Consider the following 72,089-nt stretch of genomic DNA (forward strand, 5'->3'; position numbering starts at 1 on the left):
ACCTATTCTTCTGGGTAAGTTTTTTCCAAAGTAGAAGAAACTTGCCATCCCTGCAGAAATAAATCTAATGAAACACAGAAATTAAGATTTGTACAGTGCGCAGGGAAAAACAAGAAAACTGAATCACCCTGAATAACTTGATCAACTTGATGCTGTGAAGATAAGAAATTCTGTTTTCCATACAATGCTATTTTATTTAGATTATATACTGAAACTTCACAGCAAAATAGTCTATCGTTTTAAATTAAACATTTTGCAATTTTATTCTACGTAGTAATATATAGATGCTGTAAAAATTATTGCACAAATCACTTAAAATATTAAAATTATTTCACAGTATATAAATGGCTGCTTGTACCCTGAAAAAGAGAAGAAATCTCTTAACAAAACTATCTAATTTCTAGAATAATAGTAAAATATACCTGCCTACCAAAACTTATTAAATGTTATAACATATGAGCATGTCTTTCCTGGGGAAGAGCAGATAGCTTATATAAAAGCAATGAAAAAAAAAAAAAAAAACTAAGCTGCAAACTTTAAATTTCTATAAGTTTCGGTAATAACAAATAATTTAATTTTAAGCAAGCTGGAACGGTTTTGTTATCAGCTTTTTCCGGGTTACAAATATGCATGAATATTTTCAAAAACTAATTTTTAGTTTCAAAAATAACGTAATTTTGGCTATCGTCGGCAATCCACAGCATTCGTTTTTTGAATATCGTGTTGACGATGTCGGTCGACAATGTACAACGTTTGTAAATGCTGAGAGATTTCGATCGACATTCCCCCACATTTGTTACAATAATCGAACAATATTGTTTCGCGATATTGAATAAACGTTATAAAAGGGGTCCATTTTTATATAGTACAATGTTTCGCTACGATATTGTACAATGTTCGAAGCCAAGTTTTTACGATATCGTTTTTGAGATATGTGCTACTTGGATAGGATTCAAACTGAATGGCTCCAACATGGTATTTATTTAGTGCAGATGATATTTTAAGTTATAAATTCAGACCCAAAAGCGTACTTCTTCTAGTAAAATATACCTGTTTCTTAGATGTCCTTGGTTAAAAAAATTTTCATATGCATTTTACAAACTACATATTGATACGGAATAATTAAAAAAAATATCTAAAAATATTTTCCTGTTTTGAATGTTATTTATCTTTTCAAAACTTTGATTTTTTTTTGTTAATGAGTTAAAAAAATAATAATCATTAAATTTTTAAAATTAAAGCATACTGCTAAAGAAAAAAAAAAAATGGGATACGAAAAACTTTACTTTTCACTACGGATTGTTGATTTCTAATATCTTTTATATAGCGTATTAGATCCAGAATTAACCAGAATATAGCTTAAAAAGTACTTATTCTTGTGTTAAAGTTTGTTAAATAAATACAGAAATTCATATTAAATTTGATACCAATATTTTTATATTTTTGGCTATGTACAACTTTAATCAATGAATCATTGCTATACTGTCCTTCGAAAATTGTATAATTATTCACAATCACAAAGTTGATATTTCTCTAACCTTCAGTAAATAGTAATTAGATTCCCTTTAAAATTAATTAATTTTATTTAAATCAATTAAACCATCACACACTAACTAAACCATCAGGTCAATGTCAAAAATACCAGATAATTTAAAAAAAAAGAAAAAAAGATGTATCGAATCACATTACTTTTCTAGAGCATAAGTCAGAAGAATTTTATTCAAAACAAATAAGGCTTGGAGAGACGAAATTTAATTTAACACTTCACATTTGAGGTATTTTTTATTTATTTGTATTTTACAATATTTTTATTTTTCTGTAATTAAAAATAATTTTTTTCCATTTTTATAAATAGATTATTTTATAAAATTCATAATTTTTTAACGAGTTGAATTATTTACATTTTGTCAGTTAGCTGACAATTTTAGTTTTATGAGTTAAGAAAGGAAAACGAGAAAAAAAAAAAAAAAAAAAAAAAAAAAAAAAAAAAAAAAACGCTCAAAACGAAACTAAAATTCTTAGCACAGGTTTCACTAAGAAATAGTTTGCATTCAGCTTTTATCGCTCATAAGTCCCTCTTTTGAAACTTACAAGATTTTATTTGGGCAGAAAAAGGTCGGTGAAAACTTCCCATGTTAAAGTTTTAATTTAGGCTTTTTGGCATCACTTCATGTATATTTATTTATAGTGAGCGTTTTTTTAGAGATCCTAAAGACTAGAAAAACTGATTTATATCTATTATTTTAATTAGTATCTATGTTTGATTAGTGTACTTGTATTTAGAAGTCGAAGTGGTAAATATAATTGTTTGTGGTTTTCTGTATATCACTTTCGTTATTTGTTTATAAAATTGAAAAATTAACCATTGTATATAGATTTATATATAATGACTCTGCTAAGTCAAAATTTATGATTCTTTAAACTTAATATCTAGTTACATTAAGCGCAAAATAATATAGTTCCTGGGATGAAATTTATGATATTAAAAGCTGATTCGTTTTATTTAGAAATAAATTAACAAAAATCGTACCAATTTATATTATAGATCATCCAATTGTTGCCCTACGGCGGAAAAGTTTCGTATCTACATCAAAACTATCGTTAGTTTTGGTGACAATAGAATAGCAGAAACTTGAAGGAAAAAGAGGGACCTAATAAGGGGGATAATATCTCTGGGCTAATAGTATCCCTGGGCTAACCACTACATATTTTATTAAATATTGTGTTTCAAAGCTAAGAATCGGTAAAACTTTCATTACTGCACAAAAAAAAATCTATATTCAATGCCTATGCAAAAGAATGTATATAAAAAACTATATTAAATTTTCATATTTATATTCTGAAAAATCTAAAAGATTTGTAGAGTGTCATTTCAAAAGTGTTCATAGATTTTTACACATTACATACCCATTAATGGGAGATATTTCTGTTTTGTGATCTGTTGCGACAACTACAATCGCCAAGCTGCCAAATAGGTTCTAAACTTGCAATTAAAAAAACATATAGATGTTTGCCGAGGTTGGGGCTACAAGTTATACCTTTCGAGTTGGTCCCTTTTCTGTAATTTTTTTTTAAAGTTTCTCATTGACTGCTGCCTGGAAGTTACCAAGACTTGGCGATTATTCTGCTACAGATCACGATATGGAAATCTCCCCCATTTATGAAATCGCGTAAATTGATATTTATTACCGCAGCTATATATTTATAAGAAATTTTAAAAACTATGAAAATAAAAACAATCTTATATTAAAATGCTTTGTGAATTTTTAAATTGGTGATTTGTTTTTTAAAAAAAGTCATTTGATTTAAATCACAGATTTTTTTTTAGGAAAACAATCATTCGATTTTTACCATGATTTTGTGAAATCCTGGTTAATGATTTCTGATTTAATTTATTCTTTTTTATTATGATTTTAGTAAAATGTTTCATAAAGGAGGTGATGGCAAACCACGAGGCTTTGGATTTGGTGGTTTTTCTCTTGGAGGAAAGAAACAAGATCAGCCAGTTCATTCCTTATCAGCAATGCCTCCTCCACCAATGGTAAATAAACATGGATATACAGGTCTACAAGCTATTACTCAAACTGCCCTTGATGCTACTTATGGTATTCCTCGTAAAAGGCCGAAGACTGAAGAAGAGTAAGCTCATTATCCTATTTATTTTTTCTATTTATAAATCTACACCTAAAATGAATCAAATCAAATTCAGAAAAACATGTCAAACTATTCACCTTTTGTAAATTGCTGTCTATTGTCAAATACCGAATTTATCTTAAAAAGGTGCAAAATCTTTATAACCTGACTATCACTCTCTCGCATGTTGACCATTACAATAAGGCATCACAGGAGTAATAATTAAAATACACAGTCTTAAAATTTCATAAATAAGGAAACATATATGTCTTAAAAATTTTCATTAAGATTGATTTCTTTTACGCCTCTCTCATTTTTAACTTTGTTAAATTTAAATGGATTAAAATTTTCTTTATTCATCTGAAATATTGAGGTGTACTTACAGAGGGGGGACATATACCAACTGTTCCCCTTTCACCTTGCTAATGACAACCATGCAATAAGTCATATTTGTGTAAGAATATTTTTAAATGTTATTCTGAGATCTCAAAAAGTTGCATTAAAATATTGGTACATTGTAAGCAAAGAGATATATCTGAATAACTCTTTTATCAATTTATCCATTTTAAATTTTTTTTTAACATAAAATTAATTTATAATAATATTTGTAAACCATAATTTATATTTGATATGCTATATACAGTAGGGAACCGATTATCCGGAACGATCGGGACCATCGCTATTCCGGATAACTGATTTTTCCGGTTTTCTGAATCACTACAAAAAGCCGTTTTTCTCATTGTTAAACCCAACTAAGAAAAAAAAAAATTGGGGAATAATCTTAAAAAGAAGAAAAAACGATGAAGTAATACACTAATGATTATTTCCAAAATGATTTTAAGTTAAACATCTTTCAAAAAAGAAAGAAAAATCCTAAAATCTTATGAGGAAAAAAAAAAATTTTTTTTAAAAAAATTGCGGGAAAATTTATCGAATTTCGTTCCGGTTTTTTGGTTTTCCGGTTTTCTGATTTCCGGATAACGGGTTCTGTACTGTACAATTAATTTTATTTGAGGTGACACCTCAAAACATCTTTATTTATTTGAAGGCAAATATCATCATAAATGTATCATATCAATAGAAAACAACGGGAAATGTTGTTAATTTGTAACATAGTTGTATTTTTATTCCATTAAAACTTTCATAAAAATAATTATTTCAATGAATTTAAAACAACATATTAAGTTAAGCCTGATGAGAAAAAGTAGAATGATTTAAGGTGTAATTAATACAATTATACAATTAATACAATTAATTACACTTTTAATTAATACAATTATATACCAGTGCTTACATTGTAATAAAATTGTTTTTTATTATTTTTTTTATTTATTGATTTTTTTCACGAGAGATAAGTAATTAGCACTGTCACTGGTGGTATATGTATATTCGATGATAAACTATTGTACTATTATTTAAATCCTTAATTTTTTAAAAAAAGGGATTTTTTTAAAAAAAAGTCCTTAAAAGTGCTTAATTTTTGCTAAGAAGGGAGAATCCTTTAAGATTTCACCCCTAAGGAATTATGGTAAAAGAGTGGGAACCCTGTATCGTAAATCAGTATAATGTTTCGATTGTATATTCGGCAGTTATTACTATTGATTTTCATGTGGTTTTTAAATATCCCAATATATTTAAAACACTACGAATCGTGCCTTTGAGTATTTACTTTTTAAGGCTACGGTTCTTTCGATTTTTTGGCTGTTATTGCAATTGATTTCTCCATAGTTTATAAATCCGATATCTTTTATGTATTATTATTTATTACAACAGCCTAATCTCAAAACGAAACATGCATTTGAGTAGCCCCTTTTTGAGGAGTCCGATTCACTTGATTTCAGTGTCAATCTTTTTGTGGTAATTACTACAACGGATTTCATCATTTTTAATTATTTTTTATTGTGATGATTATTTACAAAATGCGAAGAAAGAAATACTTGGTGCTTTCCCCCCTCCCCCAACAAAATGCGAGAATATTACCAATAATATTAATATTATTGTTTAATTAAAAAAATTATAAATAGTTTTTTTTTGTAAACACAGTGCTTTTGTTATTTTAAATTAGTAACATGTATATTTGCTATTATTAAAAGTACCTTGCAGAAAGATATTAGTACTAGAGAGTTTTGTCGCAGATAGCTCGAAGAAATTCTGCCAATAAAATAATTTTTTTGTGGTCCTTTCAGACTAACTAGGCATAAAGGGATGATATGCTGTTTTATTTTATCTTGTTTTATTTTTGTTTTTCATGTTTCGATCTGTGTTTTTATCTCTATAAAGTATATTTCTTGATATTGTGACTCCACATATTCACTGGATTATAATTTTTAATTTAATTTAAGTTTATTGAAGTTTTTTTTAATTTTAAATTGTCAATGTCTAACAATATGTTTTAATTTCTGGTCGCTAAATTTTTTTAATTCCTACCTCTGAAAGACCTAAATTACTTAAAGGTAAAGGAAAGTAGAACTAGATGCAAAGACTAAACAAGTGATTAAATAAAATAATGACTGAAGATTTAAAAAAAATTCAATGGTTAAATATTATGTATGATCGACTTATAAAAAATTTTACTGCATGACAATTCTTATCTATTTTTTGAATTTGTTTGATCTGCGTTGAGAGAATGCTAAAATCAGATTACCATAATGAACCTAATATCCATAATCTGTATCAAATTTCATTTTAGGAACAAGAAAGTATTCTCAAGTATTAGCATTTCATTTATTTAATCCCACTGGATATCTACTAATGTGAGAGACTTCGTAGATTGTTACACTATTAATAATAAATATTTAAAATGAAAATATAATTCTAATTTTTACATAATTAAAATTCTTTCATAATATGTTGATTAAGAAAGGTCAATATTTTTTTTATTTTTTTTCAATGTTTACAACTTAGATTTAATTATTTTTATTTAATATAAATTGATAAATCAATTTTTTTCTAATTTGTTGCTAGATACTTTGAACAAGAAGATGATGAAGAACCTTCTTCAAGTAGTAACAGTAATGCTCTTGCTTATATACCTGCTCCAGGAAGTCCAAGTTGGGATCTTCAAAATTCTAAAAACAATTCTGATAGTGAAGAAGATCCTTTAGATGCATTTATGGCTGGATTGGATGTATGTTGATGTTTACTAATATTTTTGTGAGAAATAATGATATTTTATTTCCTTTTCAATCTCTTCAAATTTTTTTTCATATAAAAAAAAAACTGTTAAATATATGTTTGGATAAAATGGAGATGCATATCCGATTTTGGATATTAATGCTCAAAAACAGTGTTTTCTGTGTTGAGAAAATACTGTGTTGAGGTCAACAGGGTTTAGTAATGTAATTGGAAAAATTCATGCTATAAATATATATATATATATATTTTTTTTTTTCATTTTTAAATTAATTTTTTTAAGTACTATGAATGATTTACTTAAATAAAGAAATTTTTTTTAAAAGTTATATGAATGCCATACAAAGGTATGATTTTCACTTGAGTGCATATAATAAAAATTAAAATAAATACGCAAAAATATATAATACAAATAAAGTTACTAGGCCAAGTTTTCTGATAGTTTACCATACAAGAAATGCATTATTTTCTTTACTTATCTCTCTAAATTTGGACTTTTTATTTGTTGCTCAAAGTCAACTAAAAAGAAATTTGCTTGTAACTATATATATATATATATATATATATATATATATATATATATATATATATATATATATATATATATATATATATATATATATATATTATATAAATTTATTTTAACTATTATATAAATTTTTTTTTTTTTTCAAAAGGGTTTGTCAAAAGTTTTATATATTTATGCTGTTATTTGTTAACAGATATTTTATTTTCAGGGCCCACATTAAGGACTTCAAATTATTAGCCAGCAAAAAAAGCAAGTAAAAAGTAATAATTAATTTTAACAAAATATACAGTATAATGTATACAAAATATACTGTATAAAGTAATTTTAACAACAAAAAAAAGGAAATTGAAAATTCTAAGTTACCATAAATTTTATTAAAAAAATATAATTTTAATTTAAAATGCATTAAATTGTAATTGAAATGTGTAAAACTTTAAAATGCATGAAAATGTTACAAAATTTATTGAAATAGTGAATATTGAAAATAGCCAGGAACAAAGCCAAAAATCAAAATTCAGTGTTTGCAACTAAAAAAAAATATTAGATTTAAAATTACGAAACTTTTAGAAATTTTGTTTTCACTACCAGATTTTGTAGTAATAAATTAATTTGTTGAAGAAGCTCGATAAATATTAAATTTTTTGTTTGAAGAAGTAAGTAAAAAAATTTATTCATTTTCAAGTATTTCATTTTATAAATATAATTATGATTCTCTGTTTTAATAAATATAATTATGATTCTTTAATTTGCAATATAAATATTCCCTATTGAATCCAAACTTATTGAGCACAAAAGTTTTATTTTATAATTTGTTCTTATGATGAACTAAATGTTCATGTGGTAAAATTCGAAGAAGAAAAAATTATTTTTATTTAAAAGCAAATAAATAATAAAACTCTTAAAATTATTTTTTCACTGCTTTACTATATTTTAATTAAATGAAGCAAAGGTTTTATATTTTAAAGCTTAAATGCCAAAAAATGTTTAATTTGTAAAAGGTTTAATGTGTAGCATCAAATAAATAGAAATTATTTAGAAAAACGCAGATATAGTTGCTAAAGCTGTTGCTTAACCCCTTCCTTCTCGCTCCCATGAAATTTACAGGCTGGAGTGTTCAGTAGTAACGCGCCAATGAGAGTAAAACTGATCCATTTCTTTTGCCTGGAATACATTTTATTTCTCATTTTGCTCATCAGATGGCAGTACCAGGATATTTTTATGGTAATTGTAGATAGTTAGTTTATTTTAAACTAGATGTCAACACTGATCGACCGTTTTCTTGAAAATTAGCTGATCGTTAAGGGGTTAAAATAAAATAAATGGATTAAAGCATTTTTCAAATCTAAAACAATAAGTTTTTGTACCTTTTCTTAAAATGATTAAGTCTACGAGGTATTCTTCCCCCGCTCTTTGTCTCAAACTAAATTATATAAGATGAACAGGGAACCTCAACCTATGCTTATTGGTACAAGGCTGTGTGTATATTATTTTTAAAAAAAGTCTTTTTTTTTTTTTTTTTTTAATGGGCGTAGCGTAAGTCAAAATACATCAATAAGGCATCAAAGATTCATCAAATTGTTTGTTTAAACAAAACTATTTAAGGAAGTAAAACCCTATCAAAAGAAAAGTGATACCACTACCAATCCGAATTGATAGTTTTCTCCCACCCTTCTATGACTTACTGGCTACTAAGAAATATCTTCTGCAAGAACATAAGAACATTTGCTGATGACACTCACACGGAGATGGACTGAGACACCATGGTGGGCGGTTAACTCACTTTTTAGGAGGAGCCTAAAAATGAGTTACAAGTAATTAAACTGAAAATTTGGCCATGTATGATTGTAACTATTAAATCCTGCTTCTGTTCTTCAAATGGAAAAAAAAGACCCATAAGATAGTTGATAGAACCTGGAACATTCTACTTTCATTTTTAGTTAATAGGTTTTAATTATGAGTGGAAAAAATTATTCATAATATTTTTAAATGTAACCTATTATTCATTATAAAGATTAATTATTCTGACAATTTTTTCTCAGAAAGCAGTTGTGAGTGACCACTTTTAAAATATGTTGCTTTGAATCTTAAAAAAAAAGAAGAAAAGAAGTTTGATTTTGAATTTCTGTAAAAAATATGTTTTTATTTTAGAATCAAGTTGCTATAGAAAAGGAGCATGCTGAAAAAATGAAGAAAAAAGAGGCCAAGTGAGTTTTTCTTCCTCATATTTTATTCTTATATGCTTGTGATGAATGGAACATGATCTGTTTTATTTTATGACGTAATTTATATTCTTCCAATTTTGCACAATATATAAACTGATGTTAAAAAAAAAAAAATTACATATATATCCCTACACCCTGCATTATCAGTAAACAATGGTAAATGGTTATGAAAGTGCATTATTTACAGGGTTCTCCAAGGTGGGTACAGCTCAGGAAAACCCAGAATGTTTTTCCAGATAAACCCTCTTGTGAAAAACTAATCTTTATATCTACCAAGAATTTTTTTTTCTTAATTTTTGATTTTTTGAATTTATTTATTTTTTAGTAATATTTTATCATTTTTTATCAATTTTTTTTCCTTTTTTGCAACTATCAAACCAAGTTGTTATTTGAAAATATCAATTCATTGTTTCTCTTATGATAGCTCAACAAAAAAGAATATTTTTTAATTTTTGATTCGTTCAGTTGAAACGGTAAAATTACTTAATGGATTTTATAATCTGTAGCAGAAAAATTTTCTTTAAAGTTTAAATATTTTAAAAAAAGATATAAAGAAAGACTTTCTGATTTTTAAAATTTTTAGTTTAGTGAAATTGTTATGACACTTAGATATTAGTTTATATTTTACATTTTAATGAGTATTAAAAATGCAAATCTTATTTTTGTTTGCTTGTATTTTATTTGGTAAAAATTTGTTAATTACTAAAGAAAGATCATATTATGAAAATATTGAAATAATGGTATATGTGTAGATGGGTGAACTTTAGATGGGTGATTTTCTCTTGATGTTAACTTTTGCTTAAGACAATTAGGAAAAATTCGTCTCATAATTAACTTAATGTTTATAATTTTTACATAAAAACTACAAGTTTTCAAGTATAAAAACTACAAGTATAAAAACTACAAGTATCAAAGATCAGCAATGAAAAACTTCAAAAATAAAAATTTAGTAATAGTTTTAAATTGTAAATGGAAAATGTAATTACTGTCCTCTCACTTATATGCTCTCAAAACACATAAAAAAAATGTAATTTTTTTCTATGAATAAATAATTATTAAGTTAATATAAGTAAACATTTTTAATAATATTCTGTAAGAAAATTGATTATATCTAAAATTTTGAAGAAACGTTAAGAATTTTCATAAGAATTCCATCGTAAGAATCACTTTTCTATCATTTATATTTTTATATTACCTTAAGTAAGACTATATTTTTTAAGCAAACACATAATAAGTTAAAATCAAAACTCTTGTTTTTAAAATGCGTTTTTGTGCATGTGGGCGATAATTACAAAGAGAAACAATTAATTATAATTTACTGGAAAAATTTTAAGACAAATTTTTTCTTTACTAGACCATTTGCTCTATAGTAATTTAGAAATATGATAGATATTGTTAGTTTAAAATACAATTTGTATATTTCATCTAAGTTATTTATGGTTTAAAAATAGGTAGAAATTTGTTTTGGTGGCATTTTTTAAATGTATACCTTGTGCCTGCAACCAATAAAACTTTTCATCCAAATAACCCAATAAAATTTCAGTTAACTCATATAGAAGTTTTATTCTTGATTTTTTTATGACCTACATTTAAGCGATTTATCTGAAATTAACAAATGCCACTGAGTTATTGAAACTAAAACTACAAATTTTTTAATTCGTAATTTTCTTTGTGTAACCACTTGCAAAGCGTGTTGAACCAAAAATACAATTTATTTTAAAAATATTAATTATAAATGCTTAAGTAGACTACACTATCTAAATTAAAATATGTATGAATTTATTTCTGTAACACTTTCATAATATAGTAAATTACTTAAGTTCAGATATGTGTGTGAGGAATACGAAATAGTATTGACAATTTAAGTATATATAAATTATTTAAAAGAAATATATATAATTTCAGTACAAAATATGTCTGATGCATATTTTGTCTACTCCCTGTGATTATTTTAAGCAAAGCATACCATTATATAATGAAAATAAATATTTTAATGAGAAATATTGCTTCAAGGTGCAAAAGTTAACGAATTAAGAAGATAACCCAGATATTGATTGTTCATTCATACATAATTGTTAGTGAAACTGACTGAGCATTTCTGCATCTCTATTAAAATTTTAAATTGCTTTACTTGGAATGCTTACAAAACAAGTGTTTAAATTTTATTATCTTTTATTAATTCATTCCAAAAGCAAAAAGTATCGTAAAGATAAAAATTTAGAATTTTTTGTTTATAGTAAGATGTTTATAGAATTCATATGTTGAAAAATACAAATAAACATACCATGTGTTACAAAAAGATGTATGCAATTCAATTCCTGAATGTATACAATACTTTTAGAAATTCTATTCTTAACCTCAAATTATGTGTTTATAATTTAAAACTAATCGTGTAACATATTATGGTTTACATTTTTGCAAAGAATCATTTCAGTAACTTCATCATTATGCAATTCATTATACATTTAGTAAACGTAAAAATGACTGAAACATATTCTCGTAACCATTTCTTTTATCAATCCCTTTGGTAATAATCAAACAATATTTTTAGTATGTACTATGTCTAATCTAGTTCTTGTCTTCATTATATGTAAGTATGCACATAGAATATATTTGAAAAAAAAATCCACTTATATCCAGGAGGGTCTTTTCATAAAACAACCCAGGTTCTATTGAACCTTGATTATTTTTTGAAGTATAATTAGTTTTCAAATGAATGATTTTTTTTTTGTATTTTCTTAAAAGGCTTATCTCAACTTAAAATATCTTCCTAAGTTTATTCATCATCATCATAGTTGGCCAGACAGCCCAATGTAGATTAATGCCTTCCTCTGAAGATTTCTCCATAACGACTTCCGATTTATCTTTGATCTCCAATTCTTTTCATTAATTGCAAGAAAATCAGACTCCACCGAGCTAACCCATCTCAACGGCGGCCTTCCCCATTTTCTTGTTCCCGTGGGTCTAGCAATATCTTTTTCATTGTATTGTCATCACTCATTAAAATTATATGGGCCATCCAATTCATTCTGTTTATTTTTATGTATTTAATAATATCAGGTTGTTTATAAATCTGGTATGGTTCTAAGTTAAATCTTCACCACCAAGTATACTCCTCAAAATATTTCTCACAAATATTCCGATATAATTTACCTCCATTTTTTACATTGTCTAAGCTTCAGAAGCATATATCAAGACCAGCCTGACAAGAGTTTTGTAAATTAAGAACTTTGTTTTTCTAGAAAGAAACCCAGATTTAATAAATCTTTTCAGCCCATAGACAGCCTTATTTGTCAGATAGAGTTAGTTTTTTATTTCAGGAGATATAAGTTTATTATTATTGTTTATTTATTAATCTAAACATATGAAAAGATATAAAGGAAAAAGTTAAGTTTTTGTAAAAAATTAAAGCCTTAAAAAATATATATTTTAAATTATATTTTAGCATTAATTTTTGTAACCTAATTCAAATTAAAAAAGAAAAAATGAGTGCCGTATGTCATAATATCTGATATTTTCTGGCAGAGGTATCCGAGAAGATATTGAAAATGAGGATGACGAAGAATCATACTACCGATACATTGAAGAAAATCCTCTCGCTGGCCTTGAAAAAGAAGATAGTGAAGGTGAACTTGAATATGATGAAGATGGAAATCCTATTGCTCCTGCTAAATCAAAAGTAAAACATTTTTATTTCATAACATTAAAATCTTGAGAAAAAAAAATCTATTTTGTCTAACAAGTATTGTTAATAAAATAAAACTTTTTTCAAGTAAAATATTTCAAGCTTTAAATACAAGTAATAAAATAACAAGTGATGACGCAAGTAATAAATTTAAGATGATTTAGATTAAAAATGTGATTTAGATTTAAACTTTGATAGTAATAAATTGGTGAAAATATAAATAAAGTTTTTTATTTCAATTGTTTTATTTATAACTTCATTGATTTATGATGATGTTTGTTAATTTGCATATGATAGGCATTAAAGGTAACATACATTAATAATATGTTAATTTTGTTAATATTATAAAGTCAAACCCTGTTATAGTGAACATGGTTTATAGTGAACTCTCGGATATAGTGAACGAAATGTTCGCTCCCGTGCCTTGCTATACACATACAATATTATTTTTTGTGGATATAGTGAAATAAAAGAAGAAAGGAAATTGGATATTATGAACTTTTTTCTGTCTTCGACAGATTTTTTTTCCTGAATTTTTTTTGTAATTTTGAAATTTCTACGTAAAATACATATACCGATTTTTAAAGCCATCTATTGAGTGAATTGTAGCCATAAACCTTTTTTCTTGTTTGCTTCTTCTATCTCAGTTTCCCATCCTTAAATTTTTTGTAAGCAAAACGAAGAGTAATAAAAATAAAGGTTTACACATTTTTTGTTACTGCATATTGTTTTTTAATAATTTTTGTATTTCTTTTTATGGGTCATTTATTTAAATAATGTGTAATAAAAGGGAGCAGTTCAGAAAAATAAGTTAAAATTGTTTGCAGTACGGATATAGTGAACCGAAATTTCGGTCCCTTGAAGGATCACTATAGCCGGGTTTGACTGTATATAATGAAGGTAACTTATTGAAAAATGTACATTAAGTTGATTTAAAATTGATGATTTGCACAGGTTATTAATGTGGCTTGCATTTGGTGTGGCGTTCCTGTTTTTTGCCTCACTTAGCTTGCTAGAATATCCCAAATTTTCAATTAATTTCCTGTCCACTTTTACTTATAAGTTACACCAGACAAGGAAAGTACAAAAAATAAATTTAAAAAAAAACTAGATTTAGCATTAAAGAAACTCAACTGTCTATTAAAATGTTAAATACTAATTAAGGACACCCGGTGGCTGAGTGGTAGCGCCTCGCGGTGCCGTTCTATAGGTCCTGGATTCAATCCTCGGTCCGGGCAAGGTCGACTCAGCCTTTCGATGATGGGTCGATAAATGAGTACCGAGCATGCTTGAGAACTAAACACTGGGGGTTCCGCATTCGGCTGACCACCTATCCGGAACATCTGCTCTTGCACCCCAGAGCCCAAGGTCAAGAAAACTGAGATGGGCACAGTAGGCCTTGGCCCTCTATGAGCTGTCATGCCACTGAGTTTGGTTTAAATTCTAATTAAGATTAATTTTCCTAGTCATGCTGGGAGTTTTCAGATTTTTTGAGAGGTTATGAAAATTTGTTATGAAAATTTTTTTCAAAGCAACTGGTATGACTGATTGATACTCTAATAAAAACTCCTATTGATTTTTTTGCACTTGTTGAAAGTTGTCAAATTTTGTAATATTATTACTTTTAAAGTATTTTTCAACTTAAGTTTTTCATTGGTATTTCTAGATATTGTTGCTAATTTGTTAGCCATACTGTTATTTCAAAATTTAAAAGTAATTTCTATCTTTTCGAAAATACGTAGGAGAAGGATGATGGGCGCCTCATGAAATTTTTTTTTTTTTTTTTGTATGAAATCTGAAATTCTTCTGTTCAGTCATATATTTTTTTGGAGGAAAAAATTGCTCCCCTCCTTCAGTTGTTTTTATGTCCTGATTCTTAATTTTGAAACTCTAGTCACATTAATGTTACATTTATTTATTTATCGATGCTTCATCTTTTTAATTCATGTATGATTTGTTTTATGCATGCTATTATATGTAAGCATGTTATAATCTTCTTAACTTACATGCTTAATTGGATATTGGAATTTTTTAAATGTATGAAAATACATTTAGAAAGTTCCAAGTTTTATATGTAACCAAGTTTTATATTTATATGTAATCCAAGTTCTGTTTGTTATGAATTAAATAAATGAACAAAATTGAAAGCTTAGTTTGAGGCCTTAATTTTCACAAGACTGTTATTTAAATATTGTACACAAATATTAAGAGGATAATAAAGGTTAAATAAACTATAATTGATTGCTGAAATACATTGTTAAGATAGAGAAAGAAATGCATATTCTAATTTTTGTCTTCAAAACTGAAAAATAAATCTGATGATTATTGAATAATTCTTAATTTCTTTCCTTCTTATGATTTGAAAAAACTGTTTCAATACATTGCTTCAAAAGGAATATATTATATCATGTTAAATATTGTAGTGTTGTTTTTCTTTTATTTTTTTCTTTAAAATTAATTTTAGAATTTATAAGAGTTGTTTTTATTTTTAGTACATTGATCCTTTGCCTAAGATTGACCACTCTGAAATACAGTATGAAAGTTATGAGAAAAACTTTTATGAAGAACATGAAGAAATTGCTAAGTTATTGCCGAATGAAGTCGAGGAATTACGGAATAAAATGGGAATCAAAGTTACTGGTCCCGCTCCTCCCAAGCTTGTTGCCAGTTTTGCTCATTTCGGGTTTGATGAAAGCTTAATAAAGGCCATTCGAAAATCAGAATATACTCAACCTACTCCTATACAAGCTCAGGTTAGAAAATGTATTTTCTGTGCCTAATTCATAAACAATGAAAATTGTATACATATTTAATATGAAGCCTATATTCAAATGTAAAACTAATTCAGAGTTCTGTGAGTTCAAAAACTTAAAAATATGATAATTTTACATTACATTTGAAAATACATAAGATCTGTGTTATTCAATAGATATGAATAATTTATGCTGTACTGTAAATTGAATTTTTGCAAGCATAATAAATTGTACAGCTGTTTTAAATTCTCCATTTTATTTTTTTGTTTTAAAATTGATTTCAAAAATGTGTTTGTCAGAACTTAAAAATTTTTATCCTAATTTTAGGGAATACCTGCTGCTCTAGCAGGTCGTGATGTAATTGGTATTGCCAAGACAGGATCTGGTAAAACTGCTGCATTTTTATGGCCTATGCTAGTGCACATAATGGATCAAGTATGTTGAAAATTTATTGTATTTATTTTACTCTGCTAGTAAAAATAGCTTAAGTCAAATATTTATTACTGTGACAAATTGATTAAATCTATTATTATGCTATTGTCAGTAGTTACATTTATACAGGTAATTACCAATAGTATGCAAGTTTTTTTTAAAAATTCTTTTTAATTTTTATTTATTTATTCTCTTTTGCAATATATATTTTTAATAAGATTTGTATTTTGCTTTGGTTTTAACATACAATTTGTGTGTTGAATAAAAATTCTTTGATCTAAAATGATTGACTATTTTATTATGAGGAAGGGAATGAATTGTTTATTATTAAAATTTTTTTAATCTTTGTATTGCTTTTTATGCAATAAAATGATTTTTACAAATACAATTTTTTTTTTTTACTTTTGCAATTTTAATGAAAAAAATATCATACAATAGCAATTAATAGTTAATTTGTGGTAGTTACACACTTTTTCGTCTTCTCTCTCTTTTTTATTTAGTTAAAGCTTATACCTGTCTTTAAATTTTTAAGAAATTATCCAGTTTATTTTTGTATTTTTTATAACTTGATATTTTATGTATTTGTGTTACAACACTAAAGCTTTTAATCCAACAATACTAATCTATATATACATAAAAAATTGTTTTAAATATCAGGGGGGGGGGATGCTTTTTTTTAAAGGTGGATTTTGACTACTTCTACTGCAGTAAGATATCTTTAAATTTAACTTTTCTGTTTAAAAAAGAATAAATTTGATTTAGTTATATTTATTATTAATTTTAAATCGTTATGAATTAAGTATATGTTTAGAAGATGTTCCATTTTAGAGCATTACTGCTGGTCAATGTAGTAGTTTTAATTGATATAGTTTTGTAAATAACATTTGAATTTATTAAAGAAAATCTCCAGTTCTGTTGTCGTTGGCAGTGTAGCAGAATTTATATAATGGGATAAAATTTATTATCGCTATTCTTCTTTTTCCATCAGCAAGACAGCCTAATACAGGCCAGAACCACCCCAACTCTCTTACTAGCTAGGTTTCTCCACTTCGTTGATTCCCTTGGCTTTGAGATGTTTTTCCACAAAATAAGTTCATCTGGTGTTTGGTCTTCCTTTTTTCCGGTTGACTGTAAATTTTTCTAAAGTCAGCTTCTTAACTGTGTTACCATCATCCCTTCCATAGATGTGCCTCCCCCATCTTATTCTATAGGATTTAATAACTGAAATTATGTTTGGTTGCTTAAATTTTCTGTATAATTCATAATTGTACTGAATTTGCCAAACACTATTTTCTTCAACAGTTCTGAAGATGGCTCTAAGTATTTTTCTTTTAAATATTAATAGTTTATTTTCCTCAGTTTTATTTAAAGGCCAGTATTTTCTGCCATAAAGAAATCCAGGGAGAGAATTATGATAAATTAATTTTAGTTATGATGGATTGATTGATATAGTTATGAGCTTTGATTTCAGTTGGTTTCTCAACCCAAAATAACACCTATTAGCCTTTGTTATCCTGTTATTAATTTCTATTTTGTTATTATTAACAATTGTTTCTAGGTATTTTAACAGGGTTCCCACGGGTCAGAGAGGACAGGGAAAACCTGGAATTGTCTGGGAATTTTATTTTAACTCCAAAAATCGGGGAATAGTCAGGGGAAGTGGCAATTTTTTTTTACAAAAACATGGAAAATTCCTATATTAAACCTGGAAAATAACCTGTCTTAAAATTGTCAGTAACAGTACTCAGTTATTTCGAGTTAAATAATTCTAACGTCTATTACAATTATTTATTGTAAAAATTTCACATTTTAGACAAACTGAAATGAATTTATGCAGAAAATCTAATACTTGGCATTACAAGTAAGAGAATCAAAGTTTGAATTGAGTTGGAATCCTGTTTTAAATGACTGACACCTTCAATAATCATTAGTCACGAGAGATAAAACCTCAAAATTTCGATTATTGACTGCCATACATTTGACCTTATCCTCATTAATAATTAAACCTAATGTTTTAGCAGAAGCCTCAAGCCTGGTAAAGGCCTCTAAGACAGCCTGTTTGGTACATCCTATTCAATCAATATCACCTAGATAAGCCGATAATGGTCAGACTTTTGGATAATCTTATATCTAGTATATATTGGCATCTTTATTTGCTTTTACCAATACAATGTTAAATAGCATACAAGAGAGGGTGTCTCCTTGTCTTAAACTTCTCTTTATGGAAAATACTTTGATAGTTCAGACTTAAATTTTATTTGATATTTGGCATCTTTTAGGGTCATTTTTATGAGGTTAACTAGTAATAGAGTCGTAAGCTGTTTTAAAATTGATAATTATCTCTATTACATATTATGAAAAATAATTAATTTTTTTATTTTTTTTTTTAGAAAGAACTAGAACCTGGAGATGGTCCTATAGGTTTAATTTTAGCTCCTACAAGAGAATTGTCACAGCAGGTATTATGAATTATTTTACTTTTTTTTTCTCTGGGTATTTTTGAGACTGATATTTTTCAGTTCGATTTGCATATAAGCTATTAGTTAATTATTATTTGACATAGTTAGTACAATAAAATTGCTTCCAAGATCAGTTCTGATATTGATTAACCCACTGGTAGTTTAGCAAAAGGGTGAAATAGGGAGAATGTTTCTCCCCTATACACTACATCTCTATAGAAGAACATGGAAAAGCAGGTTTTGTTATGCGGAGAAGACTGCAGGTAAAAATATGACTGTTTACGCGCTGAATCGTCAATGGGTTAACGTGATGAAAAACTGGTTTTCTGTGTTGCAAAACTGCCAGATTGTAACCCAAACTGGCAAACTGAATTTGGGGTTACCAGTTAAAGTAGTAATAGAATTTCTTATCTAAAAAAATTTGAAAAATCAAGTTTTTTTTTCTTTCATTTAGTTGATTGTGCTTAAATCAAAGGTTTGAATTGTAATCCTTTCATTTAAGCACAATAAATGTACTTTTGTGAAAGATTACGATGCAAGAAGAGGTTCTGCATACTAAATGTGAAAAATTATTTTAATTCTTTTATGATTTAGTTTATAGTTCTTAAATGAAGGGATTGCATTGTATGTTGGGTAAACTGTTTTGAGTGATGGTATATTAGTAAGAAATCATAAATGTTTACAATAACTCCATGCGTTGTCATCGGGTTGTTGCAAAACTTATGAGTTGCCAATGTTGGATATATAAGATCTAAAATAATGTACCATCCTCATAATTTATTTACCATTGCCACTATTTGTTTATTTATTTTTAATTTCTATATATTGCTTAAAATGTTTGGAAAATTAATGGAAAACGAATTTTAACTTTCAAAATTTTTGTTTTTATTCTGAAAATTGTAAATGCTAAGAAACACCCTTGTCTGTCTTATTCTGAAAGTACTGCCTTAGTAAATTATAGTTTAGTTTTTTTATTGCTTCAGCTTAGATACTATATAGTTTGTTTTCAATTAACACTACTTATGCCTGTATCATTTGCTTCATTGATTGACTTATTTTTCTATTATTTATAAGAAAAGTTTTAAAAAATAAATGTATTATTTAGATACAATTTAGTGCAAATCCGATTGCTGACACAGGGAGACTAAATATTACCAATTACGGTTAAAAAACTGTCGGCAAGGCTTTAGTCAAAACTGCACTCCATATGCATTTTATTATAATTATATTTTAATAAATATGGAATTATTAAAATTTAGGGTTTAAGGCTACTAGTGTTCAACTCTGTAGCCTAGTAATTTTGAACAAAATCCAGAAGACAAGAGATCTCCTAGATCAAGTATTGGGAGAAATTCGCCTTTGTTGAGGACTTTTTGATGGACCTAACCCGCATTTGCGTTACATGGAAAGGAAAACCACTAAAAACCTCCCACATTAAGCTGTTGGCAAAAGGACTCTTTCCCATGTACTGTCTACCATTGAGGATATTTTGTGTCAGCATTGTGGTCGGTGCAAGCCAGATGCTGAGCAGTTTTTTAATGGTTCGAAATTCTTAATTTTGGAAATAGCTTAGAAGGCTGCAACTCTTAAAAATGTTTTACACTCTGTTAAAAATGATACAATTGACCAATAGAAAAATTTCCTAATTCCTAAAAAATATCTTGCAAAAAAAAAAAAAAAAAGGATTCTGAACTTTTTTATTTTATTTAGATTTACACGGAAGCCAAAAGATTTGGTAAAGTGTATGGAATCAATGTTGTCTGCTGTTTTGGAGGAGGAAGTAAATGGGAACAAACAAAAGCTCTTCAGGAAGGAGCAGAAATTGTTGTTGCCACTCCGGTAATTATGTTTTTATGTAAATATAATATTTATTGAATAACTCTGTTCTTTATAGAACAATTCTTTTTTTCACCATCCTTCTGAGACAATTTTCTGTTTCCTTTCCATTTTTTTTTCTGCTAAGGAGATATAGTTACGTTTTACTCAGAATAATGATGAATACCGCATATATTCTTAGAGTTTTCCGTGGGAATAAAAAAGGGCAGCGTGCTTCCTCACAGGAAAGGGCAGTTTGAGTTTTGAAAGGGCACTCACCACCGTTAAAATTTATCAAAATGTGTGAGACAGTGAAGCCTCCAGGAAAGATTACCTCTATGTAACGACCGCCTGTATTTACGACCACTTTTGGGAGGCATGGAATTTTCCCCATAGATTATGTGTAGAAGAAAGCCTTCAGGGGAGACCATCAAAACCTCTCTCAGTGACTGAGCAAACATCTGCACCAAATGCAGAAAAGGTCAAATAATAAACACAAAAAAAAATATTAAAATAAAAAATTTAACAAAACAAAAAAGTAGATTAAATTGTATTCAAAATATTTGTGTGAGGCTCCTATTTAGAGACCTTTTTTTTGATGATACAACCTCATGTAGCAGTCAGAGTGCACTAAAGACAATGCTATCAATGATTTACTTTTAGAATTGGAAGTTAAATTTGAAAAAAAAAAATTATTTTAGAAAAAACAAGCATCTCAAACAAATGTCTTCTCATATTTTAAAGTTAACTAATTTTTATGATATAAAATTAAAGCTTTTATATTAACATAAAAAAGCAAGTCACGTTATTAACAATTATTCTGTTATCGAATACTTATTAAAATAAAGCATTGTTTAATTTTTAATCTACTAATTTTAATATTCAGTAAAAACCTTTGTTCTTTTTGCGGCAAACATGTAGATTATTTATCACTTTTGTTAATACAGTAAAACTAGTTTAATTTTCTTAATTATTTTTAATTATATGTATTTCTTAATAAGTGATGCTACCAACTATTCTTCGTATTGTATTTAAGTTTGCTTTTTCTTTTCTTTTCTTTTTAATTTATTAATTGAAATTGTTGCATCAAATATTTAAAAACTGAATGTTGCAGCATACTGCTCTTGTTAGCTGTTTGAAATACTGTTCTAACATAATTTCATAATTTAGCATGTGTAAGTAATGTACCTATCATAGGTGGAAATGTATTATTGTTTTTTGTTTCATTTTTTATAGTTAGTAGCTTAACAACTCAAAATCAACTGATAAATAATTTACCCTCATTATTTATGATTACTGTGAAAAACTTCTGTTACATATTTTTCTTAATCAGTTTATAATAATCATTGCCATAATTTTTGAATAATTCTTTCATAAAAGATTTAGTGTGATCCAAAACTATGTTTTATGCAGATAAAATTGTTTTCAGGGTAGAATGATTGATCATATAAAGGCTAAGTCTACAAATCTAAAGCGAGTCACATTTCTTGTACTTGATGAAGCAGACAGAATGTTTGACATGGGATTTGGTGTGTAATTGCTTATTTTTGTAATCAATTCTATCTAATTTATCAAAGCTGACAAAAAATTATTTTTATTCAATTGTGTGTTGAGGTTGTTGACAATTTGGGAGTCACATTCTTTTTCTATTAAATGTTTTACTGAAAATTTTACATACATTTCTAAAGAATGTATCTTTTTCTTTTGCAGAGCCTCAGGTTCGTTCTATTTGTGACCATGTACGTCCAGATCGTCAAAGTATGAATTCTTATGACATTTTACTTTCTTATATAAGTTTTTCATTTCTGTTTTGTTCTTTTCACTTTTGTATAAAATTAAATTTTGTACTTAGTTTTACTTAAGTAGTTAGAGTTAATTAATTGCCACATCAGTTAATTAATCGTCAAAGTTGCCACGTAACTCTTATATATATATATATATATATATATATATATATATATATATATATATATATATCATTTCTAAGGGTCAATAAGGTTACTTTGACTACCTGGAATTTGCAGAAATTTTATTTTTTAATTTAGTGCCAAAATAAGTAAACTATTATTGGTTATGCCTACGAATTTAACTTTTTGTGAACGCAAAATAAAATCACTTTCTTTGAGTTCTTTTTCTCTTTCAAATGTTTTTGTATTTGTTTGTAGTAACATAAAAATACAAAATTTCGTGTTTTTAAAGGATAATTATATTTCCAGGAGAATACAAAAAAAAAAAAAATGAAATATTAAACATACATTTGAAAAAAAAAAAAAAAAAAAAAAAAAGATGAGGAAAAAAAAGGCAGATTTATTCAAGAATCATTTTTCAGAATTTAGAAATTTGTGAAAACTCTTAAAAAATTTGATGAATGATTTTTATTTATCTATTTATTTTTTAAAAAAAACTGCTTTTATTGAAACAAAAATTCCTTTTGATAACAATTAAAACCAGTAGAAAGAAATTGTTTCAAAAGGAACTTCTTTATTGAATGACTTCTCATTAAGTGCTTTTTTATGAGGACAGTAGGATAAAAAGCTTATGCATTCTGTTTAGAAGCGGTTTATTCAGTTGTTTCTTTACATAATAAAGCTACATTTTACTTATTTAACATGACATTATAATTACAATTTCAAATTCCAACTACCCAGACAAGTTAATTAAATTTGGAAAAAATTTATATTTAAGAGAAAAACTTAAACTGCTTATTACTTTAAATAATGCAAGTATAACATGTATATTCAAATTGTATATTGTATTTGGATCACAATTGCTAAATCTTATTGCAAAATGTTATAGATAATCTTAAAATTTCATAACTACATATTCACTGATTCTATATCTTGAATGGAAATTATTTATCACCTGAATTATGTATTTTAAAAACATTAAACCACGAAGTTTGTATTTCATTATGAAAATTAAATCAGCACCAAATTTATATAAACATTTTGTATTTATTATGTAATTGTGAGTTATTTTATCATTTAGAATCACCTGAATTATGTATTTTAAAAACATTAAACCATAAAGATTACATTTTGTATGAAAATTAAATCAGGTCCATATAGACATTTTGTGTTTATTATGTAATTGTGAGTTATTAAAGATTATATTCATCCCTTTGTGTAGCATTGATGTTTAGTGCAACATTTAAGAAGAAAATTGAGAGGTTAGCTCGTGATGTTCTTACTGATCCAGTTAGGATTGTTCAAGGGGAGCTTGGAGAAGCAAATGAAGATGTCACACAAATTGTCCTTGTCATGCCAGCAGGTCCTGCAAAATGGGTTTGGCTCACTAGTAAATTGGTCGAACTTCTGTCGTGTAAGAATCTTTTTATCAGTGTTTGACGTATTGTAACTGTATGTTTTTGACCAATATTAATTTTTAAAAAATCAGGTTTTATGAATGAAGTTTGTAAAAAATCTAATTGAAAAATTGGACGAATAAAATATAATTCAGGTAGCAAGGTTCCTCATGCTATGTTACCATTATTTCTGACTCAGGTGAGAAGTAACGGTAACATAGCGCGAGGAACCTTCTCCCCCTCCACCAGTTGAGGAATGTCCCTCCGCCACAAAAGCCTCTTAAATCATTGACGTCTTCAAGTTTTTAGATATGATTTCCCTTCCCTTTTCTTCTTCCTCTGCTACAGGAAAGAGAGGAAAATAAATATGCAAATCATTCCTTAAAAGGGTCAACTTTATTATTATCTTTTTTTTTTTTTGGAAATGTACAACTTTAGGATTTGAAGATGACGCAGCATGATTTGCACATAGATAAATGGATGGAAAATGTGTATATTTTTGGATTCCTGTTTTTATTTGTTTTTGTCATTGATTTAAAGAAAGATCATTTTTATGTCTTTCTTCTGTCTTTAAAATTTGTTTTCGTATTATTTAGCTGTCTAATCACTTGGTTTTATTTCTAATAGGTATATTATAAATTAGTTGTAAAACATACACAGTGGAAAGTCGCGTATCCAGAATTGGTGGGACTTTTGGAAGTCCGGATATTAGATTTTTCCGTATAATAGACCCCCAAGGTAAACAAAGCTTAAAACGATCTGAATCTAAGAAGCAAAAAAATAAATAAACATTCTTTTTCAGGCAATAATGTTTTAGTATTAGAATGATATCTAATCAATGAATAACAAAATATTAGGAAAAAAATTATTGCTATATTTTATAGAAGAAAAAAATCAACAGTTATGAAAATATTAATTGCTCTCTCCGCCATTTTGAATCTTCAAGCAAGAAGGGGAAATTCCCGTCATTTATTAAGGTGGGGGAGAAAAATTCACTTCCTCCTTATTTGGCCTTCTTGAGGGCAGGGAAGTGACAAATTCTTATTTTCTCTCCCATCATTGGCTATCAATCAAGCATAAAGGCGTGGCATGCTGATTGGGTTCTCTTTATTTTTTCTTGTGTGACTGAAAGTGAGTCTCCCTCCACGTTAACGTTTGCTGTGTTTACCCTTTTTCATAGTATTTCTTCTTTCCCTAACACTAATAAAAAGGTTCCAGGAAATGCCTCTTTTACTAGCCAGCACAGGAAAGAAGGGAGGAGGGGACTCAGTTGTGCTGTTCTGAAAACACGAGGAGCGTCACTAACTGTCACTTGCTTGATGGTCTTGGTAGATCTTTTCTTCCCCTTTCTGTTCATTTATGAGTTCAAAGCATAAATCACTAGAAGCTCAAAAGAAAAAAAAATTGTCAAAAAACTATTTTTCTTTCTTTTTTTTTAAGAGAGGGGAAAATGAAGAAATGTTTGTTTATTTTGATTATTGAAAAGTGTCCGAGAAATCGACCTTTCTGGAAAAGGGACGTCCGGATGTAGGACGTTACACTGTAATGCATTTTTTTTAAAATTTACAATTTTGTATAAAACTAGATTATTCATTTTAATAACTTCTAGCTGTTTAATCTTTTGATTTACTTAAAATTGGTATATTTTAAATTGGTATTTATTGATGTAAGGTGTTTGCGATTATTTTATGTGATGTACATCCCGGGGCAATGTATCTGCCTGAAAATTTCATTGTTGTCTTTGAGCTGTAGTAGCTCGAGAACTGGTCTCCTAATGTGGTGACCTGGGTTCAAATCCTAGTGTTGGCTGGTTGATACTCCACATCCAGCTCAGACCACAGTGGTGACATAATATGTTCTTAGTGGTAGACTGTTCATGGGTTAGAGTCCCCTTGCCATCAGGCTAACCTCTGGTCGTTTGCCTAACATGTTGTTTGCCTTTTGCACAGTATTAGACAAGTTCTCAGGGTACAAAAAATAACTAAATTTGGGAGCCTTTTAACATGAAAGGAGAAATAGTAATATTAATGCTTTGCTCTCTGTTAAGGGTAATTTATTGTGTTTAAAATACGTAAAACAACGAAAAGAGTTTTCTTTGAATCAAGAAAAGATATTTTAAGGAATTATATTTTTAATATGACTCATTGTTGTTTTAGTTGAGTAAACTAAATATCGTCATTTTTAATGTCGTAATGAATTTAATCTTCTTTTTTAAATATGTATTGTAATAGTAATTGTTCTCTATGCTTTGCAATAAATGAATGCAGTAATTTATAAACGTTACAGTTTCATTAAACAGTAAGTTCAGCTTTTTTTTAATTAAAGAAAAAATTAAGTGGTAATGTTAGTTAAGACATTATTATTTGACAAATCCTAAGCTTACAGCACACATTTAAATTAACAATTATTATATAATTAAACTATTGTTTGAGATCAAATGCATGTAATGTAAATTTTTATCACACATTTAGTATTAGTTTTTAAAAATTACCTTAATTTGTCTATAAATATAGTGATACTGACTTATTCTATGTATTGCATTTCATAACTGTCAGCGAGGATGTGCTGTTAAGTTTTTATATTTTTTAAAGGAAGAAAAAATGATACTTTATTTCTTTAATAGAAAATATTTTTACTTACTTCCATTTATTGTTTCTTTTAAAGCTGGCAGTGTTCTGATTTTTGTCACCAAAAAAGCTAATGCTGAAGAACTGTCTAATAACCTGAAATTAAAGGAATATGATGGTATGTGTAATCTAAAATGAATTAATATATTCTTTCAAATTTTTGTGGGTAAATTTTAATTTTATTTTGTAACATCTCAATGTTTTTTATTATAAAGGATTTATGGATATAGTTTTTTTTTTGTTGTTTTCCTCAATGAAATTAGATGCTTTTATTGTTGTTTATGTATGTATTTTATTTTGCTCGTAATTTTAATTAATGATTTCTTTTTTTGTGTGATTTTTTCCAGTTGCTTTGCTTCATGGAGATATAGATCAAAACGAAAGGAGCAAAGTAATTCTTTCTTTCAAAAAGAAAGAAGTACCTATTTTGGTGGCTACTGACGTTGCTGGTAATGATTTATTAATATCATTATTATTAGTTAATATCAGGCATTGCTTTTTTTTTTTAAATCAATAAATAATTTTAATGTGATCAGTCTAGGTGGCCACAGAATAGAGAAATTAAGGAAAAGTTAATCTATTTCAGAGAATTTCATAAATCTAGGGAATTTGATTAAAATATTCAAAAGTTATGAAAGGAAAATTATCATAGTTAGAAGTATCATTAAGTCAAATATTTTTTCCAAACGATTTGCTCTTGTAAGAATATTTTTTAAAATTTTTAATTTTTAGCTTTAATTGCAAATATAAATGTTTTATAATGGTTTTGTATTAAAAGAAATGAGAGAAACTCAATGAAATCAGGCCAGGTTTTTTTTCCTGAATAATTTTGGCGATCTTGTTCAAATTTATTTTTAAAAAAAATTTTGCTGTTATGCCTTTTTATTAGTTTTTCTAACAATATATTACTGCTGAAACAAAATGAGAATGAATCAATACTGTCAATAACTGCTAAAAGTTATTGTCAGTATAATTAATTATAATTATCGTAAATTGTGTTTATCAATTTTTTCTATAATTTATATTTAAATAGGTTTATTTTGCAATAACTAATGATTTTTTTCAATGTTCATGCAGCTCGTGGTCTTGATATAACTCATGTAAAAACTGTTGTAAATTACGACATCGCAAGAGATATCGACACCCATACTCATCGCATTGGTAGAACTGGTAGAGCAGGTAAATATTTTTTCTCTACCTTTTTTTTTAAAGAAAAAAAAGGATTATTTTATCGTGGGATTAATTTAATCTTGTTTTTGTATTATGAATGTATTTTTAATAAGGATAGAAGTTGTAGGTAAAGCAAATGAAAAATAAGGCTGGATCCAGGTAGCACATGTTTAGACAATATTTGATTCAGAATCTTTTGAGCTAGTTTAATCAGTCATTTTTTAGAAACAAGTTTCTGCTTTTTTAATCTCTTGTTTCATTAACGAATATGCCGTTATAATAACGAATATGTCATATAGCAAATAACGCTATTAACAAATATGCCATATATAACAACCACTGCCATTATTTCATTATTATTTATTGTTTTAAACTTGCTAAAATTAAATTTGTTGAAATGATTTTTATTTTTTCCCCTTTTAACATTATTTGCTTATCATCACAAAGTATTTGTATTATTTCTTTTAATATACTATATTTTGTGGTATCTTTGCATCTTGTGTGAATTAAAATATTTATGTTATGTTTATTTCATGTGGATTTTTGAAATTTTTTTTTTATTGCGAACTATCACATTTTAAAAAAATAGCTGCCAACTGTTCCGATTAAATCGTATTTGTTTCGATTTTTCAGCGACGTTCTGATTTTTCAGAATTCTAGAGCCTTTTCACAACTTATACTGATTTTGTTTCAACTCAGGGTGGATCTAAGAACTAGAAGCAAGGCATGTGATTTTTTCACGAATATCGCATAATTCCTTTTATCTTTGTTGGAAAATATTTCTAAGTCCAAATCGTAAACAACTAGATGGCCAGTGTTTTCTTCTGTACTGTGTCACTTCCTGGAGAGAGATGTGTCACTTCCTGTTGTGTCACAGCTTGATAGAGTGATTTACAGTTTGATAAATGTTCTTTTTGTCTTTATAGTTTTCTCTTCTTTTCAATAAATTTAGTCTGTAAAATAGTTGTACAGTCTTTCTGTGAGTGGAATGCTTTGCTTTTATAATCCGCAACTTAATAAGTTGGTTTGTGAACCATTCGTTCGCGAACAAAAACTTATAATCCAACAAACTTCTTAAACTTATGCTAAATTCCATTAACGAGATGTTTACATATAATTCTTCTGCCAATTTCATTATTTTGATTCAATTAAAGAACACGATATCGCAATTTGTATTTTCGTGTTTATAAATTCCATTATCCAAATTCAGATTCACTCAATTTTACAATCCAATATCAAGATTCTTGTAAGAATTAAGTTTTTATTAAACTAATTACTATAAAGGTGTGATATTCTTCATTAGTTTGTAATTTAGTTAAAAATGTTGGTTCAAGAAATTATGTTAAATATGAAACATGTATAGTTTATAAATTGATGTCTTGATATCAATTTTTTGCCCATAAAGTTTTCAGGATTTTTCACTTGTCACTATTATCCCTGATTGGCTTATCATGCTTTGTGTTCCTATTTTTGTTTTTTACATGTTGGCAGCTAGGAAATATGATTATTCACATTTCATTATAGTTCTGCTTTAATCCATTATTTAAGTTATGTATCGGTTATTATCAGTTAATGCATGAAAAAAGAAGAAAATTCATACTAAGCTACACAGACTTCTATTGTGCTAATATTTTCTACTTTTTCTAATTTCACCCGAATTTACATTGGGCAAAATATTTCTGTGAGAGAGAATAATGCATACTCAAATACAGACGCAAAATATATTGGATTTTGTTCCTTCAATATAAAAACTGAAATTGTACCTTTTTTTGTGCTTTTTTTAAATATCTTTTTTCAAAGATGTTCATTTAATTATTATTATTTATTTTTTAAGAAATATTAAAAGAAATAAAACTGATTCTCATAAGAAATTTAAAAAAAAAAAAAAATACTTATTAAGAATTTTTAAATTTTAGTTTTAATATTCTTTTGAATATTGCTAGTCTGTTTGTTTTCTTATATAATTTTCTAAATAACTTTTAAAATATATCAGTTATTTGTTTAGCAACTATAACTAAAATTTTATTGTTTTATTTAAATGAATAGGATATCATTTTAATATATTTTTATTTTAACAGGAGAAAAGGGCATTGCTTATACGCTTGTAACTGATAAAGATAAGGAATTTGCTGGTCACTTAGTTAGAAATCTAGAAGGAGCAAATCAAGCAGTTCCTCAAGCATTAATGGATTTAGCCATGCAGGTAATTCTATTTCTTTGCTAATTTATATTTTTTCTCTAATTTCTTCAAAAGTTATTGTGGCGAAATCAAAGTAATTATTTATCATGATGACAAGTCATGAAGATCCTTACAGTTTTAAAAACTCCTGTATGCTAAAATTCAATTATGTAGTGCATTCAATTGGGCAATAATAAAAGTTAGAATTTTTTTTTCATTTATTGTGTTAAAATCAAATAATAATTCTCAATTACAGTAAACAATGGTTAACCCTCAAATGTGTGGTGAACTCCTCGAAACATCATAAAAAAACAAAATGTTTTTTAACAGTTTTTCCAGCTAATATTATTATTTACACCATGGAAGTGCACCGTGAATCTTTATGGTGTAATACGAGATTTTATTAAATACTAATGGAAATACTTAATTGAAAAACTAATAATGTCATCTTCAGTAACTTAGTCTAAATACATAAAAATCCTGCAACTCAATTTATACTAGCCCTTAACCCTAAATTGAGTCAGCTGTTTAACAAGTTAAAAAAATAAATTAAAACATAAAGAAGAGATATTTTATGAAACAAGCTAACCGAAGTAGGTTTTCGTGGTTTTCCTCTCCATGTAACATAAATGCAGGCTAGTTCCATCTAAAAGTCCTCCACAAAGGCAAATTTCTCACAATATTTGATCCAGGAGTTCCCTTGTCTTCTGGGTTGGGTTCAAAATTACAAGGCTACGGAGTTGGACATTAGTAGTCGTAAACCCATAAAATTGGGTCGGCTGTTCGATGACGGTTATAAAATAAATTAAAATATCCATCCATAAATTAGGTACAATTTGTTTGGCTTTAAGATTCTGCTGGTGAAAAAATGGAATTGTACTTTTAGCACTTAAATGTCATGTCTACCCTTAAAAATAGCTGTTAATTCAGAGGCACCAGCTGCTATGCTTTTCTAAAAATATTTCTTAAAACGGTAGACAATTAAAAATAAAAAAAATTAAAGCTTTCAGTGTTTTTGGTGGTTTAATTAGCATTTTAAAAATTTATCAAGAGTGCTGGAACAAAGTGGTGATTGCTATGAACTTTTGAATCTTTCACATTTAGTAGTGTGGAAAATAAATTTTAATCAAATTTAAGAAGCAAAAAGTCAAACATATATATATATAAACTTAGATACCACTTGAGGAAATTTTCCCAAAAAGCATTGGAAGTTAATTCAATTGTACAATTCTCTTGCACCATCCCTTAAAATTAAAGTTTCTTTTCTTTCTTTTTTTATCAATTCCTTTATACTGCTGCTATTTAAATTATTATTGCACTTATAAGACAGCAAGCCATATGTAATGGAATTTCAATGATCAATTGTTCTTAATGGCATTTTCTGTTTAATAACAATATATATCGTAAAATATTAATTATAAATTTACTTTTTGAATTTCAACTGTTGCTTTTTAAACTATGTTAACAATTTTATATTTATTTAAATTTGTTATTTTAGAGTTCTTGGTTCCGAAAATCTCGTTTTAAGCAAGGGAAAGGAAAAAAGATGAATTACATGGGTGGGCAAAGAGAAAGACCTGGGCTTGGCTCAGAAGAAATGGTAAGAAAATTATCTGCTTGTATTAGTGAAATATTTTCAAATCTTACTAAAAATTTTATTTATATGTAATTGATTTAAAGATCTAATAATATTTTTGAGAAATTGAAAGAAAAAAAAATATTTGTTCTACATATGTTTTTTCTAAATGATGTAAGTGTAAGTTCTAAAATAATTTACTCTTCAAATTGATCAAAATTCTAAAAGTTAAACATTTTATAATCCTTCTGTAAATAATCAGTGATGATGTTTACATTTTTCTGAATTATTTAAGTAAAATAAGCAGTTATATTATTTAAATTGGTGACATCACATTCAAAATAGGTTGTAAGATGCGTTTCAATTGAAATATGTTTTATTTTTGTTTTACGTCATTAAATTATATTTATTTTTGACTTATTTGTATATTATAAATTTTTTTTTGAAGATATTTGAGTTTGAAAATGTACATCACTGTATGCGAAAAGCATATTTCAAAAGATCACAAGTGAGGTAATTAATGTTCTTGTGTGAAAAAAATTCATAAACGATCACCAAAATAATAATCGCATGATTTTTATTATTAAAAATACCTGAAGATCAATAAAAGATCTATTTTGAAATCAGCATTCTTTATTAAATATTTTTTGTGTAAAATGTGACAAAGGTTTAGATTTTTGAAATAAATTAAAAAAAAAAAATGGATGAACAAGTTGTTTAACACTGCTTTTACCATAACTGCCAGCTCTTCTGATTTTGACTTTCAAATTTTGAAGTATATGAGGAATAATGGGAATCATGGCATTACAAAATCAAATCTACTTTTTCCTGTACTACCAGACCTGCCAACTCTCAGGCTTTTGTGTCTAATCTCAGGTCACCATAGTATTTTCTCAGACCCTACTAAGTGTTTAAATTTGAAGACTTCACACATTTTACATATATGCAGCAAAACTTTCTCGTCCAGATCTTTTGCTTGTCCTTAATTCCTCGTTAGAATCTCTCTTTTTTTTAATTTTGAAATTATAAACCAAACCAAACAAAAAAAATTTATATAAATTTATAAACCAAAAAAAAAAAAAAAAAAAGCGCCTAAAGTATGACAATGCTTTTCTCATACCTACCAACTGCTCTGATTTTGACGGATGAGTTCTGAATTTCAAGCTCGTTTTACGATCTTCCACTCCAAAAAAAATCTCTCCCTTTTTAAAATTTTTTTATGTTTTCTTCTTTTTATGGAATTTTGATTCTTTTTTTTAAATTAGAGAAAATAATTCATAGAAAAACATTTTTATGTATACATGTAATTGCCAAAATGCTTGAAATTATTTACTTTTTTTTTCAGTATTCAGGTGGTGCAGCTAAAAGTAGCATTGTCTCCAGTATGTCTCATTCTAGTTTACCTAAGTTTAGTGGACCTCAAACAGATCGATTATCTGCCATGAAATCAGCTTTTCAGGTAAGTAAAATTTTATTAATCATTTTTTCAAATTGGATGAGTTTTCAAATATTTCAGTAATTTTGTAGGGTTTTTACTCCATAAAACAATTTTATCACTTTCGACTCGATTTTTGCAGCATTAAAATTTAAGTGTGAAAGGCAGTTTATGTTAATGCTAACATATTAAAATAAGTATACTATGAGTTTAAAGTTTTCCACTTTTCCCGGATATCTCCTGGAACAATGTGTCCCGATCGTCTTAAATATAAAAATACCTATATATTACATGGAAATAAATAATGAAAATAATATCAATGTATTGAATTATTTATTCTTACCAGAAATTATGGAAACCAGAAGTTGCCTTTATAAAATACGCGAAACAAAAACCAAAATTTTGTCTTGTAATATTTTTATCACTAATGGGATATATCGCCCGACTGGTAAGTACGATTGGGACATTATATCCCACAAAACAAAATGTGACCAAATATCTAATCTGATACAAAATAGGTAGAATTATTACTTAATAAGAACAAACTGAACTATTTTACATAAAATATGGCATAAATATAGTTGTACTTACCTAAAAATTCGAAAAATACCTAAATTAAAACGAGATTTACTGGTGTGCTCGCAAATAGAAGTCCGCCATTTTGAATATGAGAGTGTTGCCAAGTTCCTTTAGTCATATTTTTATTCCCTAATGCCTTAAGAACCTTGAAAACATAACCATGCAAAATCGGGATCTGTTTATCTAATAGGGAATAAAGTTTAATCTTTGGGATGTATATATCCCATTTGTGGGTTGAAAGGGTAAACATGTTATCTTTAAAATGTTTACTATTTAACAGATTTCATTTATATTCTTTAATTAAACATGAGTCTTGCAACTCTGAAGCAACCCAAAAATTTTTCTTTCTCTCCTTTTCTGTCTATCTGCATCAGGCTTAGTTTACATTTAAAATGCTGTTTATTTATATTATCTTGAGTAGGTAAAGTTATTAATGTTTGACATGGCATAACCAATTTCATCTTTTGTTCGATTAAACTTAACTTTCAATTAAAATTAAACTTCTTATAACAATTTTATTGCTGCTCTTAAATTCAGATTTTTTATTTTCAATGGCATGCAACCAAAAATTAGTCCAAAAAAAAAGGAACAAAAGTGAACAATTGAATACAAAAATGGCAGTCGCAGTGCTCAGGGGGATAATACTTACCTCCTGATGAGGTGACCCAGGTTTGAATCCAAGGAATGACTAGTCAGTACAAATTGTGCGGCTATACCAACCACACTGCTGACTTAAAATCTATGGAAGAGGGATTATGGGTTATAATTCCCTTGTGGCCGGGCTAACGGTGGATAGTTTTTGTGGCTTTCCTGTCTATGTAATGCAAATATGCATTAGTTCCATCAAAAAGTCCTGCACAAAAGCTAGTTTTGTTCCAATGCTTGATCTGCAAATTCTCTTGTCTTTTGGGTTGGGTTAAAAAATATAGGTTACGTAGTATATCATTGAAAGCCGTAAATTATAGAATAGGGTCGACAGCTCATTGGTTGTTGTAAAATTGACTGTAGCAAATTTTTTATGAAACCGAAGGCTCCCAGTAATGATTGACGAGAGAAGAAATGGATCAGAAAGTTATGCACTACTTGTCCTAGATTACTCAGCCAGGAGAGAGGAGCTTTGTTGTAGTAGTGGACATGCAACAGTTATGACAAGCCTAACTCTGCTTATGTCTAGCCATTTTTAGAAATCATAATTTGTCATACCAAGACATCTGAGTTGTTCAAACTTCAAGATTCCTTTTTTTTTTTTTTTTTTTTGAAGTATTAAATAACCTTTAGATACTGTATTCGATGTTTACGAACTTCATACAATTAAAGTTTCGGAGTATATTTATGATAATTCATTCAATTGAAAAATTTTCTATTTGTAAATACAGTCGAACCCCGCTATAGTGAACCTGGGAGAAAGTGAACACTCGGATGTAGTGAACTTTTTTAGCGGTCCCGTCCGTATTCCTATTTAAATAATGTTATTTTTAACGCTTATAGTGAACAGCTTAGAACTTGGAAACTCGGTTATAGTGGACTCAAATTTCATTTCTTTAAATATCTTTTTCAGTCCTCCATCTTTAAACTTGTAGGCGTGGGGACTGAAAATGAATGCATTCCTATAAAATGTGTCATATTACTCTCCTTTATGCTTATCACTTTTAACTATACTGTAATAAATGTCAAACAGATCATTTATCTTATACTCCCCCCTCCCTGACAAGCCTCGCTTTATCTCTTTTCCCCAAGCTTGCTCTACAACTAGTTAACTTGGCCACCTGCTGAATTTTTGGAATTTTCTTATCTGTTCAAACCATATTCTTTACAAATCACCCCTTAACAATCAAGAAGGGCAACAATTTAACTCATTCTACAGCTGCTCTCTTCATATTCTTACATTATCTATTTGAGACAAGATTTTTATTTCAAAAGCAGTGAAAATGGCAAATTCTCTAAAGAGAAAAGCGTTTTCGATAGAGGACAAAGTTAAAATTGTAAAGCGTATTGATGATGGAACCAATCAATTGACACTGTGTAAGGAATTTTCCTTGTCAAAATCTACAGTTTCAAACATTTGGAAAAATCGAAGTGCAATTCTTGCGGCATACGACAAAAACATGGTTTCATCGAAAAAACTGTGTGGAGCTGAAAGAGAAAACGTAGAAGATGCTTTGTTAATATGGTTCGAAATCTTGTTCAAAATGTAAAAATCTTGCATTCTTTGCACATTGTAGATAAGAAAATTGATGAACTCAATTTAAAATCAAATTGTGTTCAATCAAAAATCACAAATTTTTTTCATAAAAAGTGAAAATAAGACTAATATTTAGCGACGTAATTCCTTTTCCATCAATTTTTGCTTTATTATCTGTTAATTAGTTAATAATTTTTTAAATAACTTATGCAAAATTGCAAAGCCAATTTTCAATCATTCAACTGTCTTATGCAAAAATTATTCTTCAAAAAATTTGGATATAGTGAACCATCGGTTATAGTGGACACATTACTGAGTCCGCAGACGGTTCACTATAGCGGGGTTCGACTGTATATATTTTGCAGGGTTCCCGCGGCCTTGAAAAAGCCTTGAAAAGTACTTGAATTTCATTTTGATTTTCAAGGGCCCCTAGAAGTACTTGAAAATGATATTAAATCTTTGAAAATTTCGAAATGACCTTGAAAAGTATCGAAAACTCAAGAAAACAGCCCTATTTCCAGTATTTCTATGTTTAACTTTTTGACGCGCGTAAGAAGTGTGAGAGAATGACTTCCCCGTCTTTCAGATGATGACACGTACTGTTTGATTTTAGGATTTTATGTATGTTTGGCTGATTTTAGGAATTTTAAATATTGGGAACTGCGCCAGATTCTGACAAAATCTCGATTCTTATTCAGGCGATTTTAATATCAATCATCGATCTTCGTATTAGACTTATTTAAAAATTATGTGTTGCAGGGATGAAAGACTTCCACGAAAAAGCGGAAATCCGCTTATTTCCCCCAGTTTTGAAAATTTCCGACCATGTTCCAAAAACTAAAATTTTTATGAAGTCCTATTGGAGAAACCCAAGCCGCCCGACCGATAGTCGGATTACCGCGACTTCTGCTATAGAGTGGAAAGGAGTCTAAGCGTTTCGTTACGAGCGCCGATATTTGATTTTTTTTTTTTTTTTTTTTTTGTTTGGCTGATTTTTGGAATTTTAAATATTAGGAACTGCACTGGAATTTGCTAAAATCTCGATTTTTAATCAAACTATTTTAATATCAATAATCGATTTTTGTATATAACTGTTTTAAAACTTACGTGTTGCAATTTTTTTACGCGCTTTAAAAATCGTACTAGCAATTCCTATTCACTCAATTTCAAAATCCAATATCGCGATTTGTATTTAAGCGTTTTTAAATCCCAATATCGCGATTTGTATTCTCGTGAGTTTAAAATCCAACGTCTCGATTCGTATTCACGCATTTTTAAATCCAATTTTGAGATTCGTTATCACGCAGTTGTAATATCAGATATCGTTTTTCGTATTTATACGCACGCTATTTAAAAATTACTCACTGCGATTCGTATTCACTTGATCTAAAAATTATGCATCGTGACTCTTATTTACGCGATTTAAAAATTAAATATCGCAATTTGTATTTTCGTGTCTTTAAAATCCAACAGCGTGATTCGTAATCACGGGATTTTATAAATCCAAAATAGCGATTCATATTCACGCTATTTTAAAATCCAAAAACGCGATTCATATTCACGCGATTTTAAAATCCAATATCGTTATTTGTATTCACGCGATTTTAAAATCTAATATCGTGATTTGTAGTTTCGTGTTTTTAAAATCCAAAATCGCGATTCAGATTCATATTCACGCGATTTTAAAATCCAATATCGCGATTAATATTCACGCGATTTTAAAATCCAAAATCGCGATTCATATTCACGCAATTTTAAAATCTAATATCGTGATTCATATTCACGCGATTTTAAAATCCAATATCGTGATTCATATTCACGCAATTTTAAAATCCATTATCGCGATTCATATTCACGCGATTTTTAAATCCAATTTCGTGATTCATATTCACGCGATTTTGAAATCCAAAATCGCGATTCATATTCATGCGATTTTATAATCCAATATCAAGATTCATATTCACACGATTTTAAAACCCAATATCGGGATTCTTGAAAGAAGTAGAAGTAAGCTTTCTCTTGAATTAGTTACTGTAAAGATGTGATATATTTTTCATTAGTAAGTAATTTAATAGTCGCGCCCTCCTATAATTGCTTTTTTTTTTTTAATATATTAGTGGTCAAAATTTTAAAATTATATTTAAGAAAAATTTAAAGTTAACTGTCTAAATGCTTCTGCCACTTTTAATATTGAATAAAAATCTCCCAGCATAGTTAAAAGTTGCTTTTATAAATCTCAGTATCATATAGAGCACTCCCCCTCCCCTCCTCCTAGTGACCTGCATTGTAAAAGTTCAGTTTTTTTTTTATTTTTGTCCACTTTAATGCCTGGTGTTGCAATTCGTTTTCGCGTGATTCAAAAATCGTACTCGCAATTCCCATTAAAGCAATTTAAAAATCTAATATCGCGATTTGTACTTAAGCGTTTTTTTAGCGCAATTAGTTTTTCCGCAAGTTTAAAATCCAATGTCGCTATTCGTATTCACGCATTTTGCGATATCAAACATCGATTTTCGTATTTATACTCGATTTGAAAACTACTCGTTGCAATTCATATTCACGTGACCATGTCAGGTGCGTATGATCGATGCTACTGAAAAAAAGTTAATTCAAGTATGAGTGGTTAATTAAAAAAGTCAGTGACCAAAATTGTTACTAAGAATCTATCAGAAGGTATTGAGGTGAAAGTTGGCAACTGTTTCAATTTAAAATGGTTGACTGGTAATAAATTTAAAATGATAATCAAGCCGCAACATCCAATAATTGATTAATTTTCTTAAATAGAAAAGTGGTTGAAATTTCAAAATTATATTTAAGAACAATTTAAATTTCACTGTCTAAATGCTTCTGCCACTTTAAATATTAAATAAAAGTCTCCCGGCAGAGTTGTTTTTAAATATCTAATTGATATCACAGTATTATATAGAGCATTCCCCCCTACCCCGTCTTCTGCCCGAATCTTTGCTTATTCAGACTTTGTATACCTAGCTTAAAATAAGCCTTAATGCAAGATTCAAACCTGACGTTTTTATGCATCATGAATTTAATTCTCGACTTGATGCCACTCACCCTTGTTTTTTTTTTTTTATATATACTTAGATCACTTTCCGAAATTAAGAGAGAGCAATGGAAGTCTTATTTTTCAGTACTGCTATTATCGACTAACATTTATCGTCAAAACATTTTAGTTTAAAATGTTAAATTTTAGTCTGTCTTTAACTAAAATTTAAGTCCTTGAGAATTTCATAATAAGTCTGAAAAAGTCCTTGAAAAGTACTTGAATTTTATTTTTATAGTAGAGCATGAACCCTGATTTTGAGTATCTTTTTGTTGCCTCATAATGAACATAGTGCTAGTGTTTTTATCCAAAGCTAGTGAAATAGTGGCTCTTTAATATTATAAGAGTAAATTATTTAATCAAATATATATTTTTTCTGATAAATTACTAACTTGCAACATCTATTTTTTTTTTATTTATTTAGTTATCGGCAAAAACTTTTGTTAAACTTTGTTTTCAGCTTATATTAACTAAATTTTTCTAAATGTAAAATTACGAAATATCTTTGTCTTGGTTCAGTTCGAACGGTCTAATGAGCTTTAAAATAACCCTTCATCTATAGAATAGAAACATGACTTTATCCAAGAGACCTGTGTGTACTGTGGTTTAGTTAAAAAAAATAGATCCAAAAGTAGATAAAAAATCAGAATTAAAACGCTATAGTACAGGGTTCCCAAGACCTGGAGAAAAAAAAAAGATTGGTAGCTAAGATTTTTCAAGACTACTGAAAAATGCTTAAATTTACCTTTCTTTTGTGAATTACGAAATTATTCCAGAGTTATTTTCTGCACCTATATATATTTTCTTCTTTGGATAAACCAATCCTTTTCTATACCTCCAAACGGTTATTTAAAAAATCTATTAGAGAGAACTTTTGGTATTACACAAGAGAGGCAAATGAACACTAATGAATAGAGGAAATGTCAAATATCCATTATGGCCAAGGGACAAATCAGTTGCTACTGGCCACAACTGCCTCTCCAAGCATTTGTATCGTATAAAAAAAAATTCACATCCTTTCTGCCAATCATGCAACATTTGTGAAGAAATGAACACGAACCATTTGAGTCATTGCCTGCACTGGACTCGGATACTTGTGGGAGAAATACTGGAGAGGTTCGGCACAAGATGAACAATTTATAGACTTACTGTATATTCAGATTTGTTACTGTTATCTCTGTTTCTTGTTTTAATTTTATTGTTTGTTTTTCTGTCTGCAGTTGTCTCTTAATTTGTCTTTAGAAATAAAAAAATGTTCTCTTTAAATTAAATATTTATTAACAACTTAAAACATTTAGATGTATCACACTTTATCTACCACTTTAAAAAATTTTTCCAGAGAATCCTGTAATATAATTGTAGAAATGTATTCAAAAATCTAATTCTATTACCCAACTTGTTTCACATTCTTATCTTCTTTGGTTCTTGCACATTTTTGTTTTTTATTTATTTATTATCTTTTTCCATGTTTTTATTTTTTAGTTAATGTGGGAATTGTTTATATTTTCAGTCACAGTACAAAACTCAATTTACTGCCGCAACTGATACTGCTTGGAAGATGGCTTCGAGAGAAAAGGAGGCTGAAAAAGAAAGAATCAGAAAAGAGCGTAAAAAGAGCCGATGGGACAATAGTTAGTAATTTACATCAGCAATTTACCAGAAATTCCTTTTGACGCTCTTAAACTTTAATTGTATAAAGTTTGTAAATAATAATAGACCATTTTGTTGTAATGTAGACCAGACCTCATACTGTTATTTCATCTTGCGATTGTTTCTACAGAAGAATCAATAAATCAATTTTTTTTAAAAGACACAAGTACAAATGTTTTTATTTTTCTAATTTGTTTCAACCAGTTGCATTCAAAGTTGAAATGTTTTTTAAATGACAAATGTTTCAAAAGATAATATACACTGAAAGATCAGTAGAATTTTCAATTTAAAAAAAATTTTTTTTTTTTATACATCATATTTTCTGATGTATTTTATAGTGAAACTTTTTCAACCTCTGAATTTATAATCAAAAATATGTATCAAATTTTGCTCCAGTAAAAAAACTGAACATCTACAAAAGTTGATGCATCAAAGTAGGTTTGCAAATTAGTAATGGTGTGAATTTCTGTGAATTATTATTTTTTTGAATCAGCCAATGCTACTTACATCCAATGTTTAAAGCTCTGTTACAGGATCCGAAAGTAATCTTCCACAACCTTCTGTACCACTTGCTGATCAAATTGCTAACAGTGAAGCTATGTTATTAAGCTTTCTTGCTGAAAATCCCTGCCATTTTCACTTCCCCCTGACCTGTTGAATTTAGTAAAGCAGCTGTCTAAAGATGAAAAAGCTTTAAATGGAATTAAAATGCATCGCACTGCAGCATCATATAAATTACGCTTTGGTGTTGCAAAAACCTTCAAAGAAAATCTTGTTTGGGATTTAAAAAATGGTTTATTTTCATTAAACATTGATAAAAGCAAGAGCAGCAATAATGAGAATATAGTGACAGTCCTTGTAAATTACTTTAAAAACAACAAGATTGTGACTGAACATCTGCAGTCATTTTCTGTTGATAGCGTCAACAGTACTTCTCTTTTTGAAGGCATTGTTAAGCTCTTGGAAGGAAATAACATTCCTTGGAATAATTTAATATCTGTACTTTTGGATTCTTGCCATGTTATGCGAGGAAAGAAATCAGGACTAGAGAGAAGACTCGGGGAAAAATGTCCACATTTGCTTGATATTGATGGTGACTCTTGTCATCACGTGCATAATGCTGCAAAGCAATTCTGTAAGCCTTTTGGTTTGCATCTTGAGTCTCTATTTACAGATATTCACAATGATTTTAAATGGTCACCTGATTTACGTGCAGCTCTAATTGGAGTTTGTGAAGTTCTGAATCTCAAGTATACAATGCCACAAAACTACATCAGTTTCCGGTGGTTGTCAGTATATGATGTGGCACAAGATTTTTGAGGATGAGTAATGCCTTTACTTTATTTTTCTTTTATTTGTCAATCAAAAAAGACAGTTTTTCTCTCAACGATAATTAGCATATATAGGCATTAAAACATCAGCGAAACTGGAAGAGAATATATTCGAAATTTACATTCTGCGCTTGCAAAGAAGAATCTTACGCAGGCAGGAAAAGAACGAAAAAATAGGATTTCTCAAAAGATATTTGAAGATTGGCTAACGACTAAATTAATCACCAACTTTTTTGTGTCAGTTTTGCCATTACTTCAAGAATATATAAAACTTTTCCAAACTGAAGCACCCCTCATTCATAAGCTACATGACAAGCAATTTGACCTAGTTAAAGGATTTTTTGCTTGTTTTGTGAAACCTGAAATATTTGCAGAAATTGGTAATTCCACAAAAAAAAAAAAAAAAATGATTACTGCAGATGTAGCAAACAAAAGCTATCATTTAAAAAGTGATTCAATTTTTGTTGGAAAAAGAGTTAATTAACTCAGCACCAAAATCACAACTACATAAAGTTAAAGGATTTCAAAGCAATACTCTTGAAGGATTTGTTGCCTGCTCACGGGCATTGCAGAAGAAGATGCCGATAAGAAATGATTTCCAAAAGTCTGTATCGTGTATTGATCCAATGTGTAGGCAAAGTTCCTTAGCACTTAAATATATGACTCAATTGCCATTGTTAGTGACAAATGTATTGTCAAGAGAAGAAAAAGAACCCTTTGAGTTAGAGGCAAGAAAATTTCATTCTGATTCCATCCAGCCTCCAAACGAAGGTGATAGTATTGTTGAGTGGTGGGTTTATGTATATAGAACTGGAAAATATCCATTACTCTCTAAGATGGTATTTACTCTTTTAACATGCTTTCATTCTCCCAAAGTTGAATCAAGTTTTAGTCTTATGAATAATATATCACCAGGAACAACGAGATTGAATGTACGAACTTTTGATGCCATCCAGACAATCAAATATCATCTTTTAGCCAATAAACAATCCTCGTTAACTTATTTTGCCAAGAAAGATTTTTTGCAAGTAATCAACAACAAGATTTTGATAAAAATCTTGTTCAAAATTTAAACTCTTCTTGCAAAGCCTACCAAGAAGAAAAAGAAATCAGAATAAATATGGTAAAAGAAAATAAAGAAAAGGTGTTATCAAAGGAGGTTGTAAAAAAATTATGTGCAAATGCTGCTAAAAGACTAAGACTCAAACACAAAAAGAATATACACAGAAATGATAATAAAATTCTTGCAGACAAATCAGAAGATATGACAAAAATTTCACCAGAGAGAGAAAAAAACTTAAAATTATCAATAACTTCTAATGGGAAATCAGCTGTGTGCAGAGCTAGATCCTTTGTTAACACAAACACTAAGATCTCAAATGAAAAAATCGAAGAGAATTAATTCTTTAACTATTAAAGATGTTTAAAAAACTCGCAGCTAATAAAGATCATAATTAATGAATTTGTGCTTTTCATTTCTAACAGTTTATTTTCTTTTGTAAATAATGGTCCAGTTATTCATGCTATAAAATGCAAATTTCTTATCAAATGAAAAATAACTATCTAAACAGGTGCTTATTATCATGTAATTTTTCAAACTTAAATAGCAAATTTTGTATGTTGATAATTTACTAAATGTTTCTACTTCACAATTATTGATGTGTTTCAAAGGGCTTAGTTATATTAAATTATAATATAAACACAGTGATTCAATTGTGAAAGTTTATTTTATTTTCTAAATAATTAAAAAAAATCATGTTACTGATATATTTACTATAAAACACATAATAGTATTTATTAAAAAAAATTGAATGTTTTCAATAATTTGATGTACTAAACTAGGCAGGATTCTGAAGTAATAATTGTCTCCTTTGTGTGAACTGAAGAAAAATATGCGTTCTAGCACTATTTTTACAATGGGTTATTTCACTTTTTATTAAATGTTAAGGTTCAATGTAATTATTCGTATATTAATAATTTAGTATGCAATTAATTTTATATCAACACATAATTAATTATTATATTAAATTGTCTGGAATGTATTATTAAACGATTATACGCGCATGTGATTTACTCTCGTGGAAATTCAGCTTTTTTGCCTTTCAGCCAATCTCATCCCTGTTTCACCAAATGAGCGATATCATAAACAAATGTGCATTTTAAGCAATTTTTTTTGTAGCATCAAAGCCTACGGTTTCTGTTCTTTCTAAATTTAATATGCTCTACAATTTTGTAATAAAATTTTTTCCATATCCAGAATGGTTTTCCAGATAGAAATTCTGCACTTCCATTTTCAACCATTTGGCTTGGGTAGCACCTTCATACTGTGGCATGCAACCGCTTTACTATATCTAGACACAACATTCATTCTTTTTGTAGCAGTAAAATCCACAAGCTTCCGATTTCTTCAAAATTGAAAATAGCCTGCAGTTTTATAATCGACTTTTTCATACATCAAACCATTTTCTAGTTAGTAGAAATGCTAGTTTTATACTTTTCCAACTAGAAACAACATAAGGAGCTATATCTCGACCCACTTTACTATACCTAGACAACACTTTTATAAATATAGAAATTTCGTAAGAAAAAATTTTTAGTAAACAAATGTAATAGCATGATTCAAAAATGGGTGAATGTGGAAAGTAATAAAAGTTTTATAAAAATTAATTGAAACCAAATGTGATAAATGTATTAAAAGTAAATGAGTGTGAAAAGTAATAAAAGTTTTATAAGAATTAATTGTAAACAAATGTGATAGTTACATTAAAAAATAAGTAAGCATGGAAACCAATAAAAATTTTATAAGAATAAATTACATTAAAAAGTGTGAGTGTGGAAAGCAATATTTGACACAATTAAAACAAAACTTTATATAAATATCATTCAGTAAATGAATATAAATATATCTCTTTTATTTACATAATGTTTGATTCATCAATTTTACAATTTGAGACGCTTGATGTCTTCAGATCTGAAGTCCTTCCTGAAAGTAAATGAGAAATGCTATGTACAGTGTACAAAATAAACAACATGAATAACTCTTGATCTAATGTTTGAATTTTCAAATACTAAAACTTAATATTAATGGTTTGTGGGCCTAACCTTAAATATACCAATTAATTAGTAAAAATGACATTCTAATTTTTGAGAACAGACACAAAAACATACTTTCTCTGAATAAACATACATTTTTTTAGACGGATTTTTGAGCCTTAAAATATGGAGAGTAGCTGCTATCAGGAAATTATGGCCTCAATAGCTTGGCCAAGAGATCAGTGTAAAGTTTCGACCCTTTAATGTTCCTTTTACTTCCTAAGTATTTTGGAACAAGTCCAAAAATTTTGGCAGGCAGTTGTAAAATTCTTTCATCTAAAGACTTTATGTAAAAAATAATTATTTTACTTTAATTTTTATCAATTTCTTTAATAAGGGTCAAAACATTTTTTGAAATGTAAGGTATAAGGTATTTTTTTTGCATTTTAAGATAAGGAATTTTTACACTGCTTTAAGTTTTGAAGAATATAATTTCTAATAGCAAAAGTTTCTGAGTTATAAAATTTTAAAAAAGTCACACATTTAAATTTGACTTCTTAAGAACTATTTGAAGGATTGGGGTAAAATTTTCAATTATGCCATTTAAAATATATTATTTAAAACACTATAAAAAAATATATAACTTAAAACTAAAAGTTTTTTTTTTGACATAATAAAAAAAATAATTATTAAAAAATTCTCATATATTTTCTTCATATTATTTTTAGAAAAACAAATGTTATAATTGAGTGCCAAATTTTTTTGATTAACTTTAAAGTTCTCAAGACATGGCAAAAAACACAAAAAGTAATATTAACATTAAGGGGTCCAAAATTTCAACCGCTGTCTTGACCAAACTGCTGCTATCCGCTACTCTTTGAGGGTCAAAAATCCGTCAAAGAAAAGGCTTGTTTATCAGAGAAAGTACATTTTTGTGCATGATTTTGTATCTAAAAATATTGCCTGCACTAATTAATGAGCATATTTGAGGTTAGACCTTTTAACCATCAAGTTTGAGAATTGATACGGAAAAATCTAGTCATTAGATTTTATAATCATTGTTGAACCGCCAACCGAGTTTTCACTTTACGACTATTAATGTTCAACACCGTATCCTTGTAATTTGAAACCCAATCCAGAAGACTAGGAAACTCCTGGATTAAATATTAAGAGAAATATGCCTTTGTGACGGTCATTTTGATGTGAACTAACCCACATTTGCATTACATGGAGAGGAAAACTACGAAAACTTCCACAGTTAAACTGACGGCAAGGGAATTCTACCCCATGATCTGCCTACCACTGAAGATATTTTACATCAGCCCCTTGGTCTGTGCGAGCTGGGTGTGGAATTCAAATCAAACATCCATTGCCGGGATGCAAACGAGGTTCTCCCACCCCTCTCCAGTCATTAGATTAAAAGTTATTCAGGGTGCTGTTTTTTATTTTGAACACTGTACATTAATATGAATCAGTAGAAATGAAGTTACACTGCACGCACATGCACAATTATTTACATAACTATTTTTTGTTAAGTCTTTTTTGGTAGCATTTCACTAGATGGCAAAGCAATCATCTACTGCTAGATTAGATTCACTTATTAGCATACATTCTATGTTATAGGTAATTTAAATCCGCAGTTTCATCTTTAAGTTTATAATGTTATTTGATAAGATCTTTACAATACAAATTGCTCTTCTTCTGCTGGTGATACCAAATAATGCATTGCTCTACCTGTAAAACCAGTGAGCTAGTCTTTTAACAAAGTAATGATTGTTTTAAGAATGTCATCATTAGGAATTAAAACTATCATCTGTTTATCAAAACAAATAAATAAGCCAAATCAATAAACAAATAAATATTAAAATTTATTTTAAATAAGACTTATTTATTAAAAAAAATATGTATTAGAAGAAATATATATTCTAAAATAACAAACAAAATATGATGTTAATTAAATGAAATTTCATTAAAAGTAACTGCTCATTCCTTTTGAAAAGCACAGCCTCTGAAAAGATATGCTTTTTTCAAGACTGTGATTTTTAGTATTAGAGAATTTACAATCTCTGGGAAAAAATTTTACATAAATCTCATTGCTACCTCCTTCATTGGCGAATTAAAATGGTGCATTACTACAGAATTAAATAAACATTATTTAGCAAATAAATATTTATTAAATATCTTTTGTCAAAATAAATTTTTAAACAGTACCTTAAAGATAATACTTGTCTGACTTCCGTTGGAGTGAGACGCCAGGTTAGAGAACCAGAATTTGTACCCCATGTATCCAATAACTCAGTAACCTATAACAAGCAATATATTGTAATCATATGACAGACATAGTTAGAAAAGCACACAATAGTTTCTAAAGTAGGAAGAGCCTCATTTTATTTATTCACGACCAATCGTGATTTTATTAGTAACTAAAAATTTTAATATTTTCATTAATAATTTAATTAAAAATTATAATAATAATAAAATTGTGTTTTAACTAAGTACAATTAATTTTATTTTTTATTTTATAAATGACATTGAATAGGTAACCCATTATTAGGTTTGTGAACCCATTTTCAGTTTGAAAGAGAATAACTTCTTGGTACCAATCTACCTTAGTTTTGTTTTCAAATGTAAGTACAATAAGGGTATTTTCCAAGCAAATTGATTTAAACAAAAAATTACTCAATAACTTAACAATAAATAAAAAGTTTCTAGCACATGATTAGAAAACCTGAAATGGTCAGCAATATGGCAGATATTGCCTATTTTTTTTCTTTCATTACTTATGAATAATTCATAGTTACTTAATGGCAAAATTGAATTTATTTTAAATAAAAATTCTAGCTAAAGGACGAAATTTTAACTTGAGCTCTATGCCTGATGACAACTCAATTTACAATTGTTTCATAGAAGTTGCACATAAAATTTATCTCTATTTTATTGTCAAAAAAAATTTTGGACGCTTTTCAGTACAAACTAACAAGACATAAAACTGTAAATAATAATTTCAAACTCTAAGCGTTTCCAGAAGGATAAAAAAGAGGAAAAAACTAATTACATAGAATAAAAAAAAAAGAGTAGCATATACAGTATACTATCGATATCTCAAAAACTTCATTATATCATAAAAATATTTTTCCCTTATCATTATAAACCATCTATTGTTAATTTGAATTCCTATGTCGAAGAGTTCCTTCTCAAAACCTTATTATGTCAATTTTTTTTCGAAACCAAAAATTAATTTTTTGTGGAAAAATCACAATGTAATTTTATTGTAAGCCAATTCTTTTCTATTTAATGCATAATTATTTTTGTCTTACTTTCAAAAATAAAATTATCATTGTTGTATTTAGACTAATAGTCAGTTATCATTACATACATTTATTAGTAGTTATTCTTATGTTTTATGACTCTACTTAGTAGAGTAATATTTTAGAATATATTTTTTACTTTTAAGAAAGTATTTAATTCTGAATTTGCTATCTGAAAAACTCGATATCTTGAATTTTTTATAGCGTCCCTTTAACTTTGAGATATCAAGAGTATACTGTATTACTTTTTTAATAAACTAATAACACCACCGCATACCCCTCCAACTCATCTTTCAAAAGTGATGCTCCCTACATTTCTCATTTTAAATGGGACAAAAATAACTTCTATTTTCTTCATTTTTAATCCACTCGTAAAACACAATGTCACAGTGTTCTGCGACATCGTTTTTTAACAGTGACGTCTGTTATTTATTTTTTCGTTAATTTAATCTAATTACCTTTTAATTTGTTTTCCTATTATTAATTTTAATTTAACGATTTTTTTACAATTAATTTTAACTTTTTGCTAACTTCTTTTGCTTGTTCCTTTAGTTTTAAGCACCTTCAAATTTTATTTAACTTTCCCCCATTTGCAACTCTTTGGCGTTTTAGCCATCTTGTTTTTTTTACAAGTTTCTTCTTCCCTCCTTCCCGCTTGTTTTAAACGGGGTTTCCCGTCTTGTGGTTAGGGCTTTTTTTGGACCCTCATTGGTCATTTCCCCCTATCCTTCTTTAAAAATCTACCCTTTCCAAGCATATTTTTCACACATTCGGACGTTGGCCCTTTTTTTTAAAAAAAAATAATAAAATTATGTAGCGTTCGGATTATAAGCCATTTTATTTGGCATCTTCTTTTTTTTTGACTTGTTGTAACAAAATGTTACCCTTTTTATTTGTTTGTAAATTTTTCTTATTGTGTCCTTAATGTTAAAAATAAACGTCGATCCCCTTTTTCGAATTTAATACCGTAATTTTAGTGACGGCTGTTCATTTTCGCCATTTTGTAGTTTGTGCAGGATGCCCTGTCGGCATAAGCCATTGTTCGATTATTGCAATGATGTACAATTTTTCTGAATATTATTATTGATGTTTTTTTTTTTGTTAAAATTTAAAATAAATTCCTTCTGTCAACCAAAAATTGTTGGCTTTCGATTTCTTTTTTTAAATTTTTGTCCAAGCTGTTCTCATTTGCTTCATGACTTCAACACGCTGCACAACTCAATTGTTTATGGGTCAGTAACTTTTAACTATTTTGTTCCTTTCCCTTCTGTCCCAGATCTGAACTCAATCTAATGTATATTTTGTATTTTTAAAAATGTTTGATATGTGTTAGGATGCTTTTCATAATCTTATATTCTTCCCCTTTGACCTAAGGCTCATGATCGCTTATGATAATTGTTGCGTTTTCCTTTATTTTCTTCCTTCCCAATTATCACTACCTTCCATAAATAAAAATTTTCACCCTGTAAACTTTGACCTCAAGAGCCCATCACGGTTTTTGTGGTGCATTTCTTTGTACTTCACAGCCTAACCCTGTATCTTCCCTCCAAAACCCCTACAACGTTTAATTTAACTCCTTAAAATTTAGTTTAAGATTAAAGTGATAAAATAAATTATTTTCTCACTGGTACACATAATTTTTAAAATTATGTTTTCTTTGTTAGTTATCTAATTATCTGGGTTAATTTTATCTCAAATCAATGTAATTTATATTTTGATAATTTAATTTATACTTTTCTTAAAAATTACATTTTACACTTTGACAATGACTGTTATTATTAAAATGAGAATATTTTAATCTTAGAATATAATGCCTACATATACAATTCTAATACACTATAGAAAAAAAATAAATGAATTAATTCGAATGACTCACATTTTCCAAATTTAGAATAGTTGCAATTTGAGTGAGCCGAGCAAACTTGTCTCTGATTGTCCATGTAGTGACTGTAGTCAAATATCCTATAATTAATCTTAATTCTCTGTCAAACTGTAAACCTCCTAACTGGAGAAGAAGAAAAAAAGATTTAAATTATACAAGTGAAGATAAGCAATGCCTACTATTAATAAGGAAAAAGATGTGATTAGTTCTTTGTGATATGATTACAATCAAGTAAAAACAATGTTTAAAATCACAAATTATAACATGATTGGCATTTCGTCCCGAAAGAGCTGGAAAAAACTTAAAGAAACTGGACAGGATATGAAGAAATTAAAGTGTCAATGCGATAGTTTAGCTATAATAGTTACAAGAATAGCCTAAATTTAATTTAATATAGTTCCAGAAATGTACAAGTTTTCCATGTGAACTCTTAAAAATGTTTTTATTTACAGTACATGTAATTTAACAGTATACAGTAAATTTACTGTACACTAGGGGTGCACAACCTGCGGCCCGCGGGCCAAATGCGGCCCTTCGACTACTGAAGTGCGGCGCGCGAGAGCTTCTAAACACAATAAAAAAATTTTAAAAAATGGCAATTTTTAATCGCACTTTTAAGTCATCACGTTTTAACACAATCAATTTTAACAGATTCTTTAGTAAATGTTCGTTTAACGCGCTTTCTTTAAGCCGATTTTATAGTAAATATAAATGATTTTTTTTAAACAGTTATTTCCGCTTTTCTACGTGATTTCGAAAATTCCGAATTTTTATTACGACGCGAATTTCAGATCGCAAATTTAAATAATCACTTTTCTTGCACTTTATTTGTGACGATTTCATCTTAAATCTAAGTGATTTTTTATCTTTTTTTTGCAATTCTTTCTCTTTTTTCAACAATTTTTTTCGGCAGTTATTGCTATGCGTTCCCACGTATTATAAAAAATTCCAATTATTCTATTACGACATGCAAATTTTAAATCATGCATTTGACACGCTTTATTCATGCTGAGTTCAGCATAAATATATATTTTTCCACTTATTTCTATGCTTTTCCACATGATTTTGACTATCCCGTTATTTAACTATGATGTTATTACGACACGTGTGGGGTGTGCGGTATTGGTCCTCGTTAAACTGTTCTATCGTAAAGTGCTCGACTTCGCGTGCAGGTCGTCGGGCTACCGAAGCGGGGGTGCCATCCCCTCTACAGAGGATCAAAATTGTGATGGCATGTCTTTGGATCATCCTCAGAGGTGTTTCCCAAACCGTCGCCAATAGCCCATTGTGCAGCTCTAGTGCGACGTAAATTAACTAGAACAACTACAACAATTACGACACGTGATTGTTAATCGCGCAATTAAATAATCACTTTTTGATACGGTATTTCGGTACAGTTTTATCGTAAATCCTAGTTATTTTTCCTTCGTTTTTATTTCCGCAACGAATATGATTTGGTCGAATGTAGTAATGAATTGTGATTTGGTCAAAAACCAAATATTCGGCAAAAAAAAGAAGAAAAAATCGACTAAACGCAGTACAATTGGGGCCAAATAGCAAAATCTTTTACTGCTACTAAACACTGAAACTAAAATTTTAATGCTCAGAATAATATTTCCTTGAAAAACGTATTCATAAATTAACTCTAAAAAGAACGTTTTTGCCAATCAAGGCGAATCAAGAACGTTTTTGAAAATGTCGAAAAGCGAAACAGAAAACATAAAAATCAATCTTAATTTTTGAAAAATTTTTTTAAAGCTGAACATCTCAGTTTTTCAATTACCAGAAAAAGCCAAGAAAAATGAATTAAGTCATCAGAAATGCTATTAAAAATTACTGCGTTATAGTGAAAACGTCTAAAAAAAGTTTTTTTTTTATTTAAAGAAAATAAAAAGATAGAAAAAACGTTCTTAATTTTTAAAATGAAAAACTTATGCTGAGAATCTCAATTTAAATTTTTCTCATTGCCATAATTTTAGAAGAAAAAAAATTGCTATAAAATAAACTTTATTAGTAACTTTACTTTTAAAAAAAATGCTGAGTCATAATAAAAATGCCTAAAAAAAGAAAAACAGAAGAAACAAATTTTTCTTAGTTCCTGAAACAAAACTTTAATACTGAAAATCACACTTTTCTATGTTACTGGTTATTTATATTACAGTACAGGGAAAGAGTGATAATACTATGAGACGTTCTGTTAAAATGCTGGGTTATAATAAAAGCAGCAAAAAATGGAAAAAATCCTTCTCTATTCTCAAAGTATCGAAAAAATTGTCTGATTATAATTTTTTAAAAAAAAGTAATATTTATAAAAATTCAAAAATAAAAAAAACTTAGAAAAATACATTTCTAAAAAATTTCACAGAATGGCCAAATACTCGTTACATCCCTCCCTAATTTAAATGCAATGTTATTTCAACTTGAGAAATTCATAAAATGACGGACAACGTGAATTTTTAAACTGCTCACTGCTTGTAGTTTAGATTTAAATTTTTTGTTGCTTAAGTGATCTTTTTCGATAAAAAAAAAAAGGAAAATGTTTACGATATAAAAAATCTAATAATTAATAAAATAAAATAACAAAGTACATTACAAAATAAGCATTGAATTTTATTTTGAACTATCACAGTTTTGCTTTTATTTTAGGCTTTTGTTTAAAACCTATAAATTTTCTTCAATTAAAATATTTAATTTGAATTTATAATACTTAAATATGACTAAACTTTTTCCTATCTTCATTTTGTGGGCATTGCAGTTTTTTTATTTATTTATTAGAATTTAATTCTAAAATGAATTTTCGTATTGCATGATATGATGAAAAAAAACATTTCTTTTCTTCAATGTTTATTTATTTTGATAAATCTATTGTTCATATAACAAAAATAGCAAGTTTTTTTTTGTAAAAAAAAAAGTATAAGTTTTTTATTTTTGAATGAATTCTAATAATGGAACACTACTAAGTTATTGATATTACTAAGTTTATTGATAAAAAAAATGGAACACTAATGTTTAAATAAACATTACTACATTTGTCATTAACATGTCTAAATACATGTGCGCCCCTTCGTTAGCCAACCAGCTGTGCAAGTGGCCCTTCACTCAAAAAGGTTGTGCACCCCTACTGTACACAGAATTTTAAAATCTATGTACATTAGGGGTGCACAACCTGCGGCCCGCGGGCCAAATGCGGCCCTTCGACTACTGAAGTGCGGCGCGCGAGAGCTTCTAAACACAATAAAAAAATTTTAAAAAATGGCAATTTTTAATCGCACTTTTAAGTCATCACGTTTTAACACAATCAATTTTAACAGATTCTTTAGTAAATGTTCGTTTAACGCGCTTTCTTTAAGCCGATTTTATAGTAAATATAAATGATTTTTTTTAAACAGTTATTTCCGCTTTTCTACGTGATTTCGAAAATTCCGAATTTTTATTACGACGCGAATTTCAGATCGCAAATTTAAATAATCACTTTTCTTGCACTTTATTTGTGACGATTTCATCTTAAATCTAAGTGATTTTTTATCTTTTTTTTGCAATTCTTTCTCTTTTTTCAACAATTTTTTTCGGCAGTTATTGCTATGCGTTCCCACGTATTATAAAAAATTCCAATTATTCTATTACGACATGCAAATTTTAAATCATGCATTTGACACGCTTTATTCATGCTGAGTTCAGCATAAATATATATTTTTCCACTTATTTCTATGCTTTTCCACATGATTTTGACTATCCCGTTATTTAACTATGATGTTATTACGACACGTTTGGGGTGTGCGGTATTGGTCCTCGTTAAACTGTTCTATCGTAAAGTGCTCGACTTCGCGTGCAGGTCGTCGGGCTACCGAAGCGGGGGTGCCATCCCCTCTACAGAGGATCAAAATTGTGATGGCATGTCTTTGGATCATCCTCAGGGGTGTTTCCCAAACCGTCGCCAATAGCCCATTGTGCAGCTCTAGTGCGACGTAAATTAACTACAACAACTACAACAATTACGACACGTGATTGTTAATCGCGCAATTAAATAATCACTTTTTGATACGGTATTTCGGTACAGTTTTATCGTAAATCCTAGTTATTTTTCCTTCGTTTTTATTTCCGCAACGAATATGATTTGGTCGAATGTAGTAATGAATTGTGATTTGGTCAAAAACCAAATATTCGGCAAAAAAAAGAAGAAAAAATCGACTAAACGCAGTACAATTGGGGCCAAATAGCAAAATCTTTTACTGCTACTAAACACTGAAACTAAAATTTTAATGCTCAGAATAATATTTCCTTGAAAAACGTATTCATAAATTAACTCTAAAAAGAACGTTTTTGCCAATCAAGGCGAATCAAGAACGTTTTTGAAAATGTCGAAAAGCGAAACAGAAAACATAAAAATCAATCTTAATTTTTGAAAAATTTTTTTAAAGCTGAACATCTCAGTTTTTCAATTACCAGAAAAAGCCAAGAAAAATGAATTAAGTCATCAGAAATGCTATTAAAAATTACTGCGTTATAGTGAAAACGTCTAAAAAAAGTTTTTTTTTTATTTAAAGAAAATAAAAAGATAGAAAAAACGTTCTTAATTTTTAAAATGAAAAACTTATGCTGAGAATCTCAATTTAAATTTTTCTCATTGCCATAATTTTAGAAGAAAAAAAATTGCTATAAAATAAACTTTATTAGTAACTTTACTTTTAAAAAAAATGCTGAGTCATAATAAAAATGCCTAAAAAAAGAAAAACAGAAGAAACAAATTTTTCTTAGTTCCTGAAACAAAACTTTAATACTGAAAATCACACTTTTCTATGTTACTGGTTATTTATATTACAGTACAGGGAAAGAGTGATAATACTATGAGACGTTCTGTTAAAATGCTGGGTTATAATAAAAGCAGCAAAAAATGGAAAAAATCCTTCTCTATTCTCAAAGTATCGAAAAAATTGTCTGATTATAATTTTTTAAAAAAAAGTAATATTTATAAAAATTCAAAAATAAAAAAAACTTAGAAAAATACATTTCTAAAAAATTTCACAGAATGGCCAAATACTCGTTACATCCCTCCCTAATTTAAATGCAATGTTATTTCAACTTGAGAAATTCATAAAATGGCGGACAACGTGAATTTTTAAACTGCTCACTGCTTGTAGTTTAGATTTAAATTTTTTGTTGCTTAAGTGATCTTTTTCGATAAAAAAAAAAAGGAAAATGTTTACGATATAAAAAATCTAATAATTAATAAAATAAAATAACAAAGTACATTACAAAATAAGCATTGAATTTTATTTTGAACTATCACAGTTTTGCTTTTATTTTAGGCTTTTGTTTAAAACCTATAAATTTTCTTCAATTAAAATATTTAATTTGAATTTATAATACTTAAATATGACTAAACTTTTTCCTATCTTCATTTTGTGGGCATTGCAGTTTTTTTATTTATTTATTAGAATTTAATTCTAAAATGAATTTTCGTATTGCATGATATGATGAAAAAAAACATTTCTTTTCTTCAATGTTTATTTATTTTGATAAATCTATTGTTCATATAACAAAAATAGCAAGTTTTTTTTTGTAAAAAAAAAAGTATAAGTTTTTTATTTTTGAATGAATTCTAATAATGGAACACTACTAAGTTATTGATATTACTAAGTTTATTGATAAAAAAAATGGAACACTAATGTTTAAATAAACATTACTACATTTGTCATTAACATGTCTAAATACATGTGCGCCCCTTCGTTAGCCAACCAGCTGTGCAAGTGGCCCTTCACTCAAAAAGGTTGTGCACCCCTACTGTACACAGAATTTTAAAATCTATGTACATTAGGGGTGCACAACCTGCGGCCCGCGGGCCAAATGCGGCCCTTCGACTACTGAAGTGCGGCGCGCGAGAGCTTCTAAACACAATAAAAAAATTTTAAAAAATGGCAATTTTTAATCGCACTTTTAAGTCATCACGTTTTAACACAATCAATTTTAACAGATTCTTTAGTAAATGTTCGTTTAACGCGCTTTCTTTAAGCCGATTTTATAGTAAATATAAATGATTTTTTTTAAACAGTTATTTCCGCTTTTCTACGTGATTTCGAAAATTCCGAATTTTTATTACGACGCGAATTTCAGATCGCAAATTTAAATAATCACTTTTCTTGCACTTTATTTGTGACGATTTCATCTTAAATCTAAGTGATTTTTTATCTTTTTTTTGCAATTCTTTCTCTTTTTTCAACAATTTTTTTCGGCAGTTATTGCTATGCGTTCCCACGTATTATAAAAAATTCCAATTATTCTATTACGACATGCAAATTTTAAATCATGCATTTGACACGCTTTATTCATGCTGAGTTCAGCATAAATATATATTTTTCCACTTATTTCTATGCTTTTCCACATGATTTTGACTATCCCGTTATTTAACTATGATGTTATTACGACACGTGTGGGGTGTGCGGTATTGGTCCTCGTTAAACTGTTCTATCGTAAAGTGCTCGACTTCGCGTGCAGGTCGTCGGGCTACCGAAGCGGGGGTGCCATCCCCTCTACAGAGGATCAAAATTGTGATGGCATGTCTTTGGATCATCCTCAGGGGTGTTTCCCAAACCGTCGCCAATAGCCCATTGTGCAGCTCTAGTGCGACGTAAATTAACTAGAACAACTACAACAATTACGACACGTGATTGTTAATCGCGCAATTAAATAATCACTTTTTGATACGGTATTTCGGTACAGTTTTATCGTAAATCCTAGTTATTTTTCCTTCGTTTTTATTTCCGCAACGAATATGATTTGGTCGAATGTAGTAATGAATTGTGATTTGGTCAAAAACCAAATATTCGGCAAAAAAAAGAAGAAAAAATCGACTAAACGCAGTACAATTGGGGCCAAATAGCAAAATCTTTTACTGCTACTAAACACTGAAACTAAAATTTTAATGCTCAGAATAATATTTCCTTGAAAAACGTATTCATAAATTAACTCTAAAAAGAACGTTTTTGCCAATCAAGGCGAATCAAGAACGTTTTTGAAAATGTCGAAAAGCGAAACAGAAAACATAAAAATCAATCTTAATTTTTGAAAAATTTTTTTAAAGCTGAACATCTCAGTTTTTCAATTACCAGAAAAAGCCAAGAAAAATGAATTAAGTCATCAGAAATGCTATTAAAAATTACTGCGTTATAGTGAAAACGTCTAAAAAAAGTTTTTTTTTTATTTAAAGAAAATAAAAAGATAGAAAAAACGTTCTTAATTTTTAAAATGAAAAACTTATGCTGAGAATCTCAATTTAAATTTTTCTCATTGCCATAATTTTAGAAGAAAAAAAATTGCTATAAAATAAACTTTATTAGTAACTTTACTTTTAAAAAAAATGCTGAGTCATAATAAAAATGCCTAAAAAAAGAAAAACAGAAGAAACAAATTTTTCTTAGTTCCTGAAACAAAACTTTAATACTGAAAATCACACTTTTCTATGTTACTGGTTATTTATATTACAGTACAGGGAAAGAGTGATAATACTATGAGACGTTCTGTTAAAATGCTGGGTTATAATAAAAGCAGCAAAAAATGGAAAAAATCCTTCTCTATTCTCAAAGTATCGAAAAAATTGTCTGATTATAATTTTTTAAAAAAAAGTAATATTTATAAAAATTCAAAAATAAAAAAAACTTAGAAAAATACATTTCTAAAAAATTTCACAGAATGGCCAAATACTCGTTACATCCCTCCCTAATTTAAATGCAATGTTATTTCAACTTGAGAAATTCATAAAATGGCGGACAACGTGAATTTTTAAACTGCTCACTGCTTGTAGTTTAGATTTAAATTTTTTGTTGCTTAAGTGATCTTTTTCGATAAAAAAAAAAAGGAAAATGTTTACGATATAAAAAATCTAATAATTAATAAAATAAAATAACAAAGTACATTACAAAATAAGCATTGAATTTTATTTTGAACTATCACAGTTTTGCTTTTATTTTAGGCTTTTGTTTAAAACCTATAAATTTTCTTCAATTAAAATATTTAATTTGAATTTATAATACTTAAATATGACTAAACTTTTTCCTATCTTCATTTTGTGGGCATTGCAGTTTTTTTATTTATTTATTAGAATTTAATTCTAAAATGAATTTTCGTATTGCATGATATGATGAAAAAAAACATTTCTTTTCTTCAATGTTTATTTATTTTGATAAATCTATTGTTCATATAACAAAAATAGCAAGTTTTTTTTTGTAAAAAAAAAAGTATAAGTTTTTTATTTTTGAATGAATTCTAATAATGGAACACTACTAAGTTATTGATATTACTAAGTTTATTGATAAAAAAAATGGAACACTAATGTTTAAATAAACATTACTACATTTGTCATTAACATGTCTAAATACATGTGCGCCCCTTCGTTAGCCAACCAGCTGTGCAAGTGGCCCTTCACTCAAAAAGGTTGTGCACCCCTACTGTACACAGAATTTTAAAATCTATGTACATTAGGGGTGCACAACCTGCGGCCCGCGGGCCAAATGCGGCCCTTCGACTACTGAAGTGCGGCGCGCGAGAGCTTCTAAACACAATAAAAAAATTTTAAAAAATGGCAATTTTTAATCGCACTTTTAAGTCATCACGTTTTAACACAATCAATTTTAACAGATTCTTTAGTAAATGTTCGTTTAACGCGCTTTCTTTAAGCCGATTTTATAGTAAATATAAATGATTTTTTTTAAACAGTTATTTCCGCTTTTCTACGTGATTTCGAAAATTCCGAATTTTTATTACGACGCGAATTTCAGATCGCAAATTTAAATAATCACTTTTCTTGCACTTTATTTGTGACGATTTCATCTTAAATCTAAGTGATTTTTTATCTTTTTTTTGCAATTCTTTCTCTTTTTTCAACAATTTTTTTCGGCAGTTATTGCTATGCGTTCCCACGTATTATAAAAAATTCCAATTATTCTATTACGACATGCAAATTTTAAATCATGCATTTGACACGCTTTATTCATGCTGAGTTCAGCATAAATATATATTTTTCCACTTATTTCTATGCTTTTCCACATGATTTTGACTATCCCGTTATTTAACTATGATGTTATTACGACACGTGTGGGGTGTGCGGTATTGGTCCTCGTTAAACTGTTCTATCGTAAAGTGCTCGACTTCGCGTGCAGGTCGTCGGGCTACCGAAGCGGGGGTGCCATCCCCTCTACAGAGGATCAAAATTGTGATGGCATGTCTTTGGATCATCCTCAGGGGTGTTTCCCAAACCGTCGCCAATAGCCCATTGTGCAGCTCTAGTGCGACGTAAATTAACTACAACAACTACAACAATTACGACACGTGATTGTTAATCGCGCAATTAAATAATCACTTTTTGATACGGTATTTCGGTACAGTTTTATCGTAAATCCTAGTTATTTTTCCTTCGTTTTTATTTCCGCAACGAATATGATTTGGTCGAATGTAGTAATGAATTGTGATTTGGTCAAAAACCAAATATTCGGCAAAAAAAAGAAGAAAAAATCGACTAAACGCAGTACAATTGGGGCCAAATAGCAAAATCTTTTACTGCTACTAAACACTGAAACTAAAATTTTAATGCTCAGAATAATATTTCCTTGAAAAACGTATTCATAAATTAACTCTAAAAAGAACGTTTTTGCCAATCAAGGCGAATCAAGAACGTTTTTGAAAATGTCGAAAAGCGAAACAGAAAACATAAAAATCAATCTTAATTTTTGAAAAATTTTTTTAAAGCTGAACATCTCAGTTTTTCAATTACCAGAAAAAGCCAAGAAAAATGAATTAAGTCATCAGAAATGCTATTAAAAATTACTGCGTTATAGTGAAAACGTCTAAAAAAAGTTTTTTTTTTATTTAAAGAAAATAAAAAGATAGAAAAAACGTTCTTAATTTTTAAAATGAAAAACTTATGCTGAGAATCTCAATTTAAATTTTTCTCATTGCCATAATTTTAGAAGAAAAAAAATTGCTATAAAATAAACTTTATTAGTAACTTTACTTTTAAAAAAAATGCTGAGTCATAATAAAAATGCCTAAAAAAAGAAAAACAGAAGAAACAAATTTTTCTTAGTTCCTGAAACAAAACTTTAATACTGAAAATCACACTTTTCTATGTTACTGGTTATTTATATTACAGTACAGGGAAAGAGTGATAATACTATGAGACGTTCTGTTAAAATGCTGGGTTATAATAAAAGCAGCAAAAAATGGAAAAAATCCTTCTCTATTCTCAAAGTATCGAAAAAATTGTCTGATTATAATTTTTTAAAAAAAAGTAATATTTATAAAAATTCAAAAATAAAAAAAACTTAGAAAAATACATTTCTAAAAAATTTCACAGAATGGCCAAATACTCGTTACATCCCTCCCTAATTTAAATGCAATGTTATTTCAACTTGAGAAATTCATAAAATGGCGGACAACGTGAATTTTTAAACTGCTCACTGCTTGTAGTTTAGATTTAAATTTTTTGTTGCTTAAGTGATCTTTTTCGATAAAAAAAAAGGAAAATGTTTACGATATAAAAAATCTAATAATTAATAAAATAAAATAACAAAGTACATTACAAAATAAGCATTGAATTTTATTTTGAACTATCACAGTTTTGCTTTTATTTTAGGCTTTTGTTTAAAACCTATAAATTTTCTTCAATTAAAATATTTAATTTGAATTTATAATACTTAAATATGACTAAACTTTTTCCTATCTTCATTTTGTGGGCATTGCAGTTTTTTTTATTTATTTATTAGAATTTAATTCTAAAATGAATTTTCGTATTGCATGATATGATGAAAAAAAACATTTCTTTTCTTCAATGTTTATTTATTTTGATAAATCTATTGTTCATATAACAAAAATAGCAAGTTTTTTTTTGTAAAAAAAAAAGTATAAGTTTTTTATTTTTGAATGAATTCTAATAATGGAACACTACTAAGTTATTGATATTACTAAGTTTATTGATAAAAAAAATGGAACACTAATGTTTAAATAAACATTACTACATTTGTCATTAACATGTCTAAATACATGTGCGCCCCTTCGTTAGCCAACCAGCTGTGCAAGTGGCCCTTCACTCAAAAAGGTTGTGCACCCCTAATGTACATGACGTTATTTAAGAGTCAGTTTAAGTATTTATTCTTAACAGTACTTCATTATACAAATTAGTATGCTACTTGTAATTGTGAATTCCCCTGTGATTTGCAGTAGTGCATACGTTTAGTAAGCAATTAGTATGTGTATGCAATAATTTAGTAGCATTAATAAAATTTGATTATGATATTTTAACAATTCTTTATACAATTATAAAATGATATAATAAATGAATTAAAAATGATATAATAAATATCGTGGAAATTAAAATTTTTAGACTGCAATTACAAAATGTTTAAATCTTGGATATTTCTTTTTGAAAAAAGTTTTTATTTTTCATTTATTATCAAAAATTTCTTCAAGGACAGTTTTTTCCACCGGAAAAAAAAAAAAACAATTCTTGTATATTTATATGAACGACACAAATTTTTACTTTTGCACATGATATAATTTTGATGACTGGAAACAAGAGGACCTTGATTGAATTGTTCATAATAAGTTGGCCAAAGAAACCAGTGTCTTTGGTCTGAAAATTAATTTAAGAAAGACTAAATAAGATTGCAATGAAACTGATATAAAGGTAAAGGGAGAAATAAAGAACGAAAGAGTTATTTAATTCAAGTACTCAAGTTACTTGGGCTCAATTGTAACAGAAAACAATGATATTGTGCCAAAAATCAAGTAGTACGCTTTTTTGCATGAGATCTAAAGAAAACAAAATTCAAGGGTGAAAAAACTGTACTTAATATCATAAATAACTTTTAGTACTCAAACCAAAAGTTATCTATGAAACATGAACTTAGAAAAAAAACAACAAGAAAAGATATTATCTAATTAGCTGAGAAAGAATAATCTTGAGAATCAGTGAGAGAGGGCGGCGTGTGGTAGAAACAATTCAACCACAAAATCTAAAAACTGTTTAAGAAAAAGATATATGCCATATAAAATCAAAAATAATCCAATGGTTTTGGGCACATAATTTGCCCAATGGTGAAGAGAATGGAAAACTAACGTACGAGGAAGATTTTTAACCTTTTGAAGCAAAAATTTTATGAAACATATTTTTTATACTTTTTTCATATTTCCTATTTACTTAGGTCAAAATAAAGGAAAAATATTTATTAAAGGAAAAATATTATATTTAGTGTTTTAATAATTTATGGTTATGAAATAATGCATGAAACAACAGTGTCTTTTTCTGCATTAAAGTAAAATCTTTCAATCACAGCTCATTTGAAAACAATAATTTTTCAAATTTGCAGTTATTTAAATCGAAGAAAATTAATTATTGATGAATTTTCAAATATGAGAGAGAAAAAAAAAATTGAAGCTATTTTTTTTAGATTTTAGGGCAAATATAATTCCGCTAATCTAACAGATTCTTTTAGCAACTATTAGACTGTTTTTTATAATTAAAAATACCAAAATATATTTTTGCTCATAATTTAAGCATCATAAAATATATATATTATACATATATATATATATATATATATATATATATAAAAGGGATGTCAGTGTCAAATCTGCATCAAATGGTTAAAGGTCAATCAAGGCTGAGAAAGAGATGAGGTTGAGGCATATCTCAAATTGGAATAGAATGGTACAGGACAGACTATGTTATAGTTCATCATGGATTGCAGTTTTTTTTATTAATATTTTTATAAAAACATGTATTTTTTTATATTGGTATGCATCTGTATTTTAAATATGTACTGAAAAAATACTACACATGCATCAAGAATGTCACCCAGGATTTTTTATGCAAGTCAATCAAATCATAACCCAACTTTGCCAAAGATATATATCTGTTTCAATTTTAACAAGAGTAAGTCGGTCAAGCAACTCAGGCAAATCTTCACAAAAATTTTCTTAACAAGCTTTGATCATTGATTGAATAAAAAAAAAGACATTTTCCATAGTTAGTTTTGTTCTAAGAGATGTTTGTAAGAGGATGAAGGAGACCTCAAGAGCTTGAAAACAAGGAAATGAAAAAAGACAAGACAGGCTACTCTTTTTTTTTTTTTAGTTTAGCTTTGAGTTTTTTCTCTCTTTGGATCTGATGTGAAAAAGCTTAATGGCATTATGCTTGGTTTCTGGCATAACATCATCATGGTTTTAAAGGTTACAATTTCTAGATAGAACTCCCCTAGCAACAATTCTACATTGGCTCCAGTTGGGCTCAATATTAGAACATCAATATTTTCTACTATTGGTCCTAGAATAGCCCATATAGGGCCTACATTGGCCAATTTAGAACCTATAATGGATATAAAATATGGGGTGAATCTCACAATTGTATGTAAGACCGATATTGGTTGTAAAGTGGCTGTAAAATATCGGGTGAATCAGAAAATTTTATACAGGAACAATATTGGTTGTAAAGTGGCTGTAAATTTCAGTTACACCCGACAATTGTACATATGACCAACATCGCGGAAATAATGGCTCTTTAAACCATTATTGAGCCAAGATTCATGAATATTGGCCCAATGAGGGCCCAAGTTATTTTGCTGCTAGGGTCATTTCGGAGTGAATAAACAGAAATGTTAAACTTATAGCAACAATTATAGAACTTATTGGTGGCAAACAATTATTCATTACAGTGTGGTCATAATAAAAATTAAATAACGTGGATAAAAAAAATCTTACTCTGTTGAATTGACAGGCCATAACAGCTTTTTCAAAATGAGAAGTAAGTTCAGATGCTAAAAGGCTTACTAAGGCATCAAAATTGCTCGTAGTTAAACTAGCCTAGGAATGACATAAAAAATACAATAAATGCAAAACCAATATATATTACGTGATGTTTTAAATAATAGTAAAAAGATAAAACATGTTATAAGATTCATAAATACATACTTACTTTAAGGGATTTTAGAAAAGTGTCTGTGCTAATTATAAAATTCTGTATAAAGGGCCTCATACCATCATTTGCTTCATATTGGGAAAATTCATCCTAAAATAAATAGGAAAAGTTTAATAAAAAGCTAATGAAATTTTTTTCCCCAGTTGCAGCAAAATTTGTAGTAAAAGATCTATATCTTAAAATTGTTTATACCTTTCTGAATTGCATAAATAGAAAAAAATAAGAAGGAAATAAAACGTCATTTAATTGATTTAGAGGGTATCACTATTCTATGTACAAGAAAATGCAACAAAGGAAAAAATGAAATGCAGGGATAAATAATTTAAAATTTTTATTTTACTCAAATTATGTTAAAACACTTAATACAGTTTAAATGTAAAAGGGACACAACAGTGATGAATTATGAAAGTATTTTTATAATATACGTCGATATTACATTTAATTTTAACAATATAGTTTTTACTAACATCTAGGGCCACATGAAACTTTTGAGAATTTTGCTAATAGGACTTTTTCAACACACCAAAATTTCATTTCAACAATAAAAAAAAAGTAACTTTAAACTTGTAAAAGGAGACCCATTTCATTTCTTTTATATTTTAAGTTGCTTTCTTGCCCCAGAAAATTCTCTTAACTGTAAAATAACACTAATAATTCAATTTTCACATGAACTCTATGTTAAGAAGGTTTCATTTTTTATAGGGAGTTCATGTTGCGTGTTAAGAGTTCATCATTTCTATAGAGTTCATTGTAAAAAGCTAAAACTTAAAAACGCTACACTCAAGGAACCAACTGATTTGATCAATGAAATATAATACCAACAAAAAATTTGTCAGTACAAATTATTGGTGTTGCCCCCCTCCCTTTTTCATGGTGGACGCTACAAGATTGGGGCTCAGACTGAGGGGGAGATAAGTGTGATTTGAATTACACTACAGAAAACCTTAATCTTTCAATATGTTCTGTGGTGATAGTAAAATTCATTATACCAGTAAGTAGAAATAAAAAAAGTTGCACACACATAGCATAAGAGTACTTACTTCAGTGATAATATGACTAGCGGACTGAAATGCATCAACCCAAGGTTTTATACGAGGTTTAACTACTGTTGAGCACAGGTGACTGCGACCATGACTGATGAGCTGCTGCAATTTGAAATTCACGGAAGTCAAATCCGATAAGCAGCTCTGAAATAGACAGTTCAGATTGTCAATATTAAAAATAAAAAATGACAGTATAAAAAAGTAACTGTAGAATTTTGCATTAAGAGAAATAAATAATTCAGATCATCAATACTAAAATAAAATAAAATGACTATTAAAAAAGTAACTGTAGAATTTTGCATTAAAAGAAATAAACAATTAAGATCAAAAGTAACTGTAGAATTTTGCATCAAGAGAAATAAACAATTCAGATCATCAAAACTAAAATAAAATAAAATGACTGTATAAAAAAGTATCAGTCAAATTTTGCATTAAAAGAAATAAACAATTTAGACCATCAATACTAATAAAATGATTGTATAAAAAGTATCAATTGAATTATGCATTAAAAGAAATAAACAATTCAGACCATCAATACTAAAATGAAACAAAATGACTTTAAAGTACAGTACAGAACCCATTATCCGGAAATCAGAAAACCGGAAAACCAACAAACCAGAACGAAATTCGATAAATTTTCCCGCCATTTAAAAAAAAAATTTTTTTTTCTCATAAGATTTTCAGATTTTTCTTTCTTTTTTGAAAGATGTTTATCTTACCATTATTTTGGAAATAATCATTAGTGTATTACTTCATCGTTTTTTCTTCTTTTTAAGATAATTTCCAAATATTTTTTTTTCCAGTTGGGTTTAACAATTAAAAAACGGCTTTTTGTAGCGATTCAGAAAACCGGAAAAATCAGTTATCCGTAATAGCGATGGTGCCTATCGTTCCGGATAATCGGTTCCCTACTGTATCAGGAGAATTTTGCATTAAGACACTTGTCATTGGAGATTGACCTAATATACTATAATAATAAATGAACAATCCAAAATTGGCCATTTGGTTCATTGTTTACAATCATCTTTAAATATATTCCAATTAGTAAAAAAATATTAAACTACCATTAAAAATATTAAACTACCAGTCAAATTTAGCATTTCAAACAAAAAGAAAGATAATGTGAAACCAGGTGTTAATCACAAAGACAAAACTGAAAAACATGTAAAATAAAATTGAATTCTTTTTTCTGTCCTTTAGATCAGCAGTTCTTAATTTTTTTTCGCTATGGAATCCTAAAGAGTCAACCTTCTTTTAGTAAAATTCTGAGACTTAGAAGAAATTTCATTAACAATTATAAAAAACATCAATCAACTTAAGACCCATTATCATAGCTGCCAACTCTACTGGATTTTCCAGTAGACTACTGGATTTTGCCAGTTTCTCCTGGTCTACTGGTTTATTTAAAATTCTCCTGGTTTTTGTACAATTTAGAAAATTCCAAAAATTGAGTAAGTTTCCTTAAAAAATCCCTTTTGAAATTAATTTTTTGTGCAGATTATTGCTTGAATAATTAAAAAGTATTACTAATACATAATGAAGTAAACTTCATTTATAGAAATCAATCCAAAACTTTTTTTGTTCTAAAATGTTCAGTTTATTTTTACTCACAGTAATCTTTTTAAATTACTTTTAAAAAATCTTTGAACTATGTTTGGTGAATTAAATGCCTATTAATGTTCAAAATTATGAGTAAACGTAATACATAACATTTCAAGTATGTTTAATGCCAATCATAACTATAGAATATTGCAGTTTTTCTACTTTGATGACTAAGAAAATCCCTAGAATTTCCTACTTCTAAAATATTTAGTACATTATGCAACAATTATCGTGAAATTTATACTATTTCGTAAAATCTACTGGATTTTTTTCTCTCTATGTTGGCAGCTATGCATTATTTATTTTGAAAAGATTTAATGAACTAAAAATTTATTCATTAAATAGAAAATATTTAATAAATGAATGAAGAATGAAATTTTTTCATCCTGTACTTTTAACAATACAAGTCTTAAAATTGGGTTTTATGTCGGACAGTTGAATCCTAAAGTGACATTATTCTAGTTCATAATTTGATTTTATTGAATGCATGAACTGAAAATGAAAGAGCTCAAAAGCTGATTCCGTTTAAATAATTGAAAAAAAGGAGAAAATAAGTGTTGAGAATAGTTTTCAGATCAATATTAAATAACTAGTGAAAACTTTATAAGATATACATTTTATTACATAGTTTCATAACGGATAATGTTGTTCTAACTCTGGAAACTTGTGACCTTTCCGCAGAACCCAAGAGTTCCTTGCAATCCAATTTGGGAGTCGCTACTTTAGATGATACTATGCGTAAACAAAAGGTACTTAATTCATGTAACAAAACTAAAATTGTTTAAAATTTATCCTTTGCAATTTTCTTTCCTTTTTTGTAAGAGAAAAGTCGCCAATCTTTGACAAAATAAGTTGCTCTCTAATGCATCCAGAGCCTTCAAACATCTTGACAGTAGATACAGCTTTTCTGCCAAAAATGACCCCAAAATGGTCGCCAAGTTGGCAACTGCTCACTGTTAATAGAAGTCCTTTTCCTATGCCTGTTAGTGTGGGTTCTTAAAATGCATAAAATCCCCAAGCTAAAATGTGGGTTTTTGGAAAAATGGTACATGATAAATATGGTTATTTCAAACAGAAAGATACAAGCAATGTATATTTTCATCTAAAGGATGTTCTTTTATAGTGTAAAGATCATAACCCTTTATTTCGTAACAGATTGATTCTTAAAGATAATGCTTTGTGCATTGTAATAAATTATGAATAAATTTTGCAAAAAAAATTTAACAAAACCAACATTTGATGTAATGGTTTTATGTCTTCATGTCACATACTGCTTAATTTCTTTTGTTATAAAACGAATGTAAAATGTTAGGAAATTAAAAACAATTTTTTTTTACAGATTGAATCAGACATTCTATTTTATTGTAATCAAGTGCTTTTATATACTTTTTTTAAGTAGAGTTATTGAATGCATATCAAGAGAAAAAAGTTGAAAGTAATGAAATCCTTATTAGATTATTTTACCATTAATTTGCTATGTCTTTTAGCTTTTTTAGAGCTTACTATTTTTGCTTACATGGTTACGATATTTAATTAGAAATTAAAGAGCTAAAAAGTACTAATTTATAAATTTTAATATTTCTAAAAAATAAAATTTCGTACACTGTTATATTAAAATTTTCAACCAATTAAAAAACAGAGGCAGAGAAAAAGGAAAAACAATAAAACAAAAAAAAAGACAGAGCTATCTGACATTCGCTGATAGGTTCTGTCCGGTGACATTAATCATCCTCAGCCATTTACTGCTTATTAGGGAATTGTTGTTTGCAAGAAGGGATAAATCTAAAAAGAGAAATTCACCAACATGTGACCCAGCCAAATTTTGAAATATATTAAAACTATTAGAAGAAAATAAAATATCTATTTACAACTCAAATATTGGTTTGTGATGCCTTGATTTTTTTCGGAATTGGCCGAAAATTGATATATAACAAAACAAATCAAAAAGTCCAAATTTAATCAGATTCATTATTTATTAGAGAGGGGTAAGAAATATTCAGATTGACATGTTGGAAAGAGAGGAAATACACACATGAAAATTTTGAGAATTTCTATATTAATATAAGTAATAGTTTTAAGTAGCATTACATCAAGTTTTGCTCCATCTTGGTCAGAAGCATGTGGGAACATTTTTCTAACTTCCTCCTATAAAAACAAACACAATTTTCAGTTATTTTTCCAATTCATACAATAAATATCATATAATGTCTAAAATTTACTTCTAAATTGCTTCGGAGAGTTCGAACCAATTCACATGCTACTTCTGCATTGTTCAATGTGACCTAATTCAAAAATACAAGAATTTTAATACCCAATAAAAAAGCAGTTATAAATAAATTTAAACAAAAATACAAGAATTAAGTACCCAATAAAAAGGCAGTTATAAATAAATTTAAGATTAGTCTACATTTTTGCAATAAAAATAACTGACATGTGAAAATAAAAATAACAAAAAAAAAAAAACCTTTTTCAACATTTTATTTTATAACCAGTGTTGAACAACCGTCCCAATTCTGAGTTCATGACAACCAATGTTCAACTCTGTAGCCTTGCAATTTTGAACCCAATCTAAAAGACAGGTCCTGGATCAAGTATTGTGAAAAATTTGCCTCTGTGGGATACTTTAGACAAGATTCATTTAATTTAATAACATTTAAAATCAAATTACAATTAAAAGGCATGATGTGATTGTTTTATATGGTACAATTTTTAGCTAAGTAAGGTTCTTTTTATTAATTTATTATGTTTTAGGTGCTTAATAATTTTACATAAAATAGGGATATTTTTAAATTAGTATTTATTGACATAGCACATTAACGATTTTTTTTGTTAGAATTGCATGGTTCCCACTCAATTTCAGATAAAAAAATTACCTGATTTTTCCAGGTATATCTGGTACATTTCTAAGAAAATCAATACCATATTTTATCTATATTATGCAATTTTTCCTCAGAAAACTTTGAATTTTTTAATATTTGTAATGCCAAATATTAGATATTGTGAGCAAAAATTTATAATAGAATGAGAATGGAATCGTGGAAAAGTTTCACTAAAATGTTGAATTTTATAAATGATTGTAGTAGATGCTAGAATTATTAAACTTGAATCTCAATGATTACTGTTACTGACTATTCTAAGACTGATTATTTTCCAGGTATGTTAAAGGAATTTTCCAAGATTTTTGTAAAAATTTGTAACTTTTCCAGATTATTCCCTTTTTTAAAGTAAAAATAAAATTCCCTGACAATTCCAGTTTTCCCTGACCTGTGCGAATCTTGGAATTATGCACAATTTTAAACAATACAAATTTGAAAAGTTATAAAAATTATTGAAGAGCATTATTTTTGATTTAAAGTAAGATCATTTATTGAAAATTTAATAATTACTTAATTATTTTTAACCATTTAATTATTTATTTTGTATATAACAGATGCATTAACATTGAGTTAAATTCTATGTTGCGCATTCGGCGGTGTGGATGAAGTACTTAATTTTTTTTTTGCTTATTAAAAAATGGTTTGATATGAAAACTTAATTATAATTCAAAAACCTACTATGTATAACCAATCCTAAGCCCATCTCATCACTAGTAACAATTGACATAAACATAATTCCTTATTTGCAAACAACAATTGAATCAGTGATTGATATTCCAAAACCAACAAAAAACTTATTATAAAAATGTCACCAACATTGACCGCTTCAATTTATGATGACACAACCTGATTAGGTAAAGAGAGCTTACCAGGAATTCAATTTTTGATTTATCAATGTCAGAAGACTGGATCTGTGGACTGGATTGAAAAACACTGTATGCTTGGCTGAAATCTAACATACTGGATGGAAATCCTAATTTCAATTTCTCATTCAAGTAGTCATGGAAATCAGTTTGAAGCAAAGAAATGGTGTTGTTCAACATCGCGCACACTATATCAGCACTGGAGCTTGAAATTGCTCTTCTATTAAGAAACTCAAATTAGATTATTGTAAAGATTGCAAAATATCCAATACATCTAACAAATTTAAAACCTTATAATTATTACAGTAGGGAACCGATTATCCGGAACGATCGGGACCATCGCTATTCCGGATAACTGATTTTTCCGGTTTTCTGAATCGCTACAAAAAGCCGCTTTTTTATTGTTAAACCCAACTAAAAAAAATTTTTTTTTGGAAATAATCTTAAAAAGAAGAAAAAACGATGGAGCAATACACTAACGATTATTTCCAAAATGATGGTAAGGTAAACATCTTTCAAAAAAGAACGAAAAAGTCCTAAAATTTTATAAGGAAAAAAATTTTTTTTTTTTATAATGGTGGGAAAATTTATCGAATTTCGTTCCGGTTTTTTGGTTTTCCTATTTCCGGATAACGGGTTCTATACTGTATTATGAATGGAAATTTTTTTTTTTATAGAACTAAATTTTATTCATGGATCAGGTTTTTGTGAGGCCAACACAAGTGGCATTTCTGCACCAAGGAAATGACATTGACTAAAATTAAAATCATTTTCATAATATCATGTACCTTCAATAACATTTTGAAGTCAATGGAGGTAATCCATAAGAGCGACCAACCTCAGTGAACGACTATTTCACCATATAACAGTGCCCCTGAGTGAGATCTTTCACTGTACAGTGGTTAGAGTTTTCTGCAGTTATTTGTGTAAATGATGTAAAATGATGTGTGTAAAAACAAATTTACTAATTATGAATGATAAAGCTATTTTAAATAAATTTTTATTTTTAAGTTTGTATTTAACAGGGTGCGTAGCCAAATCTTTGAATCAAAAATAAGCACTCTTTAAAAACTTTTCAAGCACTCAAAAAATTCATATTCAATCAATGATATTATTGAAAAATCAAAACTTTCTATAAACAGTTTTAGCGTTAAAAAAAACCCAAAAAGAAACGGGTGTAAATCGAAACAATCGGTACTTTCCCATATCACCGAGTGAATTCAACTTGGCCCTGAACTCAGAACAAAAGTACCTTTACCCCCTACGTCAAAAAAAGTGTTAGAAGTAAAATAAAATAAACAAGAACAAAATTAAAATAAATTAAAAAGAAAAACATTTCATAAGGATCTGATATTCTCTATCCGAATTAGAGCACTCGGGTTTCGGTTTCAAGTGTGCGCGCATGAGCAAGTCATAACGTGAGTATGACATGAAGTCCGCATGAATGATTAAGTAGCAAACTGCCCATTTTTCTTGAAATGCATGGGATCCACCAGATATCACTGACGGGAAAAAAAGTATTATTCGAAAAAAAGCACTTTTTAAAAACGCCAGTTGAAAAAAGCACCTTTCAAAGCTTTTAAAAACGAAATTCCCAAAAAAGCACCTTTAAATACTTTTTACAAACGCTTCGCACCCTGTTTAATTTTATATCATAAAAATTAGTTAGCTTTAAAAGATGAGAAGACGTTTGTTTAAGATGCTTGCTTTTATGTAAAATAATTTTTTTTTTCTAATTTTACTTTTAACGCTAAAGGCAAATTATTGA

At 28.2% G+C, this 72,089-nt stretch overlaps 2 protein-coding genes across 3 annotated transcripts in view; one reads left to right on the plus strand and one right to left on the minus strand.

The window, feature by feature from the left end:
* Positions 1–2,113: 2,113 nt before the first annotated feature.
* On the plus strand, positions 2,114–40,581 carry LOC107451248 (ATP-dependent RNA helicase DDX42). Of its 2 annotated transcripts, none has more exons than XM_016067287.2 (19): positions 2,114–2,294; positions 3,418–3,639; positions 6,598–6,760; positions 9,443–9,498; positions 13,042–13,195; positions 15,694–15,954; positions 16,282–16,389; positions 18,777–18,845; positions 20,556–20,684; positions 22,090–22,189; positions 22,371–22,418; positions 23,790–23,981; positions 26,629–26,709; positions 26,939–27,040; positions 27,669–27,770; positions 29,840–29,964; positions 31,439–31,540; positions 32,862–32,975; positions 40,281–40,581. In XM_016067287.2, the coding sequence occupies exons 2-19, from the start codon at positions 3,422–3,424 to the stop codon at positions 40,404–40,406; spliced, it is 2,250 nt and encodes a 749-aa protein (XP_015922773.1). In that variant the 5' UTR covers positions 2,114–2,294; positions 3,418–3,421; the 3' UTR covers positions 40,407–40,581. The 2 variants fall into 2 exon arrangements, with proteins under 2 accessions (XP_015922773.1, XP_087008620.1); XM_087152494.1 differs by having other exon boundaries at positions 2,166–2,306.
* Positions 40,582–44,534: 3,953 nt separating this feature from the next.
* The window catches only part of Cog4 (conserved oligomeric Golgi complex subunit 4), a 55,916-nt gene continuing 28,361 nt past the window's right edge, over positions 44,535–72,089 (minus strand). Inside the window, exons 14-22 of the mRNA XM_016067278.4 lie at positions 70,328–70,541; positions 68,802–68,864; positions 68,671–68,727; positions 64,978–65,124; positions 63,935–64,027; positions 63,721–63,822; positions 49,969–50,097; positions 46,996–47,087; positions 44,535–44,734 (exon numbers count right to left, since the gene is read on the minus strand). Of these exons, the coding sequence (XP_015922764.1) occupies positions 44,692–44,734; positions 46,996–47,087; positions 49,969–50,097; positions 63,721–63,822; positions 63,935–64,027; positions 64,978–65,124; positions 68,671–68,727; positions 68,802–68,864; positions 70,328–70,541 (940 nt within the window). The 3' untranslated portion in view covers positions 44,535–44,691. The remainder of the gene's footprint in view (positions 44,735–46,995; positions 47,088–49,968; positions 50,098–63,720; positions 63,823–63,934; positions 64,028–64,977; positions 65,125–68,670; positions 68,728–68,801; positions 68,865–70,327; positions 70,542–72,089) is intronic.

This window comes from Parasteatoda tepidariorum, chromosome 9 (genome assembly GCF_982258835.1).
Source record: "Parasteatoda tepidariorum strain Cologne lab strain chromosome 9, Ptep-v5.0, whole genome shotgun sequence".
NCBI classification, from domain to species: domain Eukaryota; kingdom Metazoa; phylum Arthropoda; class Arachnida; order Araneae; family Theridiidae; genus Parasteatoda; species Parasteatoda tepidariorum.

Bases quoted from the DNA above. Each gene is read 5' to 3' on its own strand.
- LOC107451248 (XM_016067287.2), top strand. From the start codon at position 3,422: ATGTTTCATAAAGGAGGTGATGGCAAACCACGAGGCTTTGGATTTGGT. The intron at 9,499-13,041 runs GTGAGTTTTTCT...ATTTTCTGGCAG, and splicing joins ATGAAGAAAAAAGAGGCCAA to AGGTATCCGAGAAGATATTG. The intron at 22,190-22,370 runs GTGTGTAATTGC...TTTCTTTTGCAG, and splicing joins AATGTTTGACATGGGATTTG to AGCCTCAGGTTCGTTCTATT.